Here is a 72,089-nt window from a genome sequence, read left to right as displayed (position 1 = left end):
TTTATTTATACAAGAATATGATACAACAAGTCCATAATACAATCATCAAATGATTGGCTCTAGGGCTCTAACTAACACCGTTTAGCAATTTTCGGGTGCGATCGTGGGACAATGCCCCTTGCGGGATTAGGGGTAGCACCCCTTCTCACGAAATGAATATTGTGAGTGTGCCATCTTGATCTAACATCACCTTTAGCCGCTGTCCCAAAATGAATTGGGTGAAACCTTACCGTTTCGTAAGGTTTTTCTTGGTAGTCGAAGCCTACAAGTGTCCAAGCACTTGTTGCTTCGCTTCTACGAGAAAAATACTCAAAAAATCTATAAAAATAGCAAACTTACAGAAACTTACAGATCTGAAATATTTTCATAAAATTAAAATAAAAACTTGTACATGCTTCACACGTGGCTCTGATACCACTGTTGGGACTTTCGAGCCGCAAAAACCGCTTTTTACGTTGCAGAAACCTCGAAGTCTTGCCACGGATCCGTGCGAAGATAAATAAAAATAAATCATGTACAAGTTTCTAACCTAGATCTACCTTAGATCTACATGAATAAGAAGCATTACCCTTGTTGCGAAGCCCTTTGCTTATCCCGCTCGTCCAAAAGGTTGTCGAATCTCGAGAGTGTCAAGCGTACACTCATCTATACGTATCCACACGAACAATAGGTGGAGAAGAACCACTTAGAGTGTGCTAGAACACTTAGAGCTAGAAGAGAGGAAGAATCATGATGATTCATTCATTATGAAAAATAAGAGTAAAATGACTTGAGTATTTTCATCTAATGAAAATACTTAATGCTCATTAACTCCATTAATGAGCCTCATTAATGAGTCTTAATGAGTATTTAATGAATATTCATGCTTTATTAAATGGCCATTTTGAAACACCTCTTCTCTTCATAATTTGAATCAAAATTTGAATCTAATATTCAAATTGAATTCATAATTCAATGAATGTCACCATTTATCATTGAATTCAAAATTCAATGAATATCATCATTAAGTCTCACTTGAGTCTAACTCAAGTCTAGCCTCACTTGAGTCTAACTCATGTCTAACTTAATCGAGTCTTACTCAATTAATATAATTTGGATTACACTTAATCTAATTTTGTTCATCATATGAGCCTAATCATCTTGGTTCATCATATGAACCTAATCTCCATCTAATTGCCCTTTGTGGGTAACCCTATAGGTTCTTGTAACGTTGACAATGCTCCTAAACCCATTTAGAAACATAAGTAATGAGCGGTATCTAGCAACACATCATTACTACCCAAGTTACAAGAATGTTGAGATCCAACATCACCATTGTGACTACTAATTGTGACTCTTACAATATGTGACAAAGTCCTTCTATCCTTGACATCTAGATTGATCAATTGAGGCATAGACTGTGTCATCCTCTAATCAATCTATGTCTTGAACCCCAAGTAGACTCATTCTAATCAAATAAGCTCAATATCTCATATTGACTAATTTGGGCATGGTCATGCACTTAGTGGTCTCACTCTATCAAGAATCATGATGTTACTCCCATCATATAGGAGGAATAGATCCCATCTACATAACTCACATCCCTCCGCATAATTTTTTACATACCCAGTATTCACCTTTATAGTCCACCCAGTTATGGGTGACGTTTGACGAAGCCAAAGTATGCAACTCCTTTTGTAGGGAACTATGGTGACTTCAGGTCTAATGACTGATAGTCATACTAATAGTCACATGAAAAAGTATATGACACTCATATAACGATCCATGATACTTTCTCATGGCGGGTCATTCAGTATACATTCTCCAATGCATACCCATGTGTCAACTTGATATCTCTATATCCATGACTTGTGAGATCAAGTCATCGAGTCGACCTACATGCTAGTCTCAACGCATTAACATTGTTCCTGAATGTTAATACTTGACTAGGAATGATTAAGAGTAGTGTTCTCTATATCAGCTCACTATCAATTCAACCAATTGATTGATATAGATAAGAACCTTCTACTCAAGGACGCTATTATACTTAGTTATTTGGCACCAATACAAGTAAATATAATAACCATAAAGAAATGCCTTTATATACATAGGAATATGATACAACGAGTCTATACAACAATCATCATATGATTGGCTCTAGGGCTCTAACTTACAAATCGTTCATTCTCCTCATTAGATTTAATTTATACATGAATTATGTCTAATCTAAAAATGAAACCCCTCATGAATCTACTACACTTAATTCATATAAGTATTGACTAACCCTATTTCATAATCCATCACAACAATAATCAATTAACATCACCATCCATTGTGAACCCATATGTTAATCCAAATCACATCAGATTAATGAATTCCAAATCTATACTCATCCAAATCAATTCATCGTATCAACTACTAAGTATCATAAATTCAACATACATAACCATCAAATGATCAGTCGCCATCTACCAATTAAATCCTTATTCAACTTAGATTACTAATTCCAACCATGTCACCAACCAATCTGGATATAAATTCAAGAATAAATTAATCCAAAACTCACCTAATTTCATACGCTCTTCTATTGACTTGTAGCTGGAGTAATAACTGCGAGAACTTATGGCCGAATGATTGTGAAGCTACTGCCCTCTACGCCAAGTATCCCAAAACAACACTTACTAGCCAGAATTTAGCAAGGTTGTATGGTGTTATAGGTTGGACCTGCATCCCATATGCTGATCAAATGAATACCATGGTCGACAATTGAATACAAGGAAGAATAGAAATGGAAAAGCACAGCGTACCTTCTTATGGCCGAAAGAGAGGCGACCAATGCCTGAGTTGGGCTCAGATGGAGATAGCGATGGTGATGGATCCAAAACTAGAGCATGTCGGGATTCCTTGCTCTTGGCTAAAGATAGCCCAGCACAGGGCAGCTCAGAGGAAGAGGAAATGGCGAGATGTCGTCATCGTAAGGGCCAGAGGGTGGCTAGGGCACGACGATGGTGGCGATCGACATCAAGCTTCTCAAGGAGGAGAGGCTCGGAAGAGGGGGGCTATTGGTCGACGCTGATGATGAAGAAGCTGAGGTGAGGGGATCCAGGTGATCGAGCAGGAATGAGGAGTGGATGTAATGGAAGTCCTGACTGGCGGTGAGTAGGACGACATCGGAGCAATCGAGATCTCCACAGCGAGGAGGCGACGATGCGAGGAGGAAGAGTGAATTGGCAAAGGAAGAGAGAGCTCGCGGAGAATGAAGAGGAATCGACGTGAGGGAGAATGGGTTTCGACCATAAAGGGAAAAAAAGACTTAGGTCACTTTTTTAATACTTAGGTTAATTATAACAAACATTAGGTCAATGGAATTAATCAACTCCCAGCTTAATTGGGTATTCTAAATAGGCTCCCTCCAAGCCTAATAAACTTATCCCCGTAAAATACACCATACGAGCTCTGAAAAATTTCAAGAAAATTTCTAAAAATTTCGTTAAGGTTATTTGTCCATTAAAGTCTATTATTTTGTTACGATATTTTACAGTAATTGGAATCCATCACTTGTACTTTTACTATCTAGTTTATAGTCGGCATAATCGAAGTCTGAGTAGCATATTAGTTCAAAATTAGGTGTTCCAGGATACCAAATTCCTACATTTGGTGTTCCTTTTAAATATCTAAAAAATTCTTTTTACATTAGTTAAGTGGGATTCCTTTGCACAAGTTTGGTATCTAGCACACATATTACCTATAAACTGTTAGCTAGAGCCTTAGAGCCAATCATTTGATGATTATATTTTGGACTTGTTGTATCATATTCTATATAAATAAAGGCATTTGGTTTTTGGTTATTATACTTACTTGTATTGGTGCCAAATAAACTAAGTATAATAACGTCCTTGAATAGACGGTTCTCACCTATATCAATCGGTTAGTTGAACCAATAGTGAGATGATATAGGGAACACTACTCTTAATCATTCCTAGTCGAGTATTAACATTCAGGGACAATGTTAATGCAATAAGACTAGCATGTAGGTCAACTCGATGACTTGATCTCACAAGTCATGGATATAGAGATATCAAGTTGACACATGGGTATGCATTGGAGAATGTATACTGAACGACTCGTCATGAAAAAGTATCACGGATCGTTATATGAGTGTCATATACTTTCTCATGTGACTATTAGCATGACTACTAGTCCTTAAACCTGAAGTCACCATGGATCCCTACATAAGGAGTTATGTACTTTGGTTTCGTCAAACGTCACCCGTAACTGAGTGGACTATAAAGGCGATTACTGGTGATCCTGTCTGAGAAGCTGACCGTGAAGGAGATCCGGAAGAAGGAAACCCACCGTACTGATGAAGAATAATGCCGGTAGAACCTCGACCTAAGAAACCCAAAGCGGATCAGAAGAAAACCAGAGTCACCCAAGGAAATCTGATAAGTAGGAAGAAATCCCCGTCCAGATAGAAGAAAGTCGAACTCTCAGGCTCCCGAGGCTCCCTGCGCACAAGAGACCAACCAACACTATCGTCAGTGACCTAAGACCAGGGTGGGAATCCCTGGCTAGGCCCTCCGACGCTCAAGTTAGTGATCTCTCTTGATGTCAAGGAAGGAAGAAGAAAGAAGATGAACAGTAGCCAGAAAATTAGGGTTACGAAAGTACACAATGATGTGAACCTCTCTAACCAACGGAGAGGATTCCCCCTTTTATACCACTTCATGTAACCTCCGTAGCCATGAAGTGGACCCCGGTTTGTTAGAGTTCGTTATGAGATGACGTCAGTTGCGCCCTTGTGGAAGATAATTTTTAAGGAATCTTTTTTGTACCCCAGATGTACCTTCTTTGTCGTTTAGCACCTGCAAGACAAGCTGAAAGCATATTTCCCGCCAGAATATATATTCTCTATCACGAATTATTCTATTCGATATATTCATGTATGATTCTTCTTCATGTGACTTCTATTTGTATCTTTGTTGTGTCAAAAAATAATATTCAAGATATTTCTAAGGTATTCATTGAAGGAGCTATGTGGGTTCTTTGCTCGAAAGAACCCTTTTAACCGATATTGGTCTATCTTTGCTCTGGAGTATGTATCGGTCGTTATTGGCTTACCTTCATACGGCAGGCATGTATCGACCGATATTGTCCTACCTTCGTTCGGCAGGCATGTATCGACCGATATTGGTCTATCTCTCCTCTGGAGTATGTATCGGTTGTTATTGGCTTACCTTCATACGGCAGGCATGTATCGACCGATATGGGCTTACCTTCGTTCGGCAGGCATGTATCGGCCGATATTGGTCTATCTCTGCTCTGGAGTATGTGTCGGTCGTTATTGGCTTACCTTCATACGGCAGACATGTATCGACCGATATTGGCCTACCTTCGTTTGGCAGGCATGTATCGACCTATATTGGTCTATCTCTGCTCTGGAGTATGTATCGGTTGTTATTGGCTTACCTTCATACGGCAGGCATGTATCGACCGATATTGGCCTACCTTCGTTCGGCAGGCATGTATCGGCCGATATTAGTCTATCTCTGCTCTGTAGTATGTGTCGGTCGTTATTGGCTTACCTTCATACGGTAGGCATGTATCGACCGATATTGGCCTACCTTCGTTCGGTAGGCATGTATCGACCGATATTGGTCTATCTCTGCTCTGGAGTATGTATCGGTTAATATTGACTTACCTTCATACGGTAGGCATGTATCGACTGATATTGGCCTACCTTTGTTCTGAAAGTATGTTTCGACCGTTATTGGCTTACCTCCTTTGACTCTTTCTTCCTTTTCTTTCCTCATCTGAAGACCCTTAAAACCTAACCCATATCACTAGCCTTCCCCTTAAGTCTAGTCGAAGGAGGTGTAGACGACTGACTAGACATAAGTATGGTCTTGTCTTTTCCTACCCGTGACTCTGCTCTAGATTTTGAAATGACCTCACAGATTTTGTGTACCACTGTCTTAATAAATTAAGTATAGCAATCCTGTGAGCCTTTTTCTCCTTTAAATAGGGCTACAACCTTCTCTTCACCCACAACCCCTCTCAGTTCTTTTTCTTCCTTGCCACTTTTTGTTGCTAAGGCCATTGTAGTGCATCCTCCTTTTTGGAGGCAACTTTTGTTGGACCAGGTGAGATCTATATATGAGTTAATTGGGATTTTTGCTCCGGCTACTCCAGGGGTTCAAGGGATCGTCTTAAGAGAGGAAGCTTCACAGTTCAAATCTTCTATCCAAAGATGTAGGTGCTATGAAGGACCCCAGAAACTTCAGAGAAATTTTTACTCCTTATAGGGGGGCAGCCAAATGACCCAGGGGTGTTGTGTGAAGGGCACAGCACATGTCACCCTTGGGCTAAAATTGGTTGCTTCACTTGATGAGCTCATACGACTTGAGAGGGGAAGTGGTTTTCACATTTATTTTTCCATTATGGAATGAATCAATGTTTCCCTGTCTCGTCGCCCTTGAGCTTTTGTTTTTTGTTGCTTTCTTCGTCCCGGGCAAAATATTGCCTCTTATGAGCCTTGACAAGCTCGGACAAAGTAGGATATTTCCCTCTCTGCTCTATGGTAAGTTTGAATCCAGTGGGACTAAAATTTTCTAAGTGCTTCTAAGAGTTTATGCTTGTAATTATTTGCTATCTGTTCGAGGTTTACTATTCCTGAGGGAAATGTAATGCTATGTATTTGATCAGATTCTAAGTGTAAAAATAAACTTTTGTATCTAATCAAATGATTCTATCGAATCCTCCTATGTTTATAAAATGTGGTGTGGTGTTCATCATTCCTTCGTGTATCCTATGTGTTATTTATCATAGCTAAGGCTATCTTAACTGTTAGTATTATAACCAATGTTATACCAACTGATGTTGTCTTATTGACTGAAGTCAATATCATACTTATCTAGCATAACCACAGTTTCCCTCGTCAATATAAATTTATTTCGATAAATATTAAGTTGCGTTTTATAAGGATAATTTAAAAATTTGTTATTCTTCTAAATTTCTATCCTTAAAATATTTTTGTCTATAGCCTGGGTTTGGTCAAAAAGTTCAGTCCTTTTTAATTTATTATGCCCAGTCGATCACGTCTTCTTTCGAGGTTTCTGAACTGGTGATTGGTTCTCCTTTGGGTGAGAGAATGTTCGAGGTACTACCAACCCTATCGTGATCTGATTCGTCACATCTGATATAAATGCCCTTCTTTTTCATGATGACCTGACACGTACCCTTTCTGGCCGCCACGTCACGTAGGTCTTTTTCCTTTCTATTACAATCCTCGGCGTCTACTGAGATACCATTGTTCTGATCTGACGACAGTTGTGCATTTTACAAACCCTAAACCCTTCATCTTCTTTTTAAACCTTGTCCTTCCTTTTTCCTTCTCTAGAGTTCTTTTCCTGTTGCTGCCTTCAACCATACTTTGTGCTCACCGTTTCTCGACGATCCTCTTTCTTGGCTCCAGTAAGTAATCCATTGTTTCCCTATCCCCTACCTTTGTCTATGGCTGAAGAAGCAATTGCTCCTTGGTATGTCCATATGTCTTCTATCTTTGATAAGAATGCTAGATTATCCATCCGTCGTCAATATGAAATTCCTAAGGAATATAAAATCATACTCCCAACACCAAAGGATCGACCTCATCATCCCCCTGATAACTGCGTGACTTTTTTCAGGGATCAGTTGATAGGGGGCTTAAGGTTCCCCATTCCTCCTTTCTTAATTGAAATAAGTCAATATTTCGACATTCCCCTGCAACAATTTGCACCTAATGCTTTTCGTTATCTATGTGGCACTTACATGCTCTTCCGTTTACGAGACATTCCTCCTACTCCTCAGAATTTCTTCATGTTTTCCTACCCCAAACTCTCTGAGCCTGGTGTTTTCTTGTTCCAGTCGTGAACTAAAATGATTCTTTTTGGTGATATGCCATCGTCTCTCAAGGCCTGGAAATCCCGTTTTTTCTTCCTAAAGTTTCAGCTTCCCCGCTTTCTGCTCCTGAGAAGGATGATATTCCTCCTGCGTTTTCTGCTCCTTTGGCATTGGCCTTGCCCCCCTTGGCCTCTAAGTCTCGAGCTAAACGGACGCCTTGTCGGAGATCTTCTCCAAATGTTAGTCCTTCAGCTGTTGAATCCCCCTCCCCTGTCTTACCATCGATTCCATCTACTTCTTTTTCTGCTCCACTTGTTTATGCTTTTCCTCCTATTGCGTCTTCTTCTTCTTCTCTACCTCCTATGTCCTCCATTCCCCAACCATTGTTCAGACAAGCTTTGGGTCTTCCTTCTCAATTGGGACGACCCTCTGAACCGTCTAGCTATGGCTCGTTACAATTACAGGGCTTATTAGCTGAATCTTGGTCACAAGGTCAAGAGCAGCTAAGGGGACTCAGTCTTCCTCATCGAGCTGATCGTCACAGTCGCTAGGAAGTAGCGGTAAGCATTTCTGGTTACATGCTATCAATTTTGTCTGCTGATTCCTAATTACCTTGCCTTTTTGTTTAGTTACTTGCCTCAAGTTTACAAATTGACCAGCTACTCGTAACTAAAGATCAAGAGAACCAGAAGTTAAAAACTCAATTGGAAACATTGAGGGCCACGCCCCCTTCTTCTACTAGTGACCTGCCGCGATTACAAGAGAAGGTGGCCTTATAGGATCAACAATTGGGGATCCTAAAACAAGAGTTGGAAGAATGCCAGCAACTATTAAAAGACAAAGAGCTGGCTAGAAAAACCTTAGAATTACAGGTCGATCGACTGCATTCCGATCTTCGATTGGAGATCGCTCTAAAAGAGAAAGCTCTCTTAGATGCTTCTCAGAAAAGTCTTATCTTAGAGAAAGTAGAGAAGCTTCATAATGCCTGTCTTTCTGACCAAGCTCAGGACCTGGCTTCTCATGATTTCACTATTCTATAGGAACAAGAGCTGAGGAAAGCTCAAGATAACGAATTATCACTGCTCCAGGAGGAATTGGAACAGCTAAGATCGGAGAAGGATGTTTTAAAAGAACAAAACACAAAGCTGCAAGCTGATTTCCAGAATTATAAGGAGCAGGAAAAGAGTCGGTGGGAAGAATGGAGGTAAGCTTACTTACAGTCCCCAGCATTTGCCCGGGAATTTGTTCGCAGGATAGTGGGTGCGCTAAATCATTCCGTATCGGGAGTTCTCCAACAGTTAAAAGAGGGTGGATATTTACCCAGGGAACCTCCCCTTTCTTTCATAAATCGCCGCAGGCTTAATGAAGAACTACCCTCAGATTTGAAAGGCCCTTTTCCAAATGTTTAAGGAAATTATTCATAAAAACTGGTAAAGTAAGAACTGACAGTGGGAAAAAGTGCAGTTAATACTAAGTAATTAAGTACTTTGCAAGGTGTAAGAAAACTTTAACACTTACTTGCTTCTCCTTTATGCTAGTTTAAGAATACCCCTTCCTGACATGCTTTTGATTGCTAAATATAAACTTTATTAGAAAATCCCTTATTCATCTTTCAGAGTTAAGCCTTGTCTTGATGGATTCTTCCTTAAGTAACATCTGGTATGCTTTGTATCTCCCCGAGGATGAATGATCTTATCTGAGACTGGATACGGAATTGTAATTGATCTTCAGGCTGAGAATAATATCCCAGCCGGATTTTGAATAAAGACTTTCATATATCTGGGCTCCCATATAGAATCCCTTCTCAATTCCTGCTTAATTAGGCTTCGAAGCCCGGAGATTCCCTGATTAATTATGCCTTGCGCTAGTTTGAAATCTCTGATTTCTTCTGTGAAATCATGCCTGATGTATTTCATAGAATTTTTCGATCGGCTCTGGTTTATAGTCTCCGGTTCCTCCTATGAAGACCCGACCGAATTACTTCATTGAATTTCTCGATCGACTTTTTCTCTAGAATAGTTTAGGGTCTCCGGTTCTTTCTATGAAGGCCCGTCCGGGTTACTTCATAGAATTTCTCGATCGACTTTACTCTGAAATAGTTTAGAGTCTTCGGTTCTTCCTATGAAGACCTATCCGGGTCACTTCATAGAATTTCCTGATCGACTTTGGTCTGAAATAGTTTAGAGTCTCCGGTTCCTTCTATGAAGACCCGACCGAATTACTTCATAGAATTTTTCCGATCGACTTTTTCTCTGGAATAGTTTAGAGTCTCCGATTTTTCCTATGAAGGCCCGTCCGGGTTATTTCATAGAATTTTCCGATCGACTTTGTTCTGAAACAGTTTAGAGTCTCCGGTTCCTCCTATGAAGGCCCGTCCGGGTTATTTCATAGAATTTTCCGATCAACTTTACTCTGAAATAGTTTAGAGTCTTCGGTTCCTCCTATGAAGACCCGTCCGGGTTATCTCATAGATTTTCCGATCGACTTTTTCTCTGGAATAGTTTAGAGTCTCCGGTTCCTCCTATGAAGGCCCGTTCGGGTTATCTCATAGAATTTTCCGATCGACTTTGTTCTGAAATAGTTTAGAGTCTTCGGTTCCTCCTATGAAGACCCGACCAAATTACTTCATAGAATTTCCCTATTGACTTTTTCTCTAGAGTAGTTTAGAGTCTCCGGTTCTTCCTATGAAGGCCCGTCCGGGTTATCTCATAGAATTTTCCGATCGACTTTTTCTCTGGAATAGTTTAGAGTCTCCGATTTTTCCTATGAAGACCCTACCGAATTACTTCATAGAATTTCCCGATCGACTTTTTCTCTGGAGTAGTTTAGAGTCTCCGGTTTTTCCTATGAAGGCCCGTCCGGGTTATTTCATAGAATTTTCTGATCGACTTTACTCTGAAATAGTTTAGAGTCTCCGGTTCCTCCTATGAAGTCCCGTCCGGATTATCTCATAGAATTTTCCGATCGACTTTACTCTGAAATAGTTTAGAGTCTCCGGTTCTTCCTATGAAGGCTCGTCCGGGTTACTTCATAGAATTTTCCGATCGACTTTGGTTTATACGAAAGTATAATATTTGGGCTAACCTCATGTTGGCTTGTAATTCCTTGAGGGGAGCTGAATAGGCCTTTAAGATTTCCCCTTATTTTACTGCTTGAAAAATAGAAAGGAGGTTTCTCCTGATGCTTATCAATTTGTATGAACCACATTTATTTCCTGTGTCAATATTTATCTTGCTTGGCTTTCATCAAAAGAAACAAAGTACATAAACTGCAAGTATCTCAATTCGCCACTGTGAACATATTTAAAGTAGTAGGCTCAAATCAGGCTCGATAGGGTTGCAAATGATTAGCGCTCCAAGGGCATTCCAACATTCTTCCTTCGGCATCTTGGAGATAGTATGAGCCTGACGTGAGCTTTTCTGTTACTTTATAAGGCCCTCTCCATTGTGGTGCCAACTTACTGGCATCTCCCACAGGCTTAACTCGCTTCCAAACCAAATCCCCTACTTGGAAGAATCTGGGGATGACTCTTTTGTTATAATTCTGTCTCATACGTTGTCAATAAGATATAAGACGAGTAGCAGCTTTATCTCTTATTTCCTCGATCAGGTCCAGCTCCATAAGTCGTCGATCTCTATTATCCTCATCATACAATTATCTTCTATCGGACTCTACTCCTACCTCAATGGGGATTACTGCTTCTCCTCCATAAACTAACTGGAAAGGAGTGATTCCTGTAGCTTCACGAGGTGTAGTACGATATGCCCAGAGAACACTAGGTAATTCGTCTACCCAGCTACCTCCGATATGATCTAGCTTAGTTTTCAGTCCTCTAATAATCTCCCTATTAGTTACTTCTGCTTGACCATTGCTCTGAGGGTAAGCTACAGAGGTGAAGGCCTGGGTAATCCCATAACTTTGACACCAGTCTAGGATTCTATCGCCTTGAAACTGCCTTCCATTATCAGAAACCAACTTATGAGGAATGCCGAACCTGCAGATTATATTTTTCCAAAAGAATTTAATGACCGCGTCTTCTGTAATTCTAGCAAGTGGTTCTGCCTCCACCCATTTAGAGAAATAATTCACAGCCACCAACAAGAACCTCCTCTGTGCAGCAGCCATAGGAAATGGACCCACTATGTCCATACCCCACTGATCAAAGGGAGACGAGACTATAGAGGTTCTCAATAACTGGGTAGGGTGATGTAATATATTCTGATGCTTTTGACAAGAAATATAGGTTCTTACCAGTTTAGCGGCATCTTCATGTAGAGTAGGCCAGAAATATCCCGCTAAGAGGATTTTACGAGCCAAAGATCTTCCTCCTATATGACTACCACAAGAACCTTGATGCACCTCCTGTAAAACAAATTGTGTATCTTCTGTGCCCACACACTTGAGCAAGGGTTTGGAAAAATCCCTTTTATATAATTGCTCCCCTACCATAGTATATTGAGCAGCTCGTTTCTTGAATACCCTGGCTTGTTCTGTATCTTTCGGAAGAAGACCTTGTTGTAAATATAATATGATTTGAGTTTGCCAATCACCCTGAATTTCTATATCAGTTTGTCTCTCAATACAGGAAATTAACAGAGTCTGTTCCACTGGTCGATCAAGACTCCAAGGCACTACAGCAGAGGCTAGTTTAGCTAATTCATCTGCCACCTGATTCTCAGATCGAGGAATTTTTTGTATGTTTACGTCTTGGAATTGAGATTTCAACTTATCGAATGCTTTAGCATATAACTTAAGCCTGTCATTATTGATTTCAAAATTACCTGATAATTGTTGAGCTGCTAGCTGAGAATCAAAATATATATGGACTCGAGCTGCCCCTACATGCCGAGCAGCTTGTAAGCCAGCTATTAAAGCTTCATATTCTGCCTCATTGTTGGTAGCTCTGTAGTTCAACCTGATGGAAAGTTGGAGTCTATCTTCTCTCGGGGATATAAGGAGAATACCAATTCCATTGCCCTGTCTAGTTGCAGAGCCATCCACATAAACCTTCCAGGTATCTTCTTCTTCTAGGCCCTGAACCTCTATGATGAAATCTGCTAGAGCTTGTGCCTTGATGGCTGAGCGGGGTTGATATTGAATGTCATATTCCCCAAGCTCAGTTGTCCATTTAATTAAGCGTCCCGACGCCTCGGGGTTGAGTAATACCCGTCCAAGAGTGCTATTGGTTAAGACAATAATCTCATGTGCTAAGAAATATGGGCGCAACCTCCGAGCAGTCAATATTAGAGCATAAGCTAATTTTTCTAGTGTAGTGTATCTACACTCAGCTCCCTTTAATAAATGACTAGAAAAATACACAGGTTGTTGCTCTTTTCCTTCCCGCCTGACTAATACAGAACCCACGGCGTTTTCTTTAGCCGACAAATACACCCACAGAGTTTCTCCTGCTATAGGTTTAGCCAATACAGGGAGGGTAGCTAAATAATCTTTCAATTCTTGGAAAGCCTTATCACATTCCTCATTCCATTGAAACTTATTAGCCTTTCTGAGTATTTTAAAGAAATGGAAACTACGATCGGCTGATCTAGAAATAAATCTAGACAAGGCTGTGATTCGGCCTGTCAATCTTTGAGCTTCCCTCATGTTGCGAGGTGGCTCCATGTTCTGTAATGCCTTGACTTTGCCCAGGTTGGCTTCTATCCCCCTCTCGGACACCATATATCCCAAGAATTTTCCTCCTTTCTCGCCGAACAAGCATTTGTTTGGATTTAATTTGAGCCCATACTGTCTTAATGTCTTGCAAGTTTCTTCCACATCCCTACACAGATCAGCAGCTTGAAGAGACTTAATTTAGATATCATCAACATATACTTCCATATTCCTACCAATCTGCTTCTGAAAGATCCTATTCATAAGCCTCTGATAGGTTGCTCCTGCATTTTTTAGTCCAAAGGGCATAACATTATAACAATAAGTGCCTTCAGGTGTTATAAAGCTAACCTTTTCTTGATCTTCTTTAGCCAAGGGGACTTGATGATAACCTTGATACACATCCAACATAGAGATATATTCACATCCGGCAGTGGAGTCAACCAGCTGATCGATTCTGGGTAGTGGATAATAGTCCTTTGGGCAAGTTTTGTTGAGATCTCGAAAGTCAATGCACACTCGCTATTTATTCCCTGGTTTAGAGACTAATACCACATTGGCTAGCCAGCTCGGGAATTGAACTTTCCTGATGTATCCGGCTTCCATAAGCTTGGCTATTTCTTCCTTGATAATCTGATTCTGTTCTGCACTAAAACTCCTCTTTCTTTGCATGAATGGGCGGGCATCCGGGAAGACATGCAAGGAATTTTCCATGATAGCAGGAGAAATGCCCGAAACTTCTTTGGGAGTCCAGGCAAACACATCATTATTCTTCTTCAAACATTGCACCAACTCAGCTTTGAGATCAGGATCAAGGTCGGCTGCAACATAGTTGGTAGCTTCTGGCCGCCCGGTCTGGATCTGAACTTCTTCCTTTTCTTCATAAACAAGGACGGGCTGCTCTTCCCGAATGGCATTAACTTCCATTCTTTGAATTTTCCGGGCAGTGTTAGCCTCAGTCTGAATGATTTCTACATAACATTTCCGGGCTGTCTTCTGATCGCCCCGTACTTCTCCGACCTGATCCTCCACAGGAAACTTAATCTTCTGACAGAAAGTAGAAACGACCGCCCTGAAATCATTTAGGGCAGACCGACCCAATATCACATTATAAGAAGATGGAGCATCTACCACCATAAAATAAGATCTCCTAGTTCTCACCAGGAGTTCCTCCCCCAGAGAAATGGCCAACTTTATTTGCCCCAGAGGTTGCACTTCATTACCTGTGAATCCATACAGAGGAGTTGCGATCGGTTGAAGTTCCATTGGATCAATCTGCAGCTGATCAAAAGCCTTTTTGAATATAATGTTGACAGAGCTGCCCGTGTCTATGAAGGTACGAGCGATGGCGTAGTTAGCTATCACAGCATTGATGATTAATGCATCATCATGAGGTATCTCTACCCCCTCTAGATCTTTGGGCCCGAAGCTTATTTCAGGACCGACCGCTCTTTCCATGCTGCACCCTACTACATGAATCTCCAATCTTCGGGCATGTGCTTTTCTAGCTCTGTTAGAATCCCCATCAGTGGGTCCACCCGTAATCATGTTGTTATTGCCTCTAGCAGCATTGTTTCTATTCTCTTCCTGACGGGTTATTGTGGTTTCAGAAGGTGCTTTCTCGGATACTTGGCTAGTACCCGTCGGGACCGGTATTGCTTCTTGACGAGTTCCATCCGGGCGATATTCCGGCTTGAGCGGACTCTGCTGCATAGGGTACGGTTGCCGGTAATAGTTCTGTCCCAGATATCTATCTTTATTGACTCGTCTATTTTTCAAAACAAAACAGTCATCAGTGTGATGACTGCTAGTTTTATGATAAGTGCACCATCTCCTTGGTGCCTCCGGTTGCATCTCTACATGCTGTACAGCTTGTGGACGATAATCTGGTTGTCGATGAGGTGGATGAGTTATTCTAGGCCCTCTTGGTGGGGGTATTGGGGTCGGAGCTTTCTCTTTAGCGTGAGTAGGAGAAGAGGGAACACCTTCTTTCCTACAAGCAGCTTGGGCTTCTTCTACGTTAATGAACTCAGTAGCCCGCTCAATCAAGGAATCAAAATTAACAGGAGGATTTCTTACCAAATCTTTAAAGAAATCATTATCATTTAGACCCTGAGAGAAAGCACTTACTAATATTTCAGTAGTAGCATTAGGTACATCTATAGCTACCTGATTGAACCTTTTAATATATGCCCGGATGGATTCTTTAGATGTTTGCTTAATTGAGAATAGGCTCCACGGGGTCTTATGATACCTTTTGTTGCTGGAGAAATGATGTAGAAAGACTTTCTTGAAATCTTTAAATTTTCGAATAGATTTTTCAGGTAATCTTTTGAACCAGCGTTGTGCTGCTCCTCCAAGAGTAGTGAGGAACATCCGACACTTCACCCCATCAGAGAATTGTTGTAACAAGGCTACATTCTCAAATTTCAGCAAGTGATCTTTCGGATCTGTGGTTCCGGTATATTCTCCAATTTGAAGATTCTGATATCGCTTAGGGAGTGGGTCATCTAATACACTTTGTGAAAATGGGGAGATGACCTTTTCTGGTGAACTATCACTAGTTATCATTTTGACTTTACGCTTCTCTCTGTCCGGTACCTCGCCAGAGGACTCTTGGAACACAGGCTTCTTACCCTCTGGATCTAAGGGAGTGAGAAGGAAGACTCGTGGATGCCTGGTTGGAGAAACAGTGGCTGGAGGAAAATATAAATGTTCTTCTTCTTCTATCTCTTTTCCTTTCCGAGGTTCAGTAGTTGATATCGCCGGATGATGAGCCGTCCGCAGAGTGGCCCCAGTATAAGCCTGTAGTTGTTATTGCTGTTGTTGTAGGGCTTTCTGAACATGAGAATTAATGAGGAGATCCAAATCCTCACGACAGATAGTAAGTAGGTTCGACTTCCCAGCTTCTTCCATCACGTAGTCTCATATTCAGGTGAAGTTTCCACAGACGGCGCCAAATTTGATCCTGTCTGAGAAGCTGACCGTGAAGGAGATCCGGAAGAAGGAAACCTACCGTACTGATGAAGAATAATGCCGGTAGAACCTCGACCCGAGAAACCCAAAGCGGATCAGAAGAAAACCAGAGTCACCGAAGGAAATCTGATAAGTAGGAAGAAATCCCCATCCAGATAGAAGAAAGTCGAACTCTCAGGCTCCCGAGGCTCCCTGCGCACAAGAGACCAACCAACACTATCGTCAGTGACCTAAGACCGGGGTGGGAATCCCTGGCTAGGCCCTCCGACGCTCAAGTTAGTGATCTCTCTTGATGTCAAGGAAGGAAGAAGAAAGAAGATGAACAGTAGCCAGAAAATTAGGGTTGCGAAAGTACACAATGATGTGAACCTCTCTAGCCAACGGAGAGGATTCCCCCTTTTATACCACTTCATGTAACCTCCATAGCCATGAAGTGGACCCCGGTTTGTTAGAGTTCGTTATGAGATGACGTCAGTTGCGCCCTTGTGGAAGATAATTTTTAAGGAATCTTTTTTGTACCCCAGATGTACCTTCTTTGTCGTTTAGCACCTACAAGACAAGCTGAAAGCATATTTCCCGCCAGAATATATATTCTCTATCATGAATTATTCTATTCGATATATTCATGTATGATTCTTCTTCATGTGACTTCTATTTGTATCTTTGTTGTGTCAAAAAATAATATTCAAGATATTTCTAAGGTATTCATTGAAGGAGCTGTGTGGGTTCTTTGCTCGAAAGAACCCTTTTGATCGATATTGGTCTATCTTTGCTCTAGAGTATGTATCGGTCGTTATTGGCTTACCTTTATACGGTAGGCATGTATCGACCGATATTGACCTACCTTCGTTCGGCAGGCATGTATCGACCGATATTGGTCTATCTCTGCTCTGGAGTATGTATCGGTTAATATTGACTTACCTTCATATGGCAGGCATGTATCGACTGATATTGGCCTACCTTTGTTCTGAAAGTATGTTTCGACCGTTATTGGCTTACCTCCTTTGACTCTTTCTTCCTTTTCTTTCCTCATCTGAAGACCCTTAAAACCTAACCCATATCAACTGGCTATGTAACGAATTATGCAGAGGGATGTGAGTGATGTAGATGGGATCTATCCCTCCTATATGACGGGAGCGACATCAATATTCTTGATTGAGTGAGACCACGAAGTGCATGGCCATGCCCAAATGAGTCAATATAGGATATTGAGCTCATTTAATTGAGTGAGTCTACTTGGAGTTCAAGATTTAGATTGATTAGAGGATGACATGGTCTATGCCTCACATTGATCAATCTAGATGTCTAGGATAGAAGGACACTTGTCATATTTTGTGAGGAGTCACAATTAGTAGTCACAAGGTGATGTTGGATCTCAACATTCTTGTAACTTGGGTAGTAATGATGTGTTGCTAGATACCGCTCATTACTTATGCTCCTAAATGGGTTTAGGGGCATTGCCAACGTTACAAGAACCTATAGGGTCACACACTAAGGGCAATTAGATGGAGATTAGGTTCATTAGATGAACCTAAATGATTACGTTCATATGATAAACCAAATTGGATTAAGAGTAATCCAAAGTAGGCTAATTGAGTTGGACTCAATTTGGTTCATGTGTTAAGTGAGTCTAATTTGGACTTACACTCATTTAATTAATTTAATTCAATGAATATAGATTCATTAAATTAAAATTGACTTAAACCAATGGTTAGATTAGATCAACCAAGGGAGAGAAGTGGTGGAGTTTGACTTGACTTAAGTAGGAAGATGAAGAGTCAAGTTTTTACTTGACTTTGACTTGACCAATGCCACATCATCAAGGCTTCTTCATTTGGTCAAGTTGCGGAATTGCGAAGGGCTTCGCATCGAAGGTATAAATCTTTCTTCATGTAGGTCTAGGAGTAGATCTAAGTTGTAAACTCGTACTCGTAAATTTTTTGTTCTATACTCTTCGCACGAGATCCGTTGGCTGGGGTGATTCGGGGTTTCCGCAACGCGAAAAAGCGGTTTTCATGGTCCGAAAAACCCAACAGTGGTATCAGAGCCACGTGCGAAGCGAGTACGAGTTTAGATTCGTATTTTTATGAAAAATATAGATCTTTAAACTTTTTGTAAATTCATGTTTTTATAGTTTATAGGGTATTTTTCTCGTAGAAGCGAAGCACAAGTGTTTAGACACTTGTAGGCTTCGACTACCGAGAAAAATTTTCTGAAACGGCAATGTTTCGTCCCAAAATTTTTTGGGACAGCGGGATTAGGCGCTATTAGATCACAAAGGAACCCTCACGATGGTTAGATCGTGGGTAGGGGCGCTGCCCTGGCCCCGCAAGGGAATTCATTTCGCGATTGCGCCCGAAACGCTAAACGGGACCGCCGGGAAAAATTTACTCATAAAATTGTAAAAAAATTATAAAAATTACAGAAAATTATGAAAAATATATAATTTAGAATTATATATTAATTTTATGATAGTCATGGCCCAAAAAGACCCAATAAGATTGGAATTGTGTTGTAATTCATATTACGGCCTGCGCGCCGTTATTTGTGATGTGTGTGCTGTAGTTATTTTTTATTTTTATTTTTATTTTCACGACCTGCGCATCATGCCTTTCTCTTATATTCTAGTTTTAAATTAGATTTAGACTCGAATGTAACTCGAGTTTCAAAATTGTAATGTAAATTTTGAAGCGGTGGAAGGTCCACACGAGACGGAGTTACGAGGAGGGCACGAGCAACACGAGGTGGTCAACGGAAGGAGCTTGAGAAGCTGTTGACCTTAGGTTGACCATCCGATCTTCTCATTGGCTTGAGAAGATCGTAGTAGGGCCATGACTAAATCACAAATTAATTTAATTAATTGCTTTTGTGTGTATGTGATGCATGCTAGTTAATTAAGTAATTAATTAGTGCCTAACGATTAGATTAGATCTAAGTCGTGCACATGATGCACCCTTCGATTAGATTAGATCTATCGAGTATATGATACGCATCATCATTTAGATTAGATCCAAATCACGTCAACTCATAATCCCTACCATGCCGTGATACCTACCATTACCTCGATCGCATGTAGTTGTTGAATCTGCCAAAGCAGAGCAACACATACTATCTTGGTAGGGTACGGAGGGACAATCTTGGTCCCGCCTATCAACGCATTGGTGAGTACAACTCAATTAGATTGAGTATTCCTTGTTAACTCGGTTGGATCGAGTATAACTATAGGCATTCTTCCAACGATTGGAAAGTTAGGTCAAAATCACATATATATTAATTCTTGGGCGTATTAGCCAAAGCTAACTCGAGTTTTAATATAAATGCGGATTTTGATTCTATAAACAAGAGTTGCATAGAGACGTAATTGGTAATCGTTACCTACCGATCATACTAAGTCTTGGGCGTATTAGCCAAAGCTAACTCAAGGGTTAGTATGATGTGAATCTTGTCCCACATGAATTATAGAATTCAGTAGAGTCATCATTTAGTTAAAGGCCTAATTAAATGATTAAGAATATGATATTTATTTCTTCTTTTATTTCTGTTGTAGATTACCATGACGTCGAATACGAACACCTTCTCCCTACGATCTGTCCTCGAGAAGGACAAGCTCAACGGAGCAAACTTCCTGGACTGGTATAGGAACCTGAGAATAGTTCTCACCCAAGAACGTAAACTGTACGTTCTGGAGCAGTCCATTCCGAAGGCTCCTCCTGCCACTGCCCCGCGAGCTGACCGAGATGCTTTCAAGAAGCATCAAGATGACGCATTAGATGTGTCTTGTCTAATGCTCGCGACCATGAACTCTGAGCTTCAGAAGCAACACGAGTTAATGGGCGCTTACGATATGGTTGAACATCTTTGTCAACTGTATCAAGGTCAAGCGAGGCATGAGAGATTTGAGATCTCAAGGGCACTGTTTCAGTGCAAGATGTTAGACGGGGCTCCAGTAAGCCCATATGTACTCAAAATGATTGGGTACATAGAGAACCTACAAAGGTTGGGGTTCCCTCTTGGCCAAGAGCTGGCTACTGACCTAATCTTGCAATCGTTGCCGGATAGCTACAGTCAATTCGTTCTAAACTACAATATGAACGCGATTGATAAGCCACTGCCCGAGCTGCTTAGCATGTTAAGAACTGCTGAGCTAAACCTTAAGAAGGCTAAGCCCAACACTGTTCTGATGGTTCAGAAACATAAGGGCAAGGGCAAGCCCAAAGGCAAGGGAAAGTCCCAAGCCAAGGGTAAAGGCAAGACACTGAAGCCTAAAGGAGGGGTCGCCAAGGATGCTACCTGCTTCCACTGCGGTCAGACCGGGCACTGGAAGGTATACTTGGAGGATCTTAAGAAGAAGCGAAGTGAGACTTCCACTTCAGGTATATATGTTATAGAAGTCAATCTATGTATTTCTACATCATGGGTATTAGATACTGGATGTGCTTCTCACATTTGTACTGATGTGCAGGCGCTGAGAAATAGTAGGACATTGACAAAGGGCGAGGTGGACCTACGAGTAGGCAATGGAGCACGGGTTGCTGATGTTGCTGTAGGGACTTACTTTCTATCTCTGCCCTCTGGGCTTGTACTAGAGTTAGTCGATTGTTGTTATGTGCCTGCATTAACTAAGAACATTATATCAGTTTCTTGTTTGGACAAGAAAGGTTTCTCGTTTACTATAAATAACAAATGTTGTTCCGTCTATTTAAACGATATGTTCTATTGTAGTGCACCTCTGATAAACGGACTCTATATTCTAGACCTTGAGAGCCCTATCTATAACATAATTACTAAGAGGTTCAAGTCAAATGACATGAACCAAACCTATCTCTGGCACTGTCGCTTAGGTCATATAAATGACAAGCGCTTATCCTAGCTCCATAAGGATGGTTTGCTGGACTCATTTGATTTTGAATCATATGAGATATGCGAGTCATGCCTATGAGGCAAGATGACCAAGACTCCCTTTAGTGGGCACAGCGAGAGAGCGACTGATTTGTTAGGACTTATACATAGTGATGTATGTGGCTCTTTCAATGTCGCTGCTAGAGGTGGTTATAGGTACTTCATCACATTTACTAATGACTTCAGTAGATATGGTTATGTGTACTTGATGACACATAAGTTTGAATCCTTTGAAAAGTTCAAAGAATCCAAGAATGAAGTACAGAACCAACTTGGCAAGAGTATTAAGATACTTCGATCCGATCGAGGTGGAGAATACCTTAGCCATGAGTTCCGTGACTATCTAGCTGAGTGTGGGATTCTATCCCAACTTACTCCTCCTGGAATACCACAGTGGAATGGTGTATCCGAAAGAAGGAATCGTACCTTATTAGATATGGTACGATCTATAATGAGTCACATAGATCTTCCGACATACCTTTGGGGCTATGCTTTAGACACGGCAGCTTTTATACTCAACCGAGTTCCATCCAAGGCCGTGATAAAGACACAATATAGGATATGGACTGGGAGAGATGCCCAGGTGTCTTTCATGAGGATTTGGGGTTGTGAGGCTTACGTTCGACGTCAAGTCTCAGACAAATTAGGACTCAAATCCGACAAGTGCTTTTTCATTGGTTATCCCAAGGAAACTAAGGGATATTATTTCTACATTCCCAGTCAGCACAAGGTAGTTGTGGCAAAGACTGGAGTCTTTCTAGAAAGGGACTATGTTTCTAGAAAGACTAGTGAGAGCGCGTTCGATCTTGAAGAAGTCTAAGAAGCGAACAATAGCACTGATGCCTCGATGGAAATTGAACTGGAACCACAAAGTGTTGTGGATGATGTTGTTCCACAAGGAGTTGAGGAACAACAACTAGTTCAAGTAGACATACCTCTTCACAGGCCTGATAGGGTACGTTGTCAGCCTGAGAGATACTCATTTCTCTTGTCTGACCATGATGACATTGTGCTCATAGAGGATGAGCCTACCACCTATCAGGAAGCTGTGATGAGACCAGATTCCGAGAAATGGTTAGAGGCCATGAGATCCGAAATGGAATCCATGTACACCAACCAAGTATGGACTTTGGTTGATCCACCTGAAGGGGTAAAACCCATTGGGTGTAAGTGGGTCTTTAAGAGAAAGACTGACATGGATGAACTTATCTATAAGGGTCGCTTGGTAGCTAAAGGTTTCAAGCAGATTCATGGTATTGACTATGATGAAACCTTTTCTCCAGTAGCGATGTTTAAGTCCATTCGGATCATGCTTGCCATTGCAGCATACCATGACTATGAGATATGGTAGATGGATGTCAAAACTATGTTTCTGAATGGAAACCTACTTGAGGATGTGTACATGACACAACCTAAGGGTTTTGTAGATCCACAGCATACTAGCAGAGTATGCAAGCTCCATAGGTCCATTTATGGACTAAAGCAAGCTTCTTGGAGCTGAAATTTTTGATTCGATAATGCAATCAAATAGTTTGGTTTCATCAAGAATTAAGATGAGCCATGTGTCTATAAGAAGGTTGTAGGAGATATAGTTGTCTTCCTCATATTGTATGTCGATGACATACTACTCATTGGGAAGGACATCCCTTTGCTTCAGTCTGTCAAGACCTGGCTAGGGAGTTGCTTCTCAATGAAGGACTTAGGTGAGGCATCCCACATTCTAGGGATATAAATCTATAGAGAAAGATCTAAGAGATTCTTTGGCCTAAGTCAGAGTACATACATTGACAAGGTACTCCTACGGTTTGCCATGCAGAACTCCAAAAAGGGATTTCTGCCGATGTCACATAGCGTGAGTCTTTCGAAGACTCAAGGTCCCTCTTCTAGAGAGGAGAGAGACCGCATGGATCAGATCCCTTATGCCTCAGGCATAGGATCGATCATGTACGTCATGCTATGTACTTGACCTGATGTCTCGTATGCTTTGAGCAAGACGAGCAGATACCAGTCAGATCCAGGTGAAAGTCACTGGATAGCGGTCAAGAATATTCTTAAGTACTTAAGAAGTACTAAAGAATATTTCTTGATATATGGAGGTAATGATAAGCTAGCTGTAAAGGGTTACAGTGATGCTAGCTTCCAGACCGACCAGGATGACTATAGATCGCAGTCGGGGTTTGTATTTTGCATTAATGGTGGTACTGTCAGCTGGAAGAGTTCGAAGCAGGATACAGTAACTGATTCTACAACAGAAGCTGAGTACATTGTTGCATCAGAGGTAGCAAAGGAGGCAGTTTGGATCCGCAAGTTCATCACTGAACTTGGGGTGGTTTCTAGCATTGCTGACCCCATTGAGCTCTATTGTGACAACAATGGAGCTATAGCACAGGCGAAGGAACCTCGCTCACACTAGCGGACCAAACACATACTACGGTGCTTCCATCTCATTCGAGAGATCATCGAGAGAGGAGATGTGAAGATTTGCAGAGTACCTACAGAGGGTAACATCACAGATCCCTTGACCAAGGCTTTGGCACAGAGGAAGCATAATGGTCACACTAGGTCATTGGGGCTTAGAGCCTACACTGATTGACACTAGTGCTAGTGGGAGATTGTTAGCTAGAGCCCTAGAGACAATCATTTGATGATTATATTTTGGACTTGTTGTATCATATTCTATATAAATAAAGGCATTTGGTTTTTGGTTATTATACTTACTTGTATTGGTGCCAAATAAACTAAGTATAATAACGTCCTTGAGTAGACAGTTCTCACCTATATCAATCGGTTAGGTGAACCGATAGTGAGATGATATAGGGAACACTACTCTTAATCATTCCTAGTCGAGTATTAACATTCAGGAACAATGTTAATGCAATAAGACTAGCATGTAGGTCAACTCGATGACTTGATCTTACAAGTCATGGATATAGAGATATCAAGTTGACACATGGGTATGCATTGGAGAATGTATACTGAATGACCCGCCATGAGAAAGTATCATGGATCGTTATATGAGTGTCATATACTTTCTCATGTGGCTATTAGCATGACTACTAGTCCTTAGACCTGAAGTCACCATGGATCCCTACATAAGGAGTTATGTACTTTGGTTTCGTCAAACGTCACCCGTAATTGGGTGGACTATAAAGGCGATTACTGGGTATGTAACGAATTATGCAGAGGGATGTGAGTGATGTAGATGGGATCTATCCCTCCTATATGACGGGAGCGACATCAATATTCTTGATAGAGTGAGACCACGAAATGCATGGCCATGCCCAAATGAGTCAATATAGGATATTGAGCTCATTTGATTGAGTGAGTCTACTTGGAGTTTAAGATTTAGATTGATTAGAGGATAACACGGTCTATGACTCACATTGATCAATCTAGATGTCTCGGATAGAAGGACACTTGTCATATTTTGTGAGGAGTCACAATTAGTAGTCACAAGGTGATGTTGGATCTCAACATTCTTGTAACTTGGGTAGTAATGATGTGTTGCTAGATACCGCTCATTACTTATGCTCCTAAATGGGTTTAGGGGCATTGCCAATGTTACAAGAACCTATAGGGTCACACACTAAGGGCAATTAGATGGAGATTAGGTTCATTAGATGAACCTAAATGATTACATTCATATGATGAACCAAATTGGATTAAGAGTAATCCAAAATAGGCTAATTGAGTTGGACTCAATTTGGTTCATGTGTTAAGTGAGTCTAATTTAGACTTAGACTCATTTAATTAATTTAATTCAATGAATAGAGATTCATTAAATTAAAATTGACTTGAACCAATGGTTAGATTAGATCAACCAAGGGAGAGAAGTGGTCGAGTTTGACTTGACTTAAGTAGGAAGATGAAGAGTCAAGTTTTGACTTGACTTTGACTTGACCAATGCCACATCATCAAGGCTTCTTCATTTGGTCAAGTTTGACTTGACCAAATGCCATCTCATGGAGGAGATCAAGAGACTTGACTCTTGATATTCCATGGGGGTTACATGCCTTGAAGTGGCCGGCCACTTTTAGGTGGAATGAAAATTGATTTTTTCATTAAAGTGGTTGTAACTCCATCTTCTTCTTCCTCTTGAGTTTTCTTTTTGCTCTCCCTCTCCTCCCTACTGATCTCTAAGGTTTCTAGCACATCCTTAGAGATTTTTCTCCATCTCTTGCTTGTGTGGATACACATAGAGAAGTGTCTACTTTGACACTTTCGAGATCCGGCGAACCGAGGACAAGCGGGATTGCGAAGGGCTTCACATCGAAGGTATAAATCTTTCTTCATGTAGGTCTAGGAGTAGATCTAAGTTGTAAACTCGTACTCATAAATTTTTCGTTCTATCCTCTTCGCACCAGATCCGTTGGCTAGGGTGATTCGGGGTTTCCGCAACGCGAAAAAGCGGTTTTCGCGGCCCGAAAAACCCAACACAAACAAGATATCAGGTCAACTTATAGTTAAGTATAAAAGACTACCTATGGCACTGCTATAGTATTTTAGGTCTATGAGTTTTTTATTTGGGTCACTATCTAAGGTTGAGTTAGTTACCATTGGCATTGTTATTTATTTGGTATTTTCCATTCCAATTTTTTTAAGTAGTTCTTTGATGTATTTTTGTTGGTAAATATAATTTCCTTCATTAATTTGTTTAATTTGTAATCCTAAAAAATAAGTTAATTTACCTACTAGGCTCATTTCAAATTCTTGTTCCATTAAGGTTATAAATTCTTATAAAAATTCTAAGTTGGTTGAACTAAAGATTATGTCATCAACATATACTTGGGCTATAATGATATCTTGTTTGACAGATTTTACAAATAAAGTTGGATCAATTTAGCCTTAGTTGAACCCTTTGGAGATTAGGTAGGAGGTCAACTTTTCATACCGGACCCTAGGTACTTCTTTAAGACCATACAAGGCTTTCTTAAGTTTAAAGACATGGTCAAGATGATCTATACTTTCAAACCCAGGTAGCTGATCTTCATAAATCTCTTCCTTTATTAGCCCCATTTAAGAAGGTAGATTTAACATTCATTTGATAAAGCTTAAAACCTTTATGAGCTGTATAGCTCAATAGCATTCTAATAGACTCAAGTCTAGCCACTGGAGCATATGTTTCATCATAGTTAAGTCCCTTTACTTGACTAAACCCTTTAGCTACTAGTCTAGCATTGTTTCTAACAATTTTCCCACTTTCACTTAGTTTATTTCTAAATATCCATTTGTTTCTATTACCTTTTATTATCAGGTTGTGGTACTAAGTCCCAGACTTTATTTCTCTCAAATTGGACAAGTTCTTCCTGCATGGCTATGATCCAGTCTAGATCGAGTAGGGATTCTTCTACTATTTTGGGTTTGATTTTAGAAATTAGAGATATTTGGCTTAGGTTTCTAAAAGATGATCTAGTCTGAACTCTTAGGTCTGGGTCATCTATGATTTATTCAGCTGGATGATCTGAGTTGACTCTTATTGTTTTAAGTTGTGTTTGTTCTTGTGGTTGATTTTGTTCAACTTCATATTCATCTATTGGATTTTCACTTGCTCCACCTAGATCAGTGCTCGCTCTAGCGAAATCAATTGGTTGGTATTTGATGTTCGTAGATTATATACACTTTTATGCATGTTTTAATGAACATCTACTTATATTTCATGAGCATAATCTATGTTAATTGTACCCAATTTCATTATATATCATATTTCTACTACTTTTGTTTGGAGATCTACACTTTACTTATTTTGATTGATAGGACATGATTTGAAGGAAAAATAGATATTAAATGGAGTCTAGAGCTTCCAAAGTATTCGAGCCATATGGAACTTACACGGGCATGTGAAAACCAAGTTTTCCCATGTTCTAGTTGTATGGAGGTTGTGTGGAGGTCGTGTGGAGACCATGTACAATCCACACGGCCGTGTGAAATTTTTAGCACTATAGATTTAAACTAAAATGACCATAACTTTGTACTCAGTTGGAGTTATGGATTATTCTTTATATAAAATGTAGATAACTTCGAGATCTACAACTTTGCTGAAGACTTTAACTAGAGAAAACCCCATCTTGATGGTCTAAAAGATATTGAAATGAGACATAGCTATGCAGAGCCATGCCAAGGGCCATGCAAGGGTTGTGTGAAATCCACACGGCCGTGTCAATCCACACGGGCCATGTGGAAGTTCTAGAGAAGAATAAGACTTTGTCCATATGGACCACACGACCGTGTCACATTTCCAGAGAAGAAGAAGACTTTGGCCGTGTGAACCACACAGCCGTGCCACCGGACCAGAGCCAAGATAGCACATGGCCGTGTGGATTCACACGGTTGTGTCAAGGCTCGAGCAAGGGGCCCGTCTAGAGCTATAAAAGGGGTTTTTCTCCCCTTTTTCAGAATCTTCGATCTTGGAGAAGGGTTCTCCCCCTTAGAGGAGCCCTAGGCTTCATCCTCACCGATCTCAGCCGATCTGTCCTCCTCCGGAGGAAGGGAACATATTCAAGGACACTACGCTTCAAGGATAAGCTTTCTACTCTCTTTGTCTCCATGTTTTGAGATGTAGTTTACTTCTTTTTTCGTCTTTGGTTGTAAATTCCCTTGCATTTGGACATTTTCCTATGTAATGAATTTCTTGTTATCATGTTCTATGTGTATTATGCCTTGTATGTATTTAACGAAATGTATGTAAGGTCAATTCATGTAGATGTAGGGTTTTGATCACCATATAGAGGAAGTGCCTTAGATTGTAAGAACATGGGACCTTGTGACAGAAGATATCCCTTACTATCTACGTCATTTCCTCGAAACGGGGATCAATTCCCAATAAGGAAACTAATTTGAGTTTAGAGGCTTCTCCCAAATTAATGTTAGGAAGTGACTTGTGTAATATATGAACGTATAACCGGGGGGCCCTGTGACATAGGGCAACCCTTTAACCGGACTTCCTAGGTTACCTCTTCTACTTAATTGCATTAATATACCATTAGGAAGTAAATTGGATAACTCTAGGAACGTATGATCAGGAGGCCCTGTGACAAAGGGTAACCATTTAATCGAACTTTCTAGAGTTGCTTTTTTACTTAATGGTGTTAGGACTTAGGTAGACTCTTCGGTTCGATCTGTGTGGGGTTGTGCTAGACTTTAGTTAGAATCACTACACGAATATAAGCATGGATTTAGGTAGATAAACAATACATAGGGACATTAACTAGCATCATAACGAAACTGAAATCCTACCATCTATCCATCCTCAAATCCAACTTCACTCTCTTATTTCTTTTCTCTCCTTCTCCTTAACCTTTCTCTTGCTTACTCACTTTCTCAACCAACAATTCATTTGTCAAGATAATTCACTGTGTGAAGTTAACTAGTGCTTAACCAACAATCCCTATGAGTTCGATATCTTTTTATTACTAACGACAAAACTTTGCACTTACGGTTCGTAACAAGTTTTTGGCACCATTGCCGGGGACTATTTTCGATTAACATTAGTTGATTAACATATGAGTTACTCTAGATATTTTTCTTTTTCTTTTTTCTTTTTTCTTTTTTCATTTTCTATCCTATTTTTATTAAGCACTTTCCTTTTTGTTTTTAAATTATGTATTTTAATTTTTGTTAATAGTTTAAAGTTTAGTTTCTTCCTTTTCTTAGTTCCTGCATTTTCTTTCTTCCTCTTAATTCTATGTTTTTGTGGTTTTGCTCTCAATTTTTTTAGATATCCATGAGCACTAACATGTCAAGTAGGCTTTGAGAGATTTTCCTACACTCATTTCTGCAAGATTTATGTCTCCTGTTGTGCAACCTTATATTGAAGTAAAAAGTTTCCAACTAGATCTAGAATTAATCACCATGATACAAGGCACAAATTTGGAGGATAAATATCAGAAAACCCATACTTACACCTTGAAGAATTTCTTAGAGCTTTGTGATATGGTGAACTGTGAAGGAGTCTCAACGAATGCAGTTCGATTGATGGCATTTCCTTTAATTCTTAAGGATACAGTAAGGACTTGGTTATATTCTCCCTGTCCTCAAAGTATTACAAGTTGGGAACAATTGGAGCAGTAATTTTTGAATCAATTTCCCCTCCAAGCAGAACAGGTTGCATGAGGAATTGTATCATAAATTTCACTCGGGCAGATGGAGAATCATTATTTGAAGCATAGGACAGATTCAAGAGTCTACAAAGGCAGTGCCCTCATCATGGCATGGAAAAATGACTGACTCTATACATATTCTATAGGGGAATTTATTTCTCAGATAAGTGTTTATTGAATTGATCAGCTGGAGGTTTTTTTATGAACAAAAGTGTGGATGAAGCATATACATTAATTGATTAAGTAACATTGAATCTCCATTAATGGTCAGATAGAAGTTGGATGGAATTTGCCCCGAGAACTTCAAAAGTGTGAGCTATAAAAGTAAAAGAGCCTGTCAAACAAATTACAGTTCAACCTTCCAAGATTTTGGAAAATCACAAGTCACAAAATGAAAGGTTCAAATAGTTGGATGCAAGGATTGATAGCATAGTTTCAAAATGGTTCAAGTATGACTTCCCTCCTACACAGACAAGGTCCAGTGAACAGTGTAATGGTATTAAGTTGAGAAGTGGCAAGAATCATGAAGAACTTATGGAGAAGGACTTGTATAGAATTGAGGAGAAGAACAATGGAAGACCACAAAACTCAGTTTAGTTACTCCAGAAAGTGTCCAAAGGCCACAACTACCTTCCCTCAAAGGTTTATCACACCATCACTAGACAAGCAAGTTGAACCTCACCCACAAGCTCAACCCTCCCCAAAAGCTCCACTAAGGGCTCCTTTGCCACAAAGTCTAGTGGGGGTCAACAAAGATAAAGACTTTGTTAAATTCTGTGATTTTAATATGGTTGAGTGTAGATTTCTTGATGTGTATAAAGATAAGGACTCTTTAGAGGAGGACTATAATGTTGGTGCAAGTTGCACCAGAATCAAACCTAAGTTTTGATGTTGTCAAAGGTTCAAGTTAAGTCTTGTTATGATCTAAGAAGTTGACTAAGTGTGCAGGATGTTTACTCAACCGGGAAAGACCTAGTTGAAGGCTAGGCAAGAGAAATCTTAGCAGATCGTGGAACCCAGGTGCAAGTCCAAGAAGGTCGAGGGGACCCGAAGCTTGGCAGTGTGATCGAGAGGTCTGGAGGACCGAAGATCAAGAGAAAAGTTCTGGGGAGCCGATCAAGGCTGAGTGAAAGTCCAAACTATATCTGGAGGATCAAAATTTGGCAGGTAGATTGAGGTAAACAAACTGGAGGAGCGACAGTGAGGTCGGGTTCCCGAAGGGAACAACCTTAGGTTGCTGATTCAACTGAAGAAACTGGGAAGGTTTCCAAATTTAGATCAAGACAGTCCTACTGTCTTTATATTACTCATGCATTTTATTACTGTGCTAATCTTTGTTTTGCAGGTTATTTTGGCTAACACTGTTTTGTAGGTTAGACATGATCGGTCGATCGAACCAGGTCAACTCAAAGTAGTAATAAGCACAGAACAGATCAAACCAGAGTCTATTCAAAGCATGATCGGTCAACCGAACACTAAGATCGGTCGACCGAACCTTAATGACTCAGCACTGCCAGCTCATCAGCACCGTTCAGCAGGAAAGGAAAAAGAAGCTGATCGGTCGACCGAACCTTGAGATCGGTCGACCGATCCAATCAGCATTAATGGTGCAATAAATAAAGATCTCGGTAGATTTCAACGAACAAGGAAAAAGCTTGTTCGGTCGACCGAACTATTAAAGCGCAGTTAATACAGAAGATCGAGCCCGCGTCAGACTCCAGCCAGGAAGGAAGGGAGCAGGTTCGGTCGATCGAATAGTGGGATTGGTCGACCGAACCTTCAGTACACCTATAAAATGAGGCTCGAAGTCTGAGGCAGAATAACACTTTCTGATCCATTAAGGTTCCCCTCTGCAAGCTGCTTGTGCAACGAATTTTCATCAGTCTTACGAAGCTATCCATCCGACTGAGCTTCGACTTTAAATTTCTATTGTCGATATATTTCATTTTTACTGCACTTAATTTTATAAGATAGTAGATTGTTACTATCTTACAACTTTGTACCTGTACGATCCACTTCTTTCCGAAGGTTTCGGAAAGAAGTGTTATAGTGGTTTGCCCATCGGTGCGGTCAAGGACCGCGGGCCTTCGAGTAGGAGTCGAGCTAGGCTCTGAACGAATTAAACGCTTTTGTCTCTCTCCTTATTTTTCGCTGCTTAATTCTGATTTTAAAAGATAAAAAGGAGTTTTAAAAAGAAGCGATATTCACCCCCCTATATCACTCTCAATCGATCTATCATATAATGTTAATGCAGTGGTTACCATGTTTTCAGATCCACCTCCTAGTTTTACAGGGCATTGTAATGATATTAAATTTTCAGTTGATGAATGTGATGAGGTAAATCCACTTAAAATTATAAGTGAAATTATTGATCCTCCCGTAATTGATTCTCTTGCTGAAGATTTTGATGTTGGAATGTTCTTCACAATATGTGATGAGGTTATTGACATGGAAGGAAGTGTAGGGAGCTGTGTTGTGGAAGAAGCATCTCAAGAATCACCTCCTTTGTCCACACAACCCTTAGAGACTATGGAAGTCACAAGAATTGAGCATGTTGTGGATCAATGTGTAGGGACTTATGCAAATATGGCAGAGCCCCAAGAATCACCACCTTTAGTTGCAATTCCACCTGATCTAGAGCTAGGACCAGTACTCAATTCTGAAGAAGCCACATCCGCATATTTAGAACTTTTAGGTATTTCTCAGCAAAGCAAAGTAAGTATCACTAGTGATCTTTTAGAAAACTTCATAGAGGTACTTGTCTTTGATTCTGTTGGATGTGATTTAATTTTTGATACATACTCAGTTAATTCTAATATGGTTCTAGTACTATCTTATATAACATGCTTGTGGGAGGTATGTTTTTCTTTTTCATGTGTAGATTTCTCTTTGGCCGAAAATTAGAAGCTCACTCTAAACCATCTTCGACCACCTGAAAGAATTTCTAAGAAGACGAACATGGAGAGAGAGATACTTCACTTTATATCTCCTATGATGAAAGCTCCCTCCATAATAAGAGCCCTTGGTAAGAGGGTGTTGAAATATCTTACCCCTCCAAGAGCGAGATTTAGATAAATCCAATGAGGTGGTCGAGCTAATGACCTTAAACAAGCGCTTCTTGGGAGGCAACCTAAGTTCAATCTTATTTCCATTTATGTTTTTAGTTTTTTTTAGTTTCTTTACTTCATTCTTAATAACTCTAATCCTTCTACTTAATTTTTCTTGTCAATTTCTTTTTATAGAATTCATAGTTATGGAGGAATATGAGCATCAAATAGAGGAGTAACTTCAAGCATTTGAATGCCTCAATCATTTGGAGCTTATCACTTGGTAACTTCTTCAACTTCAAAATATCCTCCATATTTCATTTCTAGCTTTCATTGGGACAATAAAAAGTTTAAGTCTTGGGGGATGTTTGGGTTTAGTTTAGTGTTTGTCATATTCCTTAGTTTTTGCACATTTCTTGTTGCATAATAAAATTTTTTGCTAGTTACATCATTCATCACATTATGACTGCTTGTTCCTTAATGTAAAATACTAGCTCATCTATTCTAGATTTTATGTGATTTATTGGTTACTTATGGTTCTAGTGTGTTTAGTGATCTATCTTTTTCTATCTATGATAGCATGAAGTGAGCAATATTTTTATTGTAAGAGTTTAAGTATTGGTCTTGTTTTAGGATTTCTATACACTATACCTAGTTTTGATGGTAGATAACTCTAAAAATAGTCATGAATCTTAAAACTTGATTAGTACTAGTGTTTCTATGTGTAACGCCCGAAAATTCTCAAACTTGCATTAGAATTATTCAATGATTTTTCTGGAATTTTTAGATATTTTTCCGGAATTTTCCGAGTAGCGGAAGTAGCAAAAATAATTAGAAGAATAAAAAGGCTTAAGCGGGAATCGAACTCGGGACCTCTCGGGTCCGCTAAACCTTTGGTTAGCCTTAGTAACCGGTGAACCCAGCAGGGTCGTGCTGAAAGAGAAGGGAAACATTTATAATTATATTTAAGTTGGGCCTAGTTATCCGCTTAATATAAATTAAGAACTTAAGTTGGTTTGGTTTATTTGGTTGTGTTGGTTCGGCAATTCCCTCTTCACCGAGACCTTGCACGCCGCCCCTCTCTTCTCTTCCTCCGTCTCTCGGCGCCACACCAAGAAGACCTAGGGCTCTCTCCCTAGGGCCCCAAGGACACTTTCCGGTGACGATTTCAGCACGAGGACGTTCCCCTCCGCGAGTAGAGCACGTGGACGCGAGCGAATCGTCGAGAAGTCGTCTCCACCGGAATTTCTAGCGATTAGATTTGTAAGAAATCTAGCACACCAAGTAAGAAACCCCTCACCTGCAGTATAATAGCTTCCGTTTGAGTTTTCATGCTTTAGTTAGGATGTATGCAGATTTTTATTGATATCTAGGGTGTGTTTAACTATCTTCGCAGATTAGGGATTTAGTTAAGCACCTCTAGATGGGCCGGGCACGTTTTCCCTCTTCAGATAAGAGGTTAGATGTTGTCGGGTGCCTAAAGGTGGTCTCCCTAATAGGGAGAAGAGTTAGAGTATCCTAGGTGTTCGATTAAAGGTCTAGCTCAGTAATAGACAGTTTAATTATTTTATTAAATGCACTAGGAGCATTTAAAACAGCAAATTAGTTTTATTTCAACTTATGTAGGACTACAGTCCAACGGGTGGGCTCCCACAGTAGCCTCTAGGTTCAGACAACCTAGTTCTAGGTTCAGATAACCTAGATTCAGCAAAATAAATTTATAGCATTCAGTATTTTACTTTCAGCAGTGACACTGTACTGGATTAGATATCCACTAGGCTGGACTCCCATAGTCGTCCCTAGGTTTAGCTAACCTAGTAAACCCTACTAGATTCGGAACTTGCAATCCCGGGTTTAGATAGGGATGCGCGCACAGCAAGTACAGTTGCTAGGGCCCCTCAGCAGCATGTTTAGTATTTTCACTTATTATATGTATAGCTTTTCAAATTCACAATCAGTTATGTGAGATCAGCTTAGTTTCAGTACCAGCTTCAGTTTAGCTCTTCCTTGTTGATACATTATGATAGCTTATGTTCAGTTCTTGATTGCTATGCTTGTATGATCACATGCCATGCCATGTTAACCTAGTCAGTATATTTCAAATAGCATGTTTTAAACACCATATCTGCATCGTATGCATGTTTTTGTGAGGTAGATGGTTTCTTACTAAGCTTTTAGCTTACAGATGCTACTTTTCTTATACTGCAGATACAGGTAAAAGAAAAGTGGACTAGGGGAGGCTGGAGGGCAATGCAGATCAAGATGTGTGTGGAAGGAACTTGGAATAAAGATCTTAGGGATCTAGCAAATTATCTTATGTTTTGGAATATTTAGCAATTTTACTGTCTTACAACTTTAGAGAGTTAACTATCAGAACATTGTTAGTTGTTTTCCTGCACTTAGCGTGGTTACTTGTCATGAAGTGAAGAATCATATCTCACATCATGTTTAGTATGTTAGCCATTATCTAGTAGAACGTTCATTTAGTTTTTATAGTGTTGTATAATGATCTTGGCACGTATCAGTGCTGATATCAGAGTTTCTGATACGAAATCAGAAACCCCTGATCGGTCAGCAGATCGAACAGGGGGTCTCGGATCGGTCGGTAGACCGATCAGGGAGCTGGTTTCGGCAGTCCTAACAGAACGATCCAGCCGCGAACAGAAAGAATCCCGATAATGGGATCGTGAACAGCACACCACTGATCGGTCAGCTGACCGATCAGTGAGCCACTGGATCGGTCAGTCCGACCGATCAGTGAGGTCCTGGATCGGTCGGCAGACCGATCCAGGTGCGTACAGAAACTCTAGTGAATCATGGATCGGTCAGTCGACCGATCCAAAGGTTCTTCCCCGTGCCAGTGTCAGTGGACCGGTCCGTGGACCGATCAGAAGTCCGGTATTAGTGGTAAATACCTTCTCTAGCATGTGTACAATTATTAGGTACATGTAAAACATTCAGTTTCAGCTTTCCCAGCACTTAGATTAGCAAAATTTTAATTAGCCCAGCTTTCCGCACAGCATATAGACAGCAGTAATTGTAGCGACCGACCTTACATCCAGTACCCAGAAGGTGGGTCGTTACACTATGGTGATTCCTAAAACTACATTTTGGTTACTGGATGGGGCTCGAATCATGTCAGCTCATTTGAAAAAATCAAAATATCCGTACATTTACATTTATGTGCATTTGTATTCAAGTGTTGCATCTTGCAATCACTTAGAAAAAAAATGATGATGAAAAAATGAATGAATAAGGGATATAAAAAAATAGTTATTGTGAGTTGAAACTATTGCACTGAGCACAGAGATGTTGGGATGTGTACTATAAGCCTAGCTTTTGTATGAACATCTGTTTTAAATATTTTGAAATGAGAATCATTTTGGTCAAATATTTATATTTTATATTTATATATATGTCAATATAGTTATCCTTTAATTTATATTGTAGATAACATGGTGAGTGGTGACACACAGAAGATCATGTTATCGGTTCGTTATAAATTAAAAATAGTAGCTCACAACCAAGATGGATTGGGACAAACCATTTGAACAGTTATAGTATAATTTGGTATTAGTCTATCTTAACTATAAAATTACACTAGTACACTAAGTGTGTATAGAGCAGGACCATCTGAGGTTGTTCGATTTATACTGACTACATAAAAAAATAGAACCTCTGTTATTATGGATGTACGTCCTCTTAATATCTATATAATAACAAGTACATATACTTAGTATTTATTTCTTTAACTTATCAATGGGTGATATTTATTCGTTAAATCAATAGGCCCGATGAGTTGGGAGATAGTACTGTTTATATAGTGTGCTGTTGATTATGAAGAATCTGTGTTCTAATTATTTAGGCTGATAATGTCCCCTTGAGGAGCTCATAAGGATTATCATGTAAACTCTGCTGGTAGACTTAGTCTGACATGATAATAAAGTTGAGTGGTACTACTCTTGTAATTAGATGTTAATTAATTGAGTTGTCAGTAACTCATTTAATTAACGGACATACGATATCTTAAACACAAGGAGATTAATGCACTCATGATAAGATGGAGCCCATATTGTAATATGGGATTGGTGCGGTAGTTCAATAATAATCCTTTAGTGGTATGAGTTATTATTGATGGACTTTGGGTTGGGTGATAGGGCCGAACACAGGAAGCCCAAGCCCATTAGGAGGCCTAAACCAATTCCTTCTCTAGGTCCTTGTTGTAGCGTCTATATAAAGCCTCGCATCCACCCATCCATAATTTAGTTTGGTTTAACTTGGTTTGGTTTAACATGGTTTGGTTTGGTTTTCTCCATCCTCCTAGGGTCGGTGGCAAGGTTATAGAAAGGAAGATTTTTTCTAAACAGAATTCTGTTATTTTTCTTTCTTTGTAACCTACGACAAAGGTTATAAAAGGATTAGGTGGTGCCCCCAAAAACCTAATTTTCTAATTTTCACAGTCCTATTCTCTCCTTGTGGTCGGCACCCCTCTTCCCTTGCTAGGGCCGGCGCGCCTCCCCTCCTCCTTGCTTGGTGGTAGGTGCCCCCTCTCCTCCTTGCTTGGTGGCCGGCACCCCCTCCTCCTTGGTGGCCGGCGGCCCATTCTCCCTTAGTGGGAGGCGTCTTGAAGAAGAGGAAGAGAAGGAAGAAGATTAGAAGGTGCCCCATCCTTCTTTTGTGGCTGGCGGGTCTGGAAGAGAAGAGAAGAAGGGTGGTTTTGTCTTGGTAGATCATCGTCCACATAATGTCCAAGAAGAGGAGAGGAATACAGTAGAAGATCAAGAGGTCTTTATCTACGAAGAAAGATACAACTAGTTCTTTAATTTCGCTATGTAATTAGTTAGTTTTCTTTGTATCGTTTTTTTGAATACCAACACAAGAGGCCAGCGATCTTGTACTTTGATCAAGGTGTGCTTTGATCATTCAAGAACTTGCTTGATTGATTAAACACATGTCAGAATTCAACATGCGGGTTGCTAGGAATAGTTCTATACTTGTACAATTTTTGTACAAGAAAATTTAAACAGAACGGAATTCCAGCGCCTTCAAGTGGTATCAGAGTAATTTTTCTGGTTCTGTGTGATTCGGTTTCGGTAAAATTATGCACTACTTTTTTTATACTAAAAGCCTAGCATTTTATATAAATATTTATTTAGAAATAAGAATCACATTGGTCAAATGTCTATATTTATGCTAAGTGTAGTTGTCCATTTAATTTATATTATAGATAACATGGTGTGAGGAGACACACAGAAGATCATGTTATCAGATCCTTATAAATTATAAATAGTAGCTCACAACTAAGGTGGAATGGATAAACCATTGAAGTGGTTGTAGTGTAATTTGATATTAGTTTATCTTGACTATAATAATACACTAATACACTATGAGTGTATTGAGCAGGACCATTTGATGTAGTTTCTTTTTATACTAACTAAATAAAATAACAAAACCTCTGTTATTATGGAAGTGCGTACTCTTAATCATGATATAATAACAAGCACGTATATTTAACATTTATTTCTTTAATTTATCAAAGGGTGTGATTTAGTTCAATAAATCAATAGGCCTGATAAGTTGGGAAATGATATTATTTATATGGTGTGTTGTTGATTATAGAATGAAACAGTGTCCTAGTAATCTAGGTTGATGATGTCCCCTTCAGGAGTTCATAAGGATTGTCATGTAAACTCTGCAGGTGGACCTAGTCCGGCAGGACAATAAAGTTGAGTGTACTACTCTTGGAGCTCGATATTAATTAAGTGAGTTGTTAGTAACTCGTTTAATTAGTGGGCATTCATGATGGGATTTTCGAGCCGCAAAAACCGCTTTTATGTTGCGGAAACCCCGAAATCCCATACCATCGGATCTGTGCGAGGATAAAAATCTTGTAATTTCATGTACAAGTTTCTCTAATCCTAGATCTACCTTAAGTCTACATGGAAGAAATATATACCTTTGTAGCGAAGCCCTTCGCTTAACCCTCTCGTCCATGAAGATGCCGGATCTCAAGGGTGTCAAGTGAACACCCCTCTATGTGTATCCACACGAACGATTAGGTGGAGAAGAAACCTTAGAGTGTGCTAGCACCCTTGAAGGTTTCGGCCAAGGTGGAGGAGAGGGAGAGAAGAATAGAGAAAGGAGGAAGAAGATGGAGTTACAAAACAAAATGAAACTCTCTCAATAAGTTAAGTGGTCGGCCACTTCAAGGAGAGGTTTTAAACCTCCATAGGATATCAAGAGTCACAACTCTTGATCTCCCTCATGATGTGGCACACACATAAGCCAACCTTGATGATGTGGAACATCATCATTGGCCCACTTAATGCCAACTCACAAATGAGGTGGCAATGGTCAAGTTAAACTTGACCTTTCATCTTCCCTCTCAAGTCAAGTCAAACTTAACCACTTCTCTCCCATGGTTGATCAAATCTAACCATTTGATTCAAATCAATTTAATATAATGAATCTCTATTCATTGATTAAATTGTTTCAATGAAACATAATCTAAATTAGATCCATTGAACACATGAATCAAATCGAGTCCAACTCAATTAGTTTAATTTGGATTACTCTTAATCCAACTTGGTTCATCGCATGAACCTAATCCTCTTGGTTCATCAAATGAACCTAATCTCCATCTAATTTCCCTTTGTGTGTGACCCTATAGGTTCTTGTAACGTTGGCAATGCTCCTAAACCCATTTAGAAACATAAGTAATGAGCGGTATCTAGCAACACATCATTACTACCCAAGTTACAAGAATGTTGAGATCAAACATCACCTTGTGACTACTAATTGTGACTCTTCACAATATATGGCAAGTGTCCTTCTATTCTTGACACCTAGATTGATCAATGTGAGGCATAGACCGTGTCATCCTCTAATCAATCTAAATCTTGAATTCCAAGTATACTCACTATAATCAAATGAGCTCAATATCTCATATTGACTCATTTGGGCATGACCATGCACTTAGTGGTCTCACTCTATCAAGAATAACGATGTCACTCCCGTTATATAGGAGGGATAGATCTCATCTACATTGCTGACATCCCTCCAAATAATTTGTTACATACCTAGTAATCACCTTTATAGTCCACCCAGTTACGGGTGACGTTTGACGAAGCCAAAGTATGCAACTCCTTATGTAGGGAACCATGGTGACTTCAGGTCCAAGGACTAATAGTCATACTAATAGCCACATGAGAAAGTATATGACACTCATATAATGATTCATGATACTTTCTCTTGGTGGGTCATTCAGTATGCATTCTCCAATGCATACCCATGTGTCAACTTGATATCTCTATATCCATAACTTGTGAGATGAAGCCATCGAGTTGACCTACATGCTAGGCTCGTCGTATTAACATTGTCCCTGAATGTTAATTCTTGACTAGGAATGATTAAGAGTAGTGTTCTCTATATCATCTCACTATCGATTCAACCAATCGATGATATAGATAAGAACCTTCTACTCAAGGACATTATTATACTTAGTTATTTGGCACCAATACAAGTAAGTATAATAACCAAAAAGAAATGCCTTTATATACATAGGAATATGATACAACGAGTCTATACAACAATCATCATATGATTGGCTCTAGGGCTCTAACTAACAATCTCCCACTAGCACTAGTGTAAATCAGTGTAGGCTCTAAGGCCCAATGACCTAGTGTGACCATCATGCTTTCTCTGTGCCAAAGTCTTGGTCAAGGGATCTGTGATGTTAGCTTCTGTGGGTACTCTGCAAATCTTCACATCTCCTCTATTGATGATCTCTTGAATGAGATGGAAGAGCCGTAGTATGTGTTTGGTTCGCTGGTGTGAGCGAGGTTCCTTAGCCTGCGCAATTGCTCCATTTTTGTCACAATAGAGCTCTATCAGATCAACTATATTAGGAACCACCCCAAGCTCAGTAATGAACTTACGGATCTAAACTGCCTCCTTTGCTGCTTTTGATGCAGCAATATACTCGACCTCTGTTGTAGAATCCGCAACTGTGTCTTGCTTCAAACTCTTTCAGCTCACAGCACCACCATTTATGCAAAACACGAACCCAGACTACGATCTATAATCATCCTGGTCAGTTTGGAAGCTGACATCACTGTAACCCTTTACAACTAGCTCGTCATTGCCTCCATATATCAAGAAATATTCTTTAGTCTTTCTCAAGTACTTAAGAATATTCCTAACTGCTATCCAGTGACTTTCACCTGGATCTGACTGGTATCTGCTCGTCATGCTCAAAGCATACGAGACATCAGGACGAGTACATAGCATGGCGTACATGATAGATCCTATGGTTGAAGCATAAGGTATATGATCCATGCGGTCTCTCTCCTCTCTAGAAGAGGGACTTTGAGTCTTCGAAAGACTCACACCATGTTACATTGGCAGAAATCCTTTCTTGGAATTCTGCATGGCAAACCGTAGTAATATCTTGTCAATATATGTACTCTGACTTAGGCCAAGCAATCTCTTAGATCTATCTCTATAGATCTTTATGCCTAGAATGCACGCTGCTTCACCTAAGTCCTTCATTGAGTAACAATTCCCTAGCCAAGTCTTTACAGACTGTAGTAAAGGGATGTCGTTCCCAATGAGTAGTATGTCATCCACATATAATACAAGGAAGACAACTGTGTTCCCTACAACCTTCTTGTAGACACAAGGTTCATCTTCATTCTTGATGAAACCATACTGTTTGATTGCATCATCAAATTGAAGATTCCAGCTCCGAGAATCTTGCTTTAGTCCATAAATGGACTTATGCAGCTTGCATACTCTGTCAGTATGCTGTGGATCTAAAAAACCCTCAGGTTGTGTCATGTACAGATCCTCGAGCAGGTTTCCATTCAGAAACATGATTTTGACATCCATCTGCTAGATCTCATAATCATGGTATGCTGTAATAGCAAGCATGATCCGAATGGACTTAAACATCGCTACTGGAGAAAATGTTTCATCATAGTCAATACCATGAATTTTCTTGAAACCTTTAGCTACCAGACGACCCTTATATAATAAGTCCATCCATGTCAGTCTTTCTCTTAAAGACCCACTTACACTCAATGGATTTTACCCCTTAAGGTGGATCAACCAAAGTCCATACATGGTTGGTGTACATGGATTCCATTTCGGATCGCATGGCCTCTAGCCATTTCTCAGAATCTGGTCTCATCACAGCTTCCTGATAAGAGGTAGGCTCATTCTCAATGAGCATGGCGTCATCATAGTCAGACAAGAGAAATGAGTATTTCTCAGACTGACAACGTACCCTATCTTACCTGCGAAGAGGTATGTCTATTTGAACTGGTTGTTGTTTCTCAACCCCTTGTGGATCAATCTCATCACCCACAACACTTTGTGGTTCTAGTTCAACTTCCATCAAGGCTTCAGTGCTATGGTCCATATCTTGAACTTCTTCAAGATTGAACGTACTCCCACTAGTTTTTTTAGAAACAAAGTCCCTTTCTAGAAAAACCCCAGTCTTAGCCACAACTACTTTGTGTTGACTGGGAATGTAGAAGTAATATCCCTTCGTTTCCTTGGGATATCCTATAAAATAGCACTTATCAAATTTGGGTCCCAATTTGTCTGAGACTTGACGTCGAACGTAAGCCTCACAACCCCAAATCCTCATAAAAGACACCTGGGCATCTCTCCCAGTCCATATCCTATATGGTGTCTTTATCACAGCCTTGGATGGAACATGATTGAGTATGAAGGTTGCTGTGTCCAGAACATAGCCCCAAAGAGATATAGGAAGATCTATGTGACTCATCATTGACCGTACCATATCTAATAGGGTACGATTCCTCCTTTCGGATGCACCATTCCACTATGGTGTTCCAGGAGGAGTGAGCTAGGATAGAATCCCACACTCATCTAGATAGTCACAAAATTCATGGCTAAGGTATTCTCCACCACGATCTGATCGAAGTATCTTAATACTCTTGCCAAGTTGGTTTTGTACTTCATTCTTGAATTCTTTGAACTTTTTAAAGGATTCTGACTTATGTGTCATCAAATACACATAACCATATCTACTGAAGTCATCAGTAAATGTAATGAAGTACCTATAATCACCTCTAGCAGCGACATTAAAAGGTACACATACATCACTATGTATAAGTCCTAACAAGTCAGTCGCTCTCTCGCTGTGTCCACTAAAGGGAGTCTTGGTTATCTTGCCCAGTAGGCATGACTCACATGTCTCATATGATTCAAAATCAAATGAGTCCAGCAAACCATCTTTATGGAGATGAGATAAGCGTTTGTCATTTATATGACCTAAGCGACAGTACCAGAGATAGGTTTGGTTCATTTCATTTGATTTGAACCTTTTGGTATTTATGTTATAGATGGGGTTCTCTAAGTCTAGAATATAGAGTCCGTTAATCAGAGGTGCACTACAATAGAACATATCATTTAAATAAACTGAACAACATTTGTTCTTTATTATAAATGAAAAACCTTTCTTGTCCAAACAAGAAACTGAAATTATGTTCTTAGTAAGAGCAGGCACATAACAGAATTCATCTAGTTCTAGTACAATCCCAGAGGGCAGAGATAGATAGTAAGTCCCTACAGCAACAGCAGCAACTCGTGCTCCATTGCCTACTCGTAGGTCCACCTTGCCCTTCGTCAATGCCCTGCTATTTCTCAACGCCTGTACATTAGTACAAATGTGAGAAGCACATCCGGTATCTAATACCCATGATGAAGAAATAGAGAGATTAACTTCTATAACATATATACCTAAATTAGAAGTCTCACTTCTCTTCTTCTTAAGACCTTCCAGGTAGACTTTATAGTTCCTCTTCCAGTGCCCGGTCTGACCGCAGTGGAAGCAGGTAGCATCCTTGGCGACCCCTCCTTTGGGTTTCAGTGCCTTGCCTTTGCCCTTGGCTTGGGACTTTCCCTTACCTTTAGGCTTGCCCTTGCCTTTGTGCCTTTGTACCATCAAAATGCAGTTAGGCTTAACCTTCTTAAGGTTGATCTCAGCAGTTCTCAACATACTCAGAAGCTCAGGCAGTGACTTGTCAATTTCATTCATGTTGTAGTTCATGATGAATTGACTGTAGCTCTCTGGCAAGGATTGCATGACCAAATCAATGGCCAGCTCTTGGCCAAGGGGGAATCCCAACCTCTGTAGGTTTTCTATGTACCCAATCATCTTGAGTACATATGGACCTATGGGTGTCCCGTCTTGCATCTTGCACTGAAATAGTGCCTTAGAGATCTCCAATCTCTCGTGCCTAGCTTGTCCTTGATATAGTTGACGAAGATGTTCAACCATATCATAAGCACCCATCAACTCGTATTGCTTCTAAAGCTCAAAGTTCATGGTCGCGAGCATAAGACAGGACACATCTAATGCGTCATCTTGATGCTTCTTATAAGCATCACGGTTAGCTCGCGTGGCAGTGGCAGGAGGTGCCTCGGGAATGGGCGACTCCAGGACGTACAGTTTCCTTTCCTGTGTGAGAGCAATTCTCAGGTTCCTGGACCAGTCCAGGAAGTTAGCTCCATTGAGCTTGTCCTTATCAAGGATAGAACGCAGGGAGAAGGTGTTCGTGTTTGACGTCATGGTAATCTACAACAGAAAATATAGAAAATAAATATCGTATTCCACTAATCATTTAATTAGGCCTTTAACTAAATGATGCTCCCACTGAATTATAGAACTTTTGTAGAATCAAGTCATGGATGTGGTCAAACCACACCTACTAGATTCTAGCCAACTAGCTATAATTCTTGCGGGACAAGATCCACATCTTACTAAGCCTTGAGTTAGCTTTGGCTAAATCGCCCAAGAATTAGTATGATCGGTAGGTAACTAATTACCAATTACATCTCTATGCAACTCTTGTTTATAGGATCAAGATCCGCATATATATTAAAACTTGAGTTAGCTTTGGCTAAATCGCCTAAGAATTAATATAAATGTGATTTTGACCTATCTACCAACCATTGGAAAATGCTTATAGTTAAACCCGATCTAATTGAGTTTAACTAGTTTTACTCAATCTGATTGAGTTTGTACTCACCCATGCGTTGATAGGTGGGACCAAGATTGTCCCTCCGCACCCTACCAAGACAATATGCGTTGCTCTGCTTTGGCAGATTCAACAACATGTGATTGAGGTAGTGATGGGTATCACGGCATGGTAGGCATTTTGAGTTGTCGCGATTAAGATCGAATCTAATTATTGATGTGTATCATATACACGATTTAGATCTAATCTAATCGTGGTGCATCATATACGCGATTTAGATCTAATCTAATCGTTAAAGCACTAATTAATTACTCTACACTAGCATGCATCACATACACACATAAGCAATTAATTAAATTTTGTTAGGTCATGGCCCTACTACGATCTTCTCAAGCCAATGAGAAGATCGGATGGTCAACCTAGGGTCAACAGCTTCTCCAAGCTCCTCCCTTTGACCGCCATGTGTTGCTCGCACCCTCCTTGTAACTCCTCGAGTGGACCTTCCACTGCTTCAATTTTTGTACATTACAAATTTGAAACTCGAGTTACATTCGAGTCTAAACTATTTATAATAGGAATATAAAATAAAGGAAGGCACGACGCGCAGGTTACGATCATATACAACATGCACAAACACACAAAATGGCACGCAGGCCATATTATGAATTACAACACAATTTTTCAATCTAATTGGGGTTTTGGGCCATGACCATCACAAAATTATACATAATACTAAATTATGTATTTTTCATAAATTTCTGTAATTTTTTACTACTATTTTTACAATTTTATGAGTCAAAATTTTTCAGTGGTCCCGTTTAGCGATTTTCGAGCGCGATCGCGGGACAATACCTCTTGCGGGGTTAGGGGCAGCACCCCTTCTCATGAAATGAATATCACGAGTGTCCTACGACGATCTTACATCACCTTAAGCCGCTGTCCCAAAATGATTTGGGCGAAACCTTGTCGTTTCGGAAAGGTTTTCTCGGTAGTCGAAGCCTACAAGTGTCCAAACACTTGTTGCTTCGCCTATACCAGAAAAATACCCAAAAAATCTATAAAAATTGTAAATATACAGAAACTTACAGATCTGAATGTTTTTCATAAAAACAAAAATAAAATTCGTACACGCTTCGCACGTGGCTCTAATACCACTATTGGGATTTTCGAGCCGTAAAAACCGCTTTTGCGTTGAGGAAACCCCGAAATCCCATGCCACCGGATCCGTGCAAAGATAAAATTTTTTTAATTTTATGTACAAGTTTTTCTAATCCTAGATCTACCTTAGATCTACATGGAAGAAAGATATACCTTTGTAGCGAAGCCCTTCGCTTATCCCGCTCGTCCAAGAAGATGCCGGATCTCAAGGGTGTCAAGTGAACACCCCTCTATGTGTATCCACACGAACGATTTGGTGGAGAAGAAATCTTAGAGTGTGCTAGCACCCTTGAAGGTTTTTGCAAAGGTGGAGGAGAGGGAGAGAAGAATAAAGCAAGGAGGAAGAAGATGGAGTTACAAAACAAAATGAAACTCTCTCAATAAGTTAAGTGGCCGGCAACTTCAAGGAGAGGTTTTAAACCTCCATGGGATATCAAGAGTCACAACTCTTGATCTCCCTCATGATATGGCACACACATAAGCCAACCTTGATGATGTGGAACATCATCATTGGCCCACTTAATGCCAACTCACAAATGAGGTGGCAATGGTCAAGTTAAACTTGACCTTTCATCTTCCCTCTCAAGTCATGTCAAACTTAACCACTTCTCTCCCATGGTTGATCAAATCTAACCATTTGATTCAAATCAATTTAATATAATGAATCTCTATTAATTGATTAAATTTATTCAATGAAACATAATCTAAATTAGATCTATTGAACACATGAATCAAATCGAGTCCAACTCAATTAGTTTAATTTTGATTACTCTTAATCCAACTTGGTTCATCGCATGAACCTAATCCTCTTGGTTCATCAAATGAACCTAATCTCCATCTAATTTCCCTTTGTGTTTGACCCTATAGGTTCTTGTAACGTTGGCAATGCTCCTAAACTCATTTAGAAGCATAAGTAATGAGCGGTATCTAGCAACACATCATTACTACCCAAGTTACAAGAATGTTGAGATCCAACATCACCTTGTGACTACTAATTGTGACTCTTCACAATATATGACAAGTGTTCTTCTATCCTTGACACCTAGATTGATCAATGTGAGGCATAGACCATGTCATCCTCTAATCAATCTAAATCTTGAACTCCAAGTAGACTCACTATAATCAAGCGAGCTCAATATCTCATATTGACTCATTTGGGCATGGCCATGTGTAACACCCACGAAATTATAGGATATCTATTTGAATATTATTTTTCCTTAGAGCATAGAAATGAAAAGAATAAGAGAAAAGGGAAAATAAAAATTTAGAATAAGAAGAAGTGAGGTCAAGGATTGAACCTTGAACCTCCCACAAATGATGGAGATAAATTGATGAATGATAACCACTAGGATAAGGAAAAATATTTGGATAGAAAGGAATGAAACATTTAGTTAAAGGAGAAAAGAAAACTAAGCAAAAAGAGCAAGAGAAAACCAAGTTTCTTACCTTCTTTTCCCTCTTGGTTAAGAAAAGGAGCAAGCAAAAGAAGAATTTTCTACTTCCCTCCCTCTCTCTATTTTCGTGGGAATTAAAGGAGTGGGGGAAAATAGGAGTTGAGGGAATGAATTAAGACATGTTTCATTTGGCAAAGGGATAAATAGGTTTAGATAAGAAAAACAAGGGATTAAATTCTTTTGTTCTTCTTCCTCCTTCTCCCTTCTTCATTCTTCACCGAACCAAGAAACCCTTCCCTCTCCTCATTCCAATAGCTAAGTTAAGTTCTTCTCCAAGAAAGCTAAATTCCGAGAAGAAACCTTCAAGTTCTAGCCCTTCCAAGCAAAGGAAACAAAAGGAGGTACAAGAAGAAGAAGCTTCCTCCTTCCTTGGCACCTAGAACACTTTTCTCTCTAAGGAAAACCACAAGCGAAAGGATGTAAGTTCCCCTCACCTGTGGTACAATATCTCTTGTTGTTCTATGAAGATTCGGTTACATAAAATTCTAAGAAAACATCATGAAGAATTCCAACCAAGATAAAACCAAAGGAAGGACCTAGGGAATGAAAAGATCTAAATTTGATATGCTCGATATTTTTCTTGTAACATGTATTTTATGTTAAGGATTTATCTCATGTCTCTATGTTAAAATGTTTGGTAGAACTTAGATTCATGAGTATTCGGCCATGGTAGAACTAAGGGCCTAGGAGATCTTTAATTTAAAACTAAGCATGCCATGATCTCCCTAAGATAAGTTATGAAACTATTATGATATGCCCATGATTGTATGTTAAGTTGAATTCTATTTCATGTCCATGAAGGTTCGGCCATGTTTAGTTTTTGAAGCCTAGGAGAATTTAAAACAAGTCTAAGATGCTCATGACCTCCTTGATGAAATGTTATGAAACAAACTTAATGTTCTTATGTTTACTGTTGCATGGAAATTGAATTACATGCTCTATAACATTCGGCCACATCATGTTCAAGGGCTTAGGAAACTTAGAACCTTACCCAACTATGCTCATGTTATTCCTTGAAATGTTTACTATGAAAGTTGTTTAAGGTTCTCATGCTTTTAGGACACTTGAACCTTAGTTTTAAGTCCTATAACATTTGGCCACATCATGTTCAAGGGCTTAGGAAACTTAGAACCTAACTCAACTATGCTCATGTTATTCCTTGAAATATTTGCTATGAAAGTTGTTTAAGGTTCTCATGCTTTTCGGACACTTGAACCTTAGTTTTAAGTCATATAACATTCGGCCACATCATGTTCAAGGGCTTAGGAAACTTAGAACCTAACCCAACTATGCTCATGTTATTCCTTGAAATGTTTACTATGAAAGTTGTTTAAGGTTCTCATGCTTTTAGGACACTTGAACCTTAGTTTTAAGTCCTATAACATTCGGCCACATCATGTTCAAGGGCTTAGGAAACTTAGAACCTAACTCAACTATGCTCATGTTATTCCTTGAAATATTTGCTATGAAAGTTGTTTAAGGTTCTCATGCTTTTAGGACACTTGAACCTTAGTTTTAAGTCCTATAACATTCGGCCACATCATGTTCAAGGGCTTAGGAAATTTAGAATCTAACTCAACCATGCTCATGTTATTCCTTGAAATATTTGCTATGAAAGTTGTTGAAGGTTCTCATGCTTTTAGGACACTTGAACCCTAGTTTTAAGCCCTACAAGTTTCGGCCACTTCATGATGAAGGGCTTAGGAAACTTAGAACCTAACTCAACTATGCTCATGTTATTCCTTGAAATATTTGTTATGAAAGTTGTTTAAGGTTCTCATGCTTTTAGGACACTTGAACTTTAGTTTTAAGTCCTACAAGTTTCGGCCACATCATATTTAAGGGCCTAGGAAACTTAGAACCTAACTTAACTATGCTCATGTTATTTCCTTGAAATGTTGCTATGGAAGTTGTTTAGGGTTCACAAGCTTGAAGGATAATTTTTAACCCAATGTATGCTTGATAAGATTCGGCCATGATAAGTTGTAAGCTTAAGAAACCTAGAACTCTACCTAAACATGCTCATGATGTTTTCTTATGGTATATGGAATAATACTTGTTTAGGGTTCACATGTTGGTATGGAGGTTTTTACCTAAAACCTAATTTATAGGTTTCGGTCATTATAAGATATTAGGGTTTGAAAGCTAATTATGTTTTCCATGTACCTTATATACCATGCTTATGAGATTGCTATGCTTCTATGTTTAATTATGCACACTTATGATCTATACATGATGGAAACTCTTATGCTATGCTATGTGTTATTTATGATGAGCTGTGTGCCCAAACTATGCATGTATTTATGATGTGCTGTGTGCCCAAATTTTACATACCATTATGATGAGCTGTGTGCCCAAAATTCTATATGGTATGATATGATAAGAAATACGATATGCAAGAAATGATAAGAACCATGATATGTATGACATGCTACTTTACTTTATATGGCTTGTACCAAGGGTGGGCTCCATAAGCGCCCCGGGGTCGATGGACTAAGAAACGGGCCTCGTTAGGGATGGGCTCCTAAGTGCCCCTAGGTCGATGGACTAAGAAACGGGCCTAGTATGTATGCCTTGTAGGGTTCAAGGCTTGCTACCTTGGACCTACATAGGACGCGCGCATTTATGTATGTGGTACAAGCCGGGGCCCTAACTATGTTATGATTATGTTTAAGTATGTATGTAATAAGTTTTCAAAGGACATGTTGCATATACTATTGCATGAATCATGTTTTTGAAAATCATCTTGCATAACACATTATGATTATGTTACGATATACCATGATGCCTATGATTATGTTATGTTATGATAGGATGAACCTTATGATTATGTTTTGATATGTTATGATCATGATCATGTTATGATAGAATGCACTTTATGACTTTATGAGGATATGCCATGATACCATATGATTATGTTATGATATGATGCTTCTATACATGATATGATGAGTTGTCTTTACGCTTTATACATTGAAGCTTTATTTATGCTATATGGTTTTTGTGAGTAGGAAAGGATCTTACTGAGCCTTGAGTGCTCACAGCTTACTTTCCTTGTACCACAGATAAGGGCAAAGAATGGATGTACTAAGGGAGCAGCAGGCGGGCGCAAGAAGGACGTGTGTAGTAGTGACTTGGCTAAAGAGGAAAACCTGCTTTTAATTAATAAGAACTATGTTCATGTTGTTTCCTTTACAACTCTATGACACTTCATCATGCTCTTTAGTATTATGGTTTAAGTTTGTTAAGCATGTTATGTGACTCATATGATAGGTAGTTGATGATGATGTGTTAAAAAAAAATAAAAGAAAGGTTTAAAGAAAATATATATATATATGCTATAGATAAGACTTCCGCTGTTTTAGGAAGAATAGATAAGTAACCACGTCAGCTTAAGCAGGAAGGGGCGAGGCGTTACAGTTTGGTATCAGAGCCAAGTTAGCCTTTTCACTACACACATGTCAAGCCTCCATCCTGCCGCTCCAAGTAAGAATCTATATGCTTAAAATTAATTCTTCTATGATGCTTTAATATTATGCATGATTTCTTATTTTGTTTTTATGATGTTAAGTCAGAATCCTAGTTTAGGTATGCATGATGGTAGGATAGGAATAATAACGATCTTATTTTAGCCTGGATAGAAATAACGATAATTTATTGTCATGTAATGGAGATAAGCATGGCTAGAAGACGTACTACCCGAACAGACGAGGCAGCTACTCCACCAGATCAGACTCAGATAGTTACCGACCTCCAGCGTCAGATCACGGAGCAACAGCAGCTGATCACGACCTTGATGGGTCAGCAAGAAAATCCTGCCACCCCGCCAGTAAATCAGAATGCAGCGCCCGTCATCCCAGTCGTTGCACCAATACCACTGGTAGCCCCCACCCCAGTGGTTCGACAGGAGACCTACTTAATACAGTGGCTGAGTCTAAAGCCGGAGAACTTCTCGGGTACTTGCGAGCCATGGGATGCCCAGGCCTGGTTCAAGACAGTGGAAAACATAGTGGAATTACTAGACTGGCCCGTAGCGGAAAAGATCAAGTGTGTATCATTCTGTTTTTCCGTAGACGCAAGGATGTGGTGGGAAAGAGTGAAAGCAAAGAGACAGATTAATCTGATGAACTGGACGAACTTCGAGACATAGTTCTTCCATACGCAAGTGACGAACTGGCACTATGACGAGTTCACCGAATTTCAGCAAGGTGATCTATCAGTGAACGAAGCGGTAAAACGCTTCAACCGTTTGGCACGCCTATGTCCAGAATTGGTTCGCACAAAAAGAGAAAGGGGCAGGCTGATGTTGAAGATGCTTCGACCCGAAATAGCACTGAACGTGGCCGGCGGAGTGAATAGGCCTCAGACTACAGAGGAATTGGTCAGCAGTGCCCTCATCACAAAACATTATCAGAACGCAATGAATGGGGATAAGAGTCAGACCCGAATAGAAGGACAGAGACCCTCAGGTAATAAAGCAAGCTGGAAAGGGACCTCCACTGGAAAAAGGAAACAATGGGACAATACAAAAGGTGGCTCAGTGAATAAGCAACTGAAATACCCTCAGTGCACTATTTGTAGAAAGCTGCATTCCGGAGTATGTCATAAGGGCACAAGAAGGTGCTATAATTGCGGAGGGGAAGGACACCTGGCTAGAGACTGCACCAACCGGTTCCAGTCACCACCCCAGCAGAACAACCAAAACAAGAATACTCCCTCACAACTACACCAGATGCAAACTACTATTGAGGGAACACCGATTAGCCAAGGGAGATTGGAAGCTCCACCAACTACAACGAACGCAAGGGTTTTCTCGCTTACTAAGGAGGATGTGGCAAGCGCCTCTACTGTCGTCACAGGTCAGTTAGCTACTTTTAGTCAATATACCAAAGCTATATCTGATGCTAAAGGGGAACCAGGGTTCGAAATTATTGGGAAATCGAGAGATATTACTAGTCAATGGATCGAAAATATGTCCGGGCAGCTCTCTACCATGACCATAGCACCCACATTATTCGATAATCTATTAGAGAAACAAACCAATGACCAAAGTCTCCAAAAGATTAAACAAGAAACCCTAGAAGGAAAGAATGACGGATTCCGGATCGCGGACAATGGAATATTATACCTCAGGGATCGATTATGTATTCCCGGGGACCCAGAGTTGCGAAGAAGGATACTAGAGGAAGCTCATTCAACGCCCTATGCAATGCACCCAGGATCCACCAAAATGTACCAAGACTTGAAAAAGAAATTCTGGTGGTCCGGTATGAAAAGAGATGTGGCTCAGTATGTCGGTACTTGCCTGACCTGTCAGAGGGTTAAAGCAGAACATCAGAGATCGGGAGGATTACTGCAGCCTGTCCAAATTCCCGAATGGAAATGGGAAGATATCTCTATGGACTTTATAGCAGGATTACCCAAGACAACAAACGGCTATGACGTCATATGGGTAATTGTAGATCGATTAACTAAATCCGCCCATTTTCTACCAATCAAAATGACTTATTCAATTGAGCAACTGGCTCAATTATATGTCAAGGAAATTGTTAGGCTACATTGGATCCCGAAGACTATCATTTCAGATAGAGATGGTCGTTTCGTTTCACATTTCTGGGAATGCATCCAGAAGACTCTTGGTACGAAGCTATTATTCAGTACTGCCTTTCACCCTCAGACCGACGGACAAACAGAAAGGGTTAATCAAGTGCTAGAAGATATGTTATGGGCATGCGCATTAGACTTCAAGGGAAGCTGGACCCGATATTTATGCCTGGCGGAATTTGCCTACAACAATAGTTACCAGGCTACTATTTGGATGGCACCTTACGAGGCTCTGTACGGGAGAAAATGCAGATCCCCTATATATTGGTACGAAGGCGGTGAAAAGAAGGAGATGGGATTCCAAACCGAGTTCATCGATAATACCACCCAGGCTATACAGAACATCCGCGAACGAATAGAAACTGCTCAGAGTCGATAAAAGAATTATGCGGACAAGCGATGAAGGCCATTGGAATTCAGTGTCGGAGACCCGGTATTTCTCAAAGTAGCTCCTATGAAAGGAGTAATGAGGTTTGGTAAGAAGGGAAAGCTAAGCCCACGTTATGTGGGACCATAACGAGTTCTGAAAAGAATCGGCAAAGTAGCTTATGAAATAGAGCTGCCTCAAGATATGTCAGCCATTCACAACGTGTTCCACGTTTCGATGCTAAAGAAATGCATTCCGGGCACTGATCAAGTAATCGAACCACGGGCAGTACAAGTGCAAGAGGACCTAACTTACGAGAGCCGACCAATTCAGATATTGGATCGAGAGGTCAAAAGACTAAGGAACAAGGAAGTACCCATAGTAAAGGTTCTGTGGCAAAACCAACGATACGAAGAAGCCACGTGGGAACGAGAAGAGGATATGAGACAGAAGTATCCATCACTGTTCTAAGTTCGAGGACGAACTTTTTATGAGGTATGGGGTACTGTAACACCCACGAAATTATAGGATATGTATATGAATATTATTTTTCCTTAGAGCATAGAAATGAAAAGAATAAGAGAAAAGGGAAAATAAAAATATATAATAAGAAGAAGTGAGGTCAAGGATTGAACCTTGAACCTCCCACAAATGATGGAGATAAATTGATGAATGATAACCACTAGGATAAGGAGAAATATTTGGATAGATTGGAATGAAAAATTTAGTTAAAGGAGAAAAGAAAACTAAGCAAAAAGAGCAAGAGAAAACCAAGTTGCTTACCTTCTTTTCCCTCTTGGTTAAGAAAAGGAGCAAGCAAAAGAAGAATTTTCTACTTCCCTCCCTCTCTCTATTTTTGTGGGAATTAAAGGAGTGGGGGAAAAGAGGAGTTGAGGGAATGAATGAAGACATATTTCATTTGGCAAAGGGATAAATAGGTTTAGAGAATAAAAACAAGGGACTAAATTCTTTTGTTCTTCTTCCTCCTTCTCCCTTCTTCATTCTTCACCGAACCAAGAAACCCTTCCCTCTCCTCATTCCAATAGCTAAGTTAAGTTCTTCTCCAAGAAAGCTAAATCCCGAGAAGAAACCTTCATGTTCTAGCCCTTCCAAGCAAAGGAAAAAAAAGGAGGTACAAGAAGACAGAAGCTTCCTCCTTCCTTGGCACCTAGAAAACTTTTCTCTCTAAGGAAAACCACAAGCGAAAGGATGTAAGTTCCCCTCACCTATGGTACAATAGCTCTTATTGTTCTATGAAGATTCGGTTACGTAAAAATCTAAGAAAACATCATGAAGAATTCCAACCAAGATAAAACCAAAGGAAGGACCTAGGGAATGAAAAGATCTAAATTTGATATGCTCGATATTTTTCTTGTAACATGTATTTTATGTTAAGGATTTATCTCATGTCTCTATGTTAAAATATTTGGTAGAACTTAGATTCATGAGAATTCGGCCATGGTAGAACTAAGGGCCTAGGAGAGCATTAATTTAAAACTAAGCATGCCATGATCTCCCTAAGATAAGATATGAAACTATTATGATATGCCCATGATTGTATGTTAAGTTGAATTCTATTTCATTTCCATGAAGGTTCGGCCATGTTTAGTTTTTGAAGCCTAGGAGAATTTAAAACAAGTCTAAGATGCTCATGACCTCCTTGATGAAATGTTATGAAACTAACTTACTGTTCTTATGTTTACTGTTGCATGGAAATTGAATTACATGCTCTATAACATTCGGCCACATCATGTTCAAGGGCTTAGGAAACTTAGAACCTAACCCAACTATGCTCTTGTTATTCCTTGAAATGTTTACTATGAAAGTTGTTTAAGGTTCTCAAGCTTTTAGGACACTTGAACCTTAGTTTTAAGTCCTATAACATTCGGCCACATCATGTTCAAGGGCTTAGGAAACATAGAACCTAACTCAACTATGCTCATGTTATTCCTTGAAATATTTGCTATGAAAGTTGTTTAAGGTTCACATGCTTTTAGGACACTTGAACCTTAGTTTTAAGTAGTATAACATTCGGGCACATCATGTTCAAGGGCTTAGGAAACCTAGAACCTAACCCAACTATGCTCATGTTATTCCTTGAAATGTTTACTATGAAAGTTGTTTAAGGTTCTCATGCTTTTAGGACACTTGAACCTTAGTTTTAAGTCCTATAACATTGGGCCACTTCATGTTCAAGGGCTTAGGAAACTTAGAACCTAACTCAACTATGCTCATGTTATTCCTTGAAATATTTTCTATGAAAGTTGTTTAAGGTTCTCATGCTTTTAGGACACTTGAACCTTAGTTTTATGTCCTATAACATTCGGCCACATCATGTTCAAGGGCTTAGGAAATTTAGAACCTAACTCAACCATGCTTATGTTATTCCTTGAAATATTTGCTATGAAAGTTGTTGAAGGTTCTCATGCTTTTAGGACACTTGAACCCTAGTTTTAAGCCCTACAAGTTTCGGCCACTTCATGATTAAGGGCTTAGGAAACTTAGAACCTAACTCAACTATGCTCATGTTATTCCTTGAAATATTTGCTATGAAAGTTGTTTAAGGTTCTCATGCTTTTAGGACACTTGAACTTTAGTTTTAAGTCCTACAAGTTTCGGCCACATCATGTTTAAGGGCCTAGGAAACTTAGAACCTAACTTAACTATGCTCATGTTATTTCCTTGAAATGTTGCTATGGAAGTTGTTTAGGGTTCACAAGCTTGAAGGATAATTTTTAACCCAATGTATGCTTGATAAGATTCGGCCATGATAAGTTGTAAGCTTAAGAAACCTAGAACTCTACCTAAACATGCTCATGATGTTTTCTTATGGTATATGGAATAATACTTGTTTAGGGTTCACATGATGGTATGGAGGTTTTTACCTAAAACCTAATTTATAGGTTTCGGCCATTATTAGATATTAGGGTTTGAAAGCTAATTATGTTTTCCATGTACCTTATATACCATGCTTATGAGATTGCTATGCTTCTATGTTTAATTATGCACACTTATGATCTATACATGATGGAAACTCTTATGCTATGCTGTGTGTTATTTATGATGAGCTGTGTGCCCAATTTATGCATGATATATGTGATGTGCTGTGTGCCCAAGTTACATGCTATTTATGATGAGCTGTGTGCCCAAACTATGCATGTATTTATGATGTGCTGTGTGCCCAAATTTTACATACCATTATGATGAGCTGTGTGCCAAAAATTCTATATGGTATGATATGATAAGAAATACGATATGCAAGAAATGATAAGAACCATGATATATATGACATGCTACTTTACTTTATATGGCTTGTACCAAGGTTGAGCTCCATAAGCTCCCCGGGGTCGAAGGACTAAGAAACAAGCCTCGTTAGAGATGGGCTCCTAAGTGCCCCTAGGTCGATGGACTAAGAAACGAGCCTAGTATGTATGCCTTGTAGGGTTCTAGACTTGCTACCTTGGACCTACATAGGACGCGCGCATTTATGTATGTGGTACAAGCCGGGGCCCTAACTATGTTATGATTATGTTTAAGTATGTATGAAATAAGTTTTCAAAGGACATGTTGCATATACTATTGCATGAATCATGTTTTTGAAAATCATCTTGCATAACACATTATGATTATGTTACGATATACCATGATGCCTATGATTATGTTATGTTATGATAAGATAAACCTTATGATTATGTTTTGATATGTTATGATCATGATCATGTTATGATAGAATGCACTTTATGACTTTATGAGGATATGCCATGATACCATATGATTATGTTATGATATGATGCTTCTATACATGATATGATGAGTTGTCTTTACGCTTTATGCATTGAAGCTTTATTTATGCTATACGGTTTTTGTGAGTAGGAAAGGATCTTACTGAGCCTTGAGTGCTCACAGCTTACTTTCCTTGTACCACATATAAGGGCAAAGAATGGATGTACTAAGGGAGCAGCAGGAGGGGGCAAGAAGGACGTTTGTAGTAGTGACTTGGCTAAAGAGGAAAACCTGCTTTTAATTAATAAGAACTATGTTCATGTTGTTTCCTTTACAACTCTATGACACTTCATCATGCTCTTTAGTATTATGGTTTTAGTTATGTTAAGCATGTTATGTGACTCATATGATAGGTAGTTGATGATGATGTGTTAAAAAAAAAATAAAAGAAAGGTTTAAAGAAAAAAAAATATATATATGCTATAGATAAGACTTCCGCTGTTTTAAGAAGAATAGATAAGTAACCCCCGTCAGCTTAAGCAGGAAGGGCGGGGAGTTACACCATGCACTTAGTGGTCTCACTCTATCAAGAATAACGATGTCACACACGTTATATAGGAGCGATAGATCTCATCTACATCACTCACATCCCTCTACATAATTTGTTACATACCTAGTAATCGCCTTTATAGTCCACCCAGTTACGGGTGACATTTGACGAAGCCAAAGTATGCAACTCCTTATGTAGGGAACCATGGTGACTTCAGGTCCAAGGACTAATAGTCATACTAATAGCCACATGAGAAAGTATATGACAATCATATAATGATCCTTGATACTTTCTAATGGTGGGTCATTCAGTATACATTCTCCAATGCATACCCATGTGTCAACTTGATATCTCTATATCCATGACTTGTGAGATCAAGTCATCGAGTTGACCTACATGCTAGTCTCGTCGTATTAACATTGTCCCTGAATGTTAATACTTGACTAGGAATGATTAAGAGTAGTGTTCTCTATATCATCTCACTATTGATTCAACCAATCGATGATATAGATAAGAACCTTCTACTCAAGGATATTATTATACTTAATTATTTGGCACCAATACAAGTAAGTATAATAAACAAAAAGAAATGTCTTTATATACATAGGAATATGATACAACGAGTCGATACAATAATAATCATATGATTGGCTCTAGGGCTCTAACTAACAATTCAATCTCTTAAACACAGGGAGATTAATGCACTCATAATAAGAAGGAGCCCATAATGTAATTTGGGATTAGTGTGGTAGTTCAATAATAACTTTTTAGTGGTATGAGTTATTATTGATGAGCTTGAGTTGGGTGTTCGGGGCGAACATAGGAAGCTCAAGCTCATCGGGAGATCAAAACTAATTTCTCCTCTCGGTCCCTGTTGTAGCCTCTATAAATCCTTGTGTCCACAAAGTCCACTTCTTATCCAAGTAATGGGTCGGACACTTCCTAGCTTGGTGCAAGGGGCTGGCCAAGCATGAGCTTGGAAGCCAAAAGGTGGCTGGCCAAGCTTGGTTCCCAAGCTAGGGGCCGACCACTAAGAAAGGAAAAGGAATTTTTTATAAACAAAATTTTGTTAAATCTTTCCTTATTTGTAGTAATCCACAATGGTTAAAAGAGAGATTTTATCTTTCCTTTTTTATAGTTATCTACAATGGTTAAAAGAAATATTTTAATTTTGTTAACAAATTTCCTTTTATAGCTATCCTCATGGATTTAAAAGAGAGTTTTAAAATTTTAAAATCTTTCCTTTTATAGCTATCTACAAAAGGATAAAAGAGAGATTTTATTTTGTTTAAATCTTTCCTTATTTGTAGTTATCTATAATGTTTAAAAGTGAGATTTTAATTTTTGATAAATCTTTCATTTTTGTAACCATGATTTAAAAAGAGAAGTTTTAATTAATCTTTCCTTTTTGTAGTTGTCTACATGTTCTAAAATTTTCCTTTATTGCCATGTACAATAGGAAATTTAAAAGAGAGAGATTTTAATTGTTATTAAAATTTCCTTTTTAAGGGAAGCCACAAATAAGGAAGTTTTAATTATGTTTAAAACTTTCCTTTTTTGCCTTGACCAAGGATTATAAAAGAGAAGGAGAGGGTGCCTCATGAGGATACACAACCCTATTCTATTCCTCTCTCTATCCTTGGTGTGGCCGGGCCCTCCCCTTCTCCCTTTCTCTTAGGCCGGAGGCACCTCTTCATCTAGTCTCCTCTTTTGCTTACTTAGGGCCGACGGCATCAAGGATTGGAAAATCCTTGTGGCCGGTTGCTTGGAGAGGAAGAAGAAGAAGAGGAGAAGCACTTGGTGGTCGGTTGCTTGGTGGAGAAGAAGAAGAAGGAAATTTCCTATTTTGGCATCCCTTGGTGGCTCGAGAGTCTTGGAGGAGAAGAAGCGGTTCGAGTGGATTCCATCTTAGTAGATCATTGCTCACATAACATCCAAGAGGAGGAAAGGAATACAATAGAAGATCAAGAGGTCTTTAGCTACAAAGAAAGGTATAACTAGTTATTTGTTTCCACATCATAACTACTTCATGTTCTTTATATATATCTTGAAAAACCAAACACATGAGGCTATCAGTTTTAGTTTATCGTTTTGTTATCGATTTTATTTTTCAATTTTATGTTTTGATATTGTGCTTCTATTGAGGTCTCTATAGTTAAACCAAGTTTACTGTAAGAAGTTAAATATCTGATTTCTTTGAAAGGCTTTGTCTTGGAAGTGATGGATGATCTCATACCCAAGAAGGCCTAGTGCCTCGTCATGTTTAACCTGGAAGCCGATCTTTGAAATAGATGTTTAATTAACTTCTGTAATATGGTTTAACTTAGGAAGATCACATCGGTTAAACTTGGAGTAAAAATGTTAAGTATTGTTTCCAATCCAAGTTTAACTTCTGAAGAGCAACTTGGATTAATAATGTTAAACATCGTTTGCAATCCAAGTTTAACTTCAGTAGTGCACATGGGTAGATAGGTCAAGTTCTATGCTTGTACAAATTTTTGTACAGGGGAACTAGAACGGTATTCCGAGAAGCAACCAACAATTAGTATCAGAGCTAGGTTTTACCCTCTGTGTGTTTGGTTTTAGTTTAATTATGCACATGTCATACATAATTTAGGCATGATAATAGTAGGATGTGCAAATGGATTAACTCTGTGGTTGTAGGCATCCTAGATCCAACTATTATGGCCATGTTGTGTTTGTGTGTGATTGGGCCCTCGGACATGTCGAGGGCATTTTATGTGTGTGCATGATTGTAATATTAAATACAGCAGGAGCTGTATTAGTTATTAGGATTTTACATTTTGTTCGATTTAGATTATATGTACATTCCTTCATGGAATATAGGATCGATAAATGTAAAATTTTATTCTTGTCGCGGATCGTATCCTTGCAAGGCGTGGGACTATTTGAGGACCAGAGGCGCAGCGGAAAAAGAAGCAAGATAGATGCAACGACTAGACCAAAAGGCGGTGGCTAAAGATGGCAGCAGCTAGGGTTGATGGCACACCGAGGACAGCTATGGATAAAGGCCATAATAGTTGAAAAATTATTTTTCTTATTTATTGCCTTTTATGTTGTGTGTGCTTGTGTTTGTGTGCTTGTATGCATGTTAAAATTTCTCGTTCTAAATAACTAAGTGGGAGAGGAATTTAATTAAATTCCACGGTCTCCATTACTGGTTTGTAAGTGATGAATTCAAACTTGCGCATTGGCTCTGAGTGCCTTCCTCCACATCGGATGAGTTTGTTTGCGGATCACTAAATCAAACTTCCTTAATGGATGATTATAGAAAATTATTTAGGATGTGTGTGATCTTCTCCAACTGAAGGGGCACAATTCTATTTAGTGGACTTAGTATCAAGGAATGGTATACACTTAGGCACATTTAAAAGTATCCTCCCCATCGGAGTCACTGCTATTATTTGTGTGACCGAAGAAAAACCAACTATTAATTTGTCATAAAGCTAGGTAAACCCCCCCCTCTTACAAATGATTGAATTTGCATACGTCCAAACTATCGTGGCATACAAAATTTATGGTGCTTGAGGTAATTTTATTTGTCATAAAGTTAGGTTGACAAAATAAAATTAATGGGTAAAATCTCCTCTTACAAATAATTGAATTTGTATACGTTCACACTATCGTGGCATATAAAATTCATGGTGTTTGAGATAATTTAAGGTTGACAAGATAATTAATAGGTAAGACCCTTCTCTTACAAATGTTTGAATTTGTATACGTCCACACTATCGTGGCATACAAAATTCACGATATTTGAGGTGTTGGTGAATTTAAATGATATTGTTTTGAGAAATCAATATTATTTTAAATTCTAAAGTTTTGACCAAATATTTGATCGAAGATAGACCAACTATTAATTTTATTTGTCAGAAAGATAGGTTGACAAGACAATAAAATTAATAAATAAAATCTCCTCTTACAAATGTTTGAATTTGTATACGTCCACACTAACGTGGCATACAAAATTCACGGGGATTTTGAGATGTTGGTCTTGATCAAATATTTTTGTGATTCTTAGGATTTCAAATGCTTTTCAATCCCCTAGATGTTAGAGAATATACTTACTAGTCTCAATTATAATGATTGGAAACAAAACTTGGACACTAAGGTGGACTGTCCTCTTAGAAATGAGAACAATAAAGGTGTATTTTATTCATTAGTTGTTGAAACATGTGTTAGTGATGTTATCTACTGGTACGTAGTGTGTAGATACGGGAGCCACTGATCATGTCTGCAATTCATTTCAGGAGTTCCAAGAAACCCGACAACTATATGAAGGGAAAAACACCGTATACATGGGCACTACTGCAAAAGTAGCAACTGTTGTAGTGGGAGATGTTTATCCTTTGATGGGAATAAAACATTGATTTTGAGAAATTACCTTTATGTACCAAGTTTTAGAAAGAATTTGAATTCAGTTTCTAAACTATTTGAGGATAGATATTCTATTTCTTTTGATAACAAAGTGGTTGTCAAGAAAAAGAGAGTGATTATTTGTTCTGGTACATTAGTTGGAAATTTGTATACTCTAAATCCAATAACTCCCATGATGCAACAAATGGAAATTAATAACACATCTTCTAATGCAAATAATAGAAAGCAGCCTTCGGAAGTGAACCAAACATATCTTTGGCATCTAAGGCTAGGTCATATTAACTTAAATAGGATTCAAAGGTTAATAGCCGATGGACTTTTGGATTCATTGGTTGTGGAAAATTTTCCAACCTGTGAGTCTTGCTTGGAAGGAAAAATGACCAAGAGACCTTTTAAGGCCAAGGGGTATAGAGCAAAAGATGTGTTGGAATTGGTTCATTCTAATTTGTGTGGACCTATGACTATCCGAGCAAGAGGTGGTTTCAAATATTTTGTCTCTTTTATAGACGACTATTCGAGATACGGGTACATTTACTTAATGTGCCGCAAGTCTGAGTGCTTTGATGAGTTCAAAGAGTATAAGGCCGATGTGGAGAAACGTCATGAAAAAAGTATCAAGACACTACGGTGTGATCGTAGTGGCGAGTACCTCTTAGGAGAGTTTAGGAGTTACTTATCAGAGGTCGGGATTCAATCCCAACTGTCTGCACCTGGTAGACCCTAGCAGAATGGTATGGCAGAACGAAGGTATAGGACTCTTATGGAAATGGTTAGATCAATGATGAGTTATTCAGAATTACCAAATTCATTTTGGGGATATACTCTGGAAACGGCAGTGAACATAGTACCTTCTAAGTCAGAACCCTCTACTCCCATAGAATTGTAGAATGGCGTAAGCCTAATCTGAAGCACTCCAAGATGTGCTGAAGGGAGACACTGATAAGTTGGAATTATGAATAGGAGTTCACTTGTTTATGGGTTATCCTAGAGAGATGAAAGGAGGTTTATTTTATAGTCCTAAAAATCAGAAGGTAATTGTTAGCACCAATGCCTGATTTTTAGAAGAGGACTATGTAATGAACCACAAGCTCATGAGTAAAATTGTTTTTAAGGAAATTAGAGAAGACACATTTAAACTAGTACCAACTGTACAAGATGATATACCACAAGAAACTGCAATACGTGTCACAAATGATGTACAATTACAAGTAGTGTCACGTCGTAGTGGGAGGGTTGTTTGGCAACCTAGTAGATTCATAGTTTTGGGAGAGTCTTGGACTTGATCACTGGTGAAAATGAACTTGATCCCTGTACAAATGATGAAGCACTCCAAGATAAAGATGCAACATCTTGGCAAAGTGCAATGAACTCTAAAATAGAATCTATGTATTCTAATCCAGTCTGGGAGCTTGTAGAACCACCAAATGGTGTAAAAGCCATTGGGTGTAAATGAGTCTATAAAAGAAAAAGAGGGATAGACGGGAAGGTGGAAACCTTCAAAGCAAGGCTTGTTGCAAAGGGGTATACTCAGACAGAGGGAATCAATTATGTGGAAACCTTTTCGTCGGTAGCTATGCTTAAGTCTATCTGGATACTTTTATCTATTTCTGCTCATATGGATTATGAGGTTTGGCAGATGGATGTCAAGACAACTTTCTTTAATGGAAGTCTTGAAGAAAGCATCCATATAAAGCAACCAGAGGGGTTCATTGCAAAGGGAAATGAGCATCTTGTATGTAAGCTCAATCGGTCTATTTATGGACTGAAGCAAACTTCAAGATCTTGGAACATCTGGTTTAATGAAGTAATCCAGTCTTATGGATTTATTCAGTGTCCGGATGAGTCTTGTGTATATAAGAAGTGTGATGAAAATGTGGTGGTATTTCTTGTACTATACATAGATGACATTTTATTAGTTGGCAACAATATCAAAGTGTTGTCAGAAGTAAAGGCATGGTTGTCCAAGAAATTCTATATGAAGGACTTGGGTGAAGCGGACATATTCTTGGGATCAAAGTAATAAGGGATCGCAAGAAAAGAATGCTCTCCTTATCCCAAGCTTCATATATCGAAACTATCCTAGCTCGTTTTAGCATGCAAGACTCCAAGAAAGGTTTTCTACCTTTTCGGCATGGAGTATCTTTATCTAAAGAGATGTCTCCTAAGACATCAAAAGAGATATAGGAAATGAAGGCAGTTCCTTATGCTTCAGCTGTAGGAAGCCTAATGTATGCAATGTTATGCACAAGACCGGATATCTGTTTTACCGTGGGCATGGTTAGCAGATATCAAAGTAACCCAGGACTGGTACACTAGACTGTCGTAAAGCATATATTAAAATTCCTGAGAAGGACTAGAGATTATATGCTAGTTTACAAAGGCAGATGATTTACTCCCTGTGGGTTACACGAATTCGGACTTCCAATCTGATAGGGATAATAGTAAGTCAACCTCAAGGTTTTGTGTTTACTTTAAGAGGTGAGGCCATAACAATGGAGGAGTGTTAAGCATAGGTGCTTTTACGGACTCCACTATGGAAGCTGAGTATATGGCAACCTCTGAGGCAGCCATAGAAGCTATATGGCTCAGAAACTTCATGATGGACTTAGATATGATTCTTGGTTTGCCCAAAAATTATTACAATTTATTGTAATAATAGTGGTGCAGTAGCAAACTCGAAGAAATAATGAGTCCATAAGGCAAGTAAACACATTGAGCGCAAGTACCACCTAATACGAGACATCATATAAACAAGGAGAAGTTGTTGTCGCACATTGCATCAGATGATAACCTGGAAGATCTGATGTGCGTAGATTGTATACACTTGTTAGCATGTTTTGACGCACATTCACATACTTTGTACATGCTTTGTCTACGTATTTTTCTACTTCCATCTTTCCGTTTAGCATATTTACTCTTTTTGTTCGGAGATATGCTTTTGTGCATTTTTTGTACACAGGAGTCGAATTTGGTGAAGATTTCATGTTCAAGGCCAAATCTGCAACCAGAGCAAAGGAGGAAGGCATCATTCCTGAACCTCACACGGCCTTGCCATGGGGGGTTGCCCTGGCAGTATACACTTGTTAGCATGTTTTGACGCACATTCACATACTTTGTACATGCTTTGTCTACGTATTTTTGTACTTCCATCTTTCCTTTTAGCATATTTACTCTTTTTGTTCGGAGATCTGCTTTTGTGCATTTTTTGTACACAGGAGTCGAATTTGGTGAAGATTTCATGTTCAAGGCCAAATCTACAACTAGAGCAAAGGAGGAAGGCATCATTCCTAAACCTCACACGGCCCTGTCATGGGGGGTTGCCCTGGTCGTGTGGAGATTTTTGGCCATGTGGCTGAAACAGAGAAGGAAGTTGCCACGGCCGTGTGAACCTCACACGACCGTGTCAAGATATGGAGCCAGCAGGAGCATGGCGTGTGTAGTACACTGTCATACTAGCATTCCAGTGTTGAAGACTTACATGGTCGTGTAGATCTACACGGCCGTGTGAGGTTTCAAGAGACCATGAAGGGCTTGGCCGTGTACACTACACGGACGTTCAAGATCTCCAGTGCCAGAGAATGCCCAGGCAGTGTAGATCTACACGGCCATGCGAAGGTAGCAGATGCAGGGTGTGCCACGGTCGTGTCTCACACACGGCCGTGTGAGTTGTGTAGAGAGGGAAGTGAGGCAGGCCGTGTGAACCTCACAAGGCCATGCCTCGGGGCCGTGTGGTGCCCAAACCTCACCTCTATATAAGGCTTCCTCCTTGATTTGAAACGGGATCTTCTCCCCTTTGGGAGAAAGAAAGATTTGGGCGATTTTCCCCCATCTTGGAGGGATTTTCCGACGATTCTAATGAGGATCTTCACCGATTCGACTCCAAGATCGAAGGATTGGATCCGAAGACTATTCTTCTCCGTAGATAAGTTTTCTTTCTCTCCTTTCTTGGATTTGAGGGATTAGAAATGCTTGTAATCTTTGTTTCTTTCGGATTCTTTCTTCGATTTATGGAGTAGATCTCTTGTTCTATGATGGAGGGAGTATTTGTAAGGAAATCATGATGTAAAACTCTTGTGGATATGCCAATTTCCTATTTCTATGATTTTGCCCTATTTTGTATCTATTCTTTCTTGTGTGGATTGTTGTGATTAGGGCTTTATTACCATGCTTTATTGAATGTTTGAATATCTTATGGATCTTGTATGGATTGCTCCTCATTCGATTTTCCAAGGGATCTTCGTGACAGGAACATGCCCGTGTAAGGACGCTTGAGGGGTAATCTTGAAAGGGAAATTAGGTATTTCAGGAAGGTAGGATAGATAGATTGAATTAATCTTTATATCTTGATGGGTTGATGTGTGATGGATTCCTATGTTGATTTTCCAAGGGACGCACGTCACAGGCAAGCCCGTGTAAGGACAACATAGATTCATTCCTAATTGATCAATCTAAGTATGAATTTCAGTCCTAGGTCGTTTCTCTATTGCAAGAGAGAACCAACAACCTTCTACAAATGATGGACAATTGAGAAAAAGGATTTGGTAGATCATTTACATTGAAGAACCTTACAAAGAAACCAAAACTCCTAGAATATCCCTTATCATTGCCTTTATTCTTGTTGCATATTCTTTCATTCTTTTGTTTACTTTTCATAGTTACACTTAGACTTTGTCAATCCATTGATTTGTTGTCTAGCTAATTCGCATTGAGATATTCTTAGTGTTTATTCCAGTCCCTGTGGATATGATAATCTTTTATATTACTTGCGATATTTACGTACACTTGCGGAGACCAATAAGTTTTTGGTGCCGTTGTCGGGGAACGCGCAATAACATTAGGGATTTTCAATTGAGTTAGACTAGACATAACATTTCTTTTCTTTTCATTAGTATAATTGAAACTAATCTTTAGAGTTCTGTTTTCATCATTTGCATATCTTTCTAATTCTTGACAATTCTTTTTGTTGCAATTCTAATTCTAATTCTAACTTTGCATTCTTGATTTCTAGCACTCTAATCTAACTTTTCTCTGTTTTCTCTTTTTGATCTAGTTTCTTTCTTCTTTTCTTTTGTAAACATATCTTGCAATCTTTAGCATATGAATTATTCTAGACATTTTTCTTTTTCCTTTTATCTTTTCTTTCTTGTTTTCATTATGCACTTTCTTTCTTGCAATTTAAATTTTGCATTTTCTTTCTTGCTTTTCATATTGCATTTTATTTCTTGTCTTTGATTCTTCATTTTATAATTTTTTATTGAATATCCATGAGCACTAACATGTCAAGCAGACCCATGAGAAATTTTTCTACACCCTTTTCTGCAAGATTTTTATCTCCCATTTTGCAACCTCAAATTGAATTAGAAAGTTTCCAACTAGACCCAATGTTAATTTTCATGATACAAGGTCACAAATTTGGAGGAGAAGTATCGGAAAGTCCTTATCTGCATCTTGAAACATTTTTAGAAATTTGTGATATGGTGAACTGTGAGGGTGTCTCAGTGGATGCAGTTCGATTGATGACATTTCCTTTCAGTATCAAGGATAAATCAAGGACTTGGTTATATTCTCTCCATCCTCAAAGTATCACAAGTTGGGAGCAATTGAAGAAGCAATTTCTGAATCATTTTTTCCCTCCAAGCAGAACAGTGTATATGAGGAATTGCATAACAAATTTTGCTCAAATATATGGAGAATCATTATTTGAAGCATGGAATAGATTCAAGAGTCTTCAAAGACAGTGCCATCATCATGGTTTCGAGAAATGGTTGATTCTGCACATATTCTATGGGGGAATTTCTTTCTCAGACAAGAGTTTATTGGATTCATCAGCTGGAGGTTCTTTTATGGACAAAAGTGTAGATAAAGCATATATGTTAATTGATCAAGTGACCTTGAACCTCCATGAATGGTCGAACATAAGTTGGATGAAATTTCCCTCAAACATTCAAGAAGTGCAAGCCATAAATGCTATAGAGCTTGTCAAACAAATTGTAACTCAACCATCTGTGAGTCTTGAAAATCACAAGTCACAGAACGGGGAGTTCAAACATTTGGGGGCAAAGATTGAAAGTATTGTTTCAAAATGGTTTAAAGAAGATCCCCCTCCTTCGCAGACAAGATCTAGTGAAAAGTGTGATGATGTTGGGTTGAGAATTGGAAAAAATCATGAAGAACTTCTAAAGAAGGACATGTTTCGAATTGAGGAGAAGAATAATAGAAGATCACAAGAATTCAATTCTATTTCTCTAGGAAGTTCCCAAAGGCCACAAGTACCTTTCCCTCAACAATTGATCACACTAACACTAGATAAGCAAGTTGGACCTCCTCTAAAAGCTCAAAGAGAATTTGGGAAAAAGGAAGTTAAATCTTTCCCAGGACTTTCACTAAGGGTTCCTTTTCCATAAAGGTTAGTGGGGGTCGATGAAAATAAAGACTTCAGCAAATCCTGTGATACTAATATGGTTGAGTGCAAATTTTTGAATGTATATGAAGATGAGGACTCTTCAGATGAGGATTGTGAAGATAAAGCAGTGGTAAATAAGTTTTCAGATCTATCTCCAAATTTTACAAGGTGTTGTAATGACAATAAATTTTTAGATGATGAATGTGATGTGGTAGATCAATTTAAAACTGCAAGTGAAGTTATTGATCCTCCTATAGTTGATTCTCCTATTGAGGATATTGATGTGGGTTTATTTTTTAATGTGTGTGTTGATGATGTTGATATGGAACAATGTGTAGGGAGTTGTGTTGTGGAAGCAACATCTCAAGAATCACCTCCTTTGTCCACACAATCCTTAGATGTTGTAAGAGTTGCAAGGATTGAGCATGTTGTGGACCAATGTGTAGGGACTCATGTAGATATGGTTGAGTCTCAAGAAATCACCTCTTTGATATCGCCAACACCTGAGCCTGAGCCAGAACCATCATTTGATTTAGAGGAAATCACATTCACATGTTTAGAAATATCAGGTATTTCTCAGCAAAGCAAGGTTAGTACTTCTTGTGATCTTTTGGAAAATTTTATAGAGGTACCTATCATTGACTTTGTTGGATGTGATTCAGTTTTTATTTCTTATTCTTCTTATCTTAATATGGTTATGGCTCTATCTTATCTAATATGTTTGTGGGAGATTTGTACTTTCTTTGCATGTGCAGATTTCACTTGGGCTAATGATTGGAAGCTCAATCTAAACCGTCTTCGACCACCTGAAAAAACTTTTAAGAAGACGAAGATGGAGAGAGTTATACTTTACTTTGTAGCTCCATTGATGAAAGCTCTCTCCATAACAAGAACGCCTAGTAGGAGGGTTCTAAAATATCTTACCCCTCCAAGAGCGAGATTTAGATGAATCTAATGAGGTGGTCAAGCTAATGACCTTAAACAAGCGCTTCTTGGGAGGCAACCCAAGTTGATTTTTCTTATTTTCTTTTATGTCTTTAGTTCTCTCTTTATAATAAACATGTATCCTCTACTTAATTTTTCTTGTCTATCTTATTGTTGTAGAATTCAAAGTTGTGGAGGAATGTGAGTATTGGATGGAGGAGTATCTTTAAAAACATGAATGTCAACCATTTGGAGCTCATCACTTGGTAACTTCTCTTAAAATCTCCTCCACATTGTTTTTAGTTTTCATTGGGACAATGAAAAGTTTAAGTCTGGGGGGATGCATTAGATGCATTTGATTTGCTTTGTTTGTTTTTGGTTTTTTCTTATGTCTTGCATTTTGTTTTGATTTTTTGTGGCATACATCTTGAGAACATCAAACTTCACTTATATGCTTTCTTGTCTTCAAGATTAAATGTTAGCACGTTCATTATCTAGATTCATGATGTTCAAATGATGTTAGTAGTATGCCTAGTGTACCTCTTTTCTCGATCTTGGGTAGCATGATATAAGCTAAGTATCATATGGAGATGAGTTTGGAATCTTATCTTCACTTCACTAGACTTTATGCTTGAATGGTTGATATCATTGAAATGGTCATGATTCATCTTGTTTGTTTAGTACTTGGTTTCCATGGTGATTTCTCAAACTTCATTTTGGTTACTGGATGAGGCTCAAATCATGTAAGCTCATTTGGAAAAATCAAAATATCCCAACATTTGTGCTAAAAGTACATTTGTGAAATAAGATTTACACAATGCAAATACTTATGAAAAAAAATGTGAAAAAAAAAGCAAAGGAAAAAAGTGAATAAGGGATATAAAAAATAGTTGTCGTGAGTGGAATCTAGCAAGTCACCCCTTTGAGACTGAGTTAGGTTACTGGGGAAATGACTACTTAGCTTCTCTTGAGATTGAGCACGCCTTTGAGACCATGGGTTGATTGAGAAATATAAATCATGTGTATGGCAAGTAAGTGCCTATCACTGGTTACTTGTCTATCACTGGAAACATTAGGAATTCAAATTTGATGACGACTTGACTAGGACATAGATTGAAACTTGAAGAGTTTTGAGTTGTTTTCGCACTGTGCACAGGGTACTTATGCTCGAGCCATACTTAGAATTTAGGAATTCATGATCATGCTTACTAATAAAACCTTTTGATAGAGTTAGGAGAATGGATTAGGGATATGAGAACATTGTAGAGCATATGAATTTAGATTTGCAACATTTTACTTGAGGACAAGCAAAGGTTTATGTCTGGGGGTGTGATGTGCGTATATTGTATACACTTGTTAGGATGTTTTGACGCACATTCACATACTTTGTACATGCTTCATCTACATATTTTTGTACTTCCAGCTTTCCTTTTAGCATATTTAAAAATTTTGTTCGGAGATCTGCTTTTGTGCATTTTTGTACACGAGAGTCGAATTTGGTGAAGATTTCATGTTCAAGGCCAAATCTGCAAGCATAACAAAGGAGGAAGGCATCATTCCTAATCTGCAAGCAGAACAAAGGAGGAAGGCATCATTCCTGAACCTCACACGGCCCTGCCATGGGGGGTTGCCCTGACCGTGTGGAGATTTCTGGCCATGTACAAAATCCAATGGCTCCACTGTACAAAAATTTTGTACGTGATCTGAACCTTTCCTAGCTACCATGTGTTCTTTTAAGTTAAACTTGTATCTCCTGCGGAACTTAACACGTTTGATTCCAAGTTTAACTTATATATTCTTTTAGGTTTAGATTTGGATCTCCTGCGGAACTTAACACGTTTGATCCAAATCACCTAGGTTATAAATTTAATTAAATATTAGTTTCCAAAATTTGCTTCCAGTACTGCATGGCGAGGCACTTGGCCTTCTTGGATATGGGAGAACCACCACCAACTAGACAAAGCCTTTTAAGAAAAGTTAATATTTAATTTCCTTATATAACTCTAGGTTAACCAAAAGGAACAATCAAATCACAAGGAAAAAAGAAAACGAACACAACATCGAAATTAAATTCGAAAAACAAGAATCGAATGCCTCTTGTATTTGGTATTTATACAAAGAAAAATTAACTAGTATGATACGGAAATTAAATACTAGTTATACCTCTTCCTTGTATGCTAAAAATCTCGAGATCTTCTGTCGTATCCTTCACCTCCTCTTGGACGTCGTGTGGGCGACGATCCTCCAAGACGAACACCACCCGGAAAGCTTCTCCTCCTTCTCTAGAATTCGGCCACCACCACCACAAAGGAGCAAAAGAGAGCAAAGGGAAGAGAGGGAGAGGGGCCGACCACTTGATGGTCTCCAACAACACAATATCAATTGTTATGTTTATCAAGGCCTCCCCTTCCCCCTTTTTATATTAGTTTCCCAATGGAAAATTATGGAAAGAGTTTTATAAAAAATTAGACTCATTCCTATTTCCTTTTAATTTTTTTCTTTTTCTTTCCTTTTAATTAATCAATCCTAGATTGATTTATTAATTAAACAACTATTTGTTGATGTTTAATTATTTGACCGGCCCCTTGCTTGGGCACCAAGCAAGGTGGCCGGCCACTTATTAAAAGGAAAAGAAAGAAAAAATTTTTATAAAATTTTAAAAGAAGAAAACTTCTAATAAAATTTTACAAACTCTTTTTTTTTTCTAATGTGGATATTAAAAGGAAAGTTTTAAAATTTAAAACCAAGTTTTAAAATTTAAAACATCTCTAATAATATTTCTTTTTAACAGAAAGTTTTATAAATTTTACAACTCTCTTTTAAAACCTTGTGGCCTAATTTAAATTATGAAAATTTTATAAATTTTTAAAATCTCTCTCTTTACAAATTGTAAATATCTGAGGAAATTTAAAAATTCAAAAACAACCTTCCTAATTTAAATATTGCGGCCGGCCCCCTTGCCCAAGGCAAGGGCCGGCCACTTCTAGAGAATATGTGGCCGGCCATTGC

At 39.0% G+C, this 72,089-nt stretch overlaps 2 non-coding genes across 2 annotated transcripts; both read right to left on the bottom strand.

The window, feature by feature from the left end:
* Window positions 1–29,447: 29,447 nt before the first annotated feature.
* On the bottom strand, window positions 29,448–29,553 carry LOC122025966. The gene has a single exon (XR_006123961.1). It is a non-coding gene; the product is annotated as a small nucleolar RNA R71 (small nucleolar RNA).
* A 37,849-nt stretch (window positions 29,554–67,402) lies between these two features.
* Window positions 67,403–67,508, bottom strand: LOC122025870. The gene has a single exon (XR_006123893.1). It is a non-coding gene; the product is annotated as a small nucleolar RNA R71 (small nucleolar RNA).
* Window positions 67,509–72,089: the final 4,581 nt, after the last annotated feature.

Source organism: Zingiber officinale, chromosome 9B (genome assembly GCF_018446385.1).
Source record: "Zingiber officinale cultivar Zhangliang chromosome 9B, Zo_v1.1, whole genome shotgun sequence".
In the NCBI taxonomy this organism is placed as follows: Eukaryota; Viridiplantae; Streptophyta; class Magnoliopsida; order Zingiberales; family Zingiberaceae; genus Zingiber; species Zingiber officinale.
This window is presented reverse-complemented; position numbering and strand designations above follow the sequence as displayed.